The sequence below is a fragment of the Muntiacus reevesi genome, chromosome 2, assembly GCF_963930625.1.
Source record: "Muntiacus reevesi chromosome 2, mMunRee1.1, whole genome shotgun sequence".
NCBI lineage: Eukaryota > Metazoa > Chordata > Mammalia > Artiodactyla > Cervidae > Muntiacus > Muntiacus reevesi.
The window spans coordinates 174,435,486-174,503,318 of record NC_089250.1 but is presented as its reverse complement, the minus strand read 5'-3'; the positions used below and the strand labels follow the sequence as shown (position 1 = coordinate 174,503,318).

General features: G+C 62.1%; 3 protein-coding genes and 1 long non-coding RNA gene across 11 annotated transcripts; 2 read left to right on the top strand and 2 right to left on the bottom strand.

The window, feature by feature from the left end:
• The first annotated feature begins 29,271 nt into the window (after positions 1-29,271).
• PSMG3 (proteasome assembly chaperone 3) lies at positions 29,272-31,142 on the top strand. Of its 2 annotated transcripts, XM_065920184.1 has the most exons (3): positions 29,272-29,322; positions 29,836-30,073; positions 30,675-31,141. In XM_065920184.1, exons 2-3 carry the CDS (start codon positions 29,858-29,860, stop codon positions 30,825-30,827), a joined length of 369 nt encoding a protein of 122 aa, XP_065776256.1. In that variant the 5' UTR covers positions 29,272-29,322; positions 29,836-29,857; the 3' UTR covers positions 30,828-31,141. The 2 variants fall into 2 exon arrangements, with proteins under 2 accessions (XP_065776256.1, XP_065776257.1); XM_065920185.1 differs by lacking the exon at positions 29,272-29,322 and having other exon boundaries at positions 30,675-31,142.
• A 5,013-nt stretch (positions 31,143-36,155) lies between these two features.
• On the top strand, positions 36,156-45,937 carry TMEM184A (transmembrane protein 184A). 4 transcript variants are annotated; one of them, XM_065923678.1, is made up of 9 exons: positions 36,156-36,495; positions 39,291-39,479; positions 41,792-41,957; positions 42,326-42,416; positions 42,522-42,597; positions 42,708-42,799; positions 43,438-43,607; positions 44,031-44,228; positions 45,036-45,934. In XM_065923678.1, exons 2-9 carry the CDS (start codon positions 39,291-39,293, stop codon positions 45,815-45,817), a joined length of 1,764 nt encoding a protein of 587 aa, XP_065779750.1. In that variant the 5' UTR covers positions 36,156-36,495; the 3' UTR covers positions 45,818-45,934. The 4 variants fall into 4 exon arrangements, with proteins under 4 accessions (XP_065779750.1, XP_065779751.1, XP_065779749.1 ...); XM_065923679.1 differs by lacking the exon at positions 36,156-36,495 and adding an exon at positions 38,168-38,648 and having other exon boundaries at positions 43,531-43,607; positions 45,036-45,937; XM_065923677.1 differs by lacking the exon at positions 36,156-36,495 and adding an exon at positions 38,169-38,648 and having other exon boundaries at positions 45,036-45,933.
• Positions 37,501-41,782, bottom strand: LOC136160260 (uncharacterized). Its single transcript, XR_010661591.1, has 3 exons — positions 39,413-41,782; positions 38,176-38,380; positions 37,501-37,640 (listed from the first exon to the last, which is right to left on the bottom strand). It is a non-coding gene; the product is annotated as an uncharacterized lncRNA (long non-coding RNA).
• Positions 45,938-47,732: 1,795 nt separating the features above from the next.
• MAFK (MAF bZIP transcription factor K) lies at positions 47,733-58,200 on the bottom strand. 4 transcript variants are annotated; one of them, XM_065923673.1, is made up of 3 exons: positions 58,022-58,200; positions 50,854-50,933; positions 47,733-50,130 (listed from the first exon to the last, which is right to left on the bottom strand). In XM_065923673.1, exons 2-3 carry the CDS (start codon positions 50,887-50,889, stop codon positions 49,693-49,695), a joined length of 474 nt encoding a protein of 157 aa, XP_065779745.1. In that variant the 5' UTR covers positions 50,890-50,933; positions 58,022-58,200; the 3' UTR covers positions 47,733-49,692. The 4 variants fall into 4 exon arrangements, with proteins under 4 accessions (XP_065779745.1, XP_065779744.1, XP_065779747.1 ...); XM_065923672.1 differs by lacking the exon at positions 58,022-58,200 and adding an exon at positions 55,931-56,086; XM_065923675.1 differs by lacking the exon at positions 58,022-58,200 and adding an exon at positions 53,439-55,874.
• Positions 58,201-67,833: the final 9,633 nt, after the last annotated feature.

Genomic DNA, 67,833 nt, shown 5'->3' with positions numbered 1-67,833 from the left:
GGGCGGTGTTTCTGATCCACCCCGGGGCCTTTGCACTCACAATTTCTTCTGCCTGGGAAGCTCTTCCTCCAGACGTGAACGTGGCCTTCACAAGGCTGTTCTGGCCATTCAAGCTGAAATCCCCTCCTTCCAAATGAAGAACCCCAGTGGAGGAACTTCCCTGGTGGTCCAGTGGCTAAGACTTGGTGCTTCCAGCGCAGGAGGCTGGGGTTCAGTTCCTGGCCAGGGAACTCGATCCAACATGACGCAATGAAGACGGGTGCAGCAAAAAAACAAGAAGAACCTCAGTGAACACAGGAAACAGGCCCTGATGGGAGCAGGAGTGGTCTCGTCATCAGAAGAGGGGCCCAACGCACGGCGACTCGGCTGGGATGATGGAGGGGGTCGCATCCGCCTCAGAGTCTGGATCAGGTCCACCTCTAGCAGCCGTTTCTCCTGTTGTCAGTGAAGGGGTAGACCAGATGGCCTCAGGGCAAGGTCTGCTGGGAATGTGACATTTGAACTGTCTCTCAGAGGACATCCAATCTGTCTGGCCCACTCCCCGCCTCCATGAGAAGGACACTCACACTGACCGGTCGGGAAACCAAGGCCCTGGCACTCAGGCCTCTCTGTGCCGATTTAACCTAAGCCAGCCCCTGCTGGGCAAAGCCCCATTCCAGCTTGTCAGCATGCAGGAGCACCCCCTCACCCAGCCCAGCTTCTCCAGCCCGCACGAGTGGCAGAACCGCCCGAGCGGATCTAAGACGCCCCTAATTGGAATCCTGACGATTTGGGAACTAACGATACACTCAGCTCACCCTTAATTGGCGTGGTGCTGCCAAGGACGCTGAGAGCCGAGGCCAGCTCTGACACGAGGCATCATTAGAGCGCCTCGGGCAGCTCTGCGCCAGGGCCCGTCCCCACCCCGCCCCTCCCGGAGCCACGGCCCGGCAGACCCCACCCCAGCTCCCTGGCCTCTGACAGCCAGGCCCCAGACGGCTGTTCCCTGTGGCTCCCAGGGGAAGCCCAGGCCTGTTCCCACACAGATCCCCACCCTGGGAGGCTGGGCGAATCCTGGGGTGCTGGGGGGTCTCTTCTCTCCCTCAGCAGCAGTGCTGCCTCTCCGTTCTCCGGGCCAGCCTCAGCCAGTCTGATGGGGCCTTGTGAAGTGTGCGGGGAAAACCAACCAGCGCACCACCGGGTCCCACCCACAAGGCCGCCGCTTCCCCTGGCGTCCTCGGCACACACACAGCTCCCTATCCTGGTCTGAGCCTCTGTTTCCACAAACGCACACGGGCATAACGTCGCTGCGGGCCCAGCCTCTCCCCCAGCTGGCGGTGGGCCACACTCACCGCAGGGCCAGGCCTGTGGAAGGCCCAGGGGTGTGTGAGGGGTCCAGGCTCCCCATCCCTCACCTTGGGGTGTCCAGGCTGGCCGCATGTGCCCAGCTGGCTCTGGACGACCAATCAGGACAGCCTGGCACGCAGGGTCCGTGAGGAAGCCCGGAGCCACGTCTGCGTGCTGGGACCAGACCTGCAGAACAGGGCTGTGCCCTGGGAGCCAGCGTGGGCCACCGCCATGCTGGGGAGACTCAGCCTGGGGCCCCCTGAGCTGCCCGGTGAGCTTGCTCAGAACTCAGGCGGTTCGGCTGGCCTGCTGCCCACTCACAGCAAGCTCCTCCCAGAGGCCCTCATCCTGAGACAGGGGGTGAGTGGGCAGGCATGCCCCATCTGAGCACAAACATGGCACGCAGGAGAGCTGGTCGACCACCTTCTCTATGTAGACGCCCTCCCTCCCCTTGGCTCTGGGCCCCAGGCCATCACCGACCTGCCCAGCAGAAGGTGGAGCTTCTCAAGGCTTCTCCCCAGCCCTGCCCTCTCGCCTGCTCCTCTCCCATGAGGGAGCCCCCCAAAACCTCCCCCCATGGGTGACCCCATAATGGCCGTCTGGCCAGGGTCTCTCTTTGGCCCACGCTTCTCTTCCCCGGGCCACACCACCTGGGGGAGGGAGCCGGGCCCACCCCACGCCCTTCCAATCGTGTGCAGCAGGTGTTCCACACACTTGTGGGACAGCTGGGAGGACCGTGGCATCCAGAATCCAGGCTCTGCCCCCTGCTGGCTGTGTGACCTTGGGCAAGTGGCTGATCCTCTCTGAGCCTGGCTATTCGCCCATAAACGAGGAGGGACCACACCTGACTTAGAGGATTGTTGCAGCACATAGTGAACCCTGTCTGGAAGGCGCCCGGCACACCTGAGCGCTCAACACTGTGTTTCTAGAGTCTTTCAGCCCTGCCTGGCACACAGTAGGTGCTCAATAAATGCAACGCCCCAAGGGGCTGCTCTGCTGGCTGGGTCTTTGGCCTCTCCCGGCCGGGAGAGGCCCCAGCTCCAGGGCTGGGCCCTGGGTAGCTGCCAGACTAGACCCAGATGCTGCCCCCTCTGCCCTCAGAGCTGGGTAGGTGACTCAGCCAAAGCCCGGCAGCTCTGCGCCCCCCGGGGAGATGGGGGAGGGTCAGGGGGCTCATTACTGTGATTAACTTGTCATTTCTCATCAGACACCACCCCCTGGTCCTTCATGTAACACTGCTCCAAACCCTGCCTTTTCTATTTCTGAGTCTTTCTCTTGCTGGATTGCTCTGACTTTGCCCTTAATAAATCTCATTTTATTCTTCTAATTTACTCAGACAAAGTTGGATGGTTTTAATATCATCTAAATTATTAGCCATTCTGTCAGTTTAATGATATCTGCAAATGTTCACCCCCATGGATTTGCCAGCCTGTCCTCTGGGTCAGAAATCCACGAGCTTCCTGGAGGCTGCCTCCAGCCGGGGTCCCAGAAGCGGGACACAGAGCCAGTGTCGAGGGCACCTGTCTGCCCAAACTACCTCTCAGGGGCCAGGCACGGCCTGGGGAGAGCCCAAAGCGTGTGTGTGCGTCTGCGGCCGGCTGCTGGCCACATCCACGTGAGAAGATCAGGGGCGCTGGGGTCTGAGGCCAGTGAGTGGGTGAGGGCAGGGAGGGGCCACACAGGCCACGTGGCCCGAGAGTGTGGGTGCTGTGGGGCGCTGGGGAGGGTGGGAGGAGGCCACGCCGGGCCCCCGCAAGGTGATGCTGAAACCACAGACCGAGGAGCTGGCTGTGAAGCCCAGATGCTAAAAGAAATACAAGGGGGCCCCCCTAGTGGCATACACTGGATAAGGACCCACCTGCCAGCGCAGGGACACGAGTTCAAGCCCTGGTCTGGGGAGATTCCTCAAGCCGCGGAGCAGCTAACCCCGTGTGCCGTGACTCCTGAAGCCCACTCGCCTTGGAGCCCGCGGTCCGCAACGAGAAGCCACTGCAGTGACAAACCCACGCCCTGCACCCAGAGAAACCGGTACACAGCCCCAAAGACCCAGCGCCATCAAAAATAAATCAATCAAAAGAGAAAAAAAAAATCAAGGGGTAAGTGTCATGGACGTGGGGGACTGGCGCAGGCCTATCCAGGCCGAGCAGGGTTTTGGGGGACATGCGACTTCAAGACCTTAAAAGGGATGTATGATTTTTAAATAGCTCACATTTATTGAGCATTTAGCATGTGTCAGGCACTATTTTAACTATTTCACAGAAAACCGTGACCCCTCTGGATACCCCTGTGAAGAGAGGCATGGTGATGCTCCACAGCGTTGCTGAGACAAGACTCACAGGCAGATCACCCGCTCGGAGGGCAGGAGCTGGAGGCTTTAGTTCAGTTCAGTTCAGTTCAGTCACTCAGTCGTGTCCGATTCTTTTCGACCCCATGAACTGCAGCATGCCAGGCCTCCCTGTCCATCACAAACCCCCAGAGTCCACTCAAACTCATGCCCATCGAGTCAGTGATGCCATCCAGACATCTCATCCTCTGTCATCCCCTTCTCCTCAGTACCTGCACAGAAGTCTGCACCCACCACGAAAGGTCAATTTTAGAACATTGTCTTCACCCCAGAAAACAACGCTGCACCCCTCAGCCGTCGCCCCATTCCCCTACTCCCAGCCCTGCTGGATTTCACGTAAATGGAATCACACACTCTGGGGCTTTGGTGTGACAAGTGTTTTTCACTGAGCATCCTGTTTTCAGATTCACCCAGGCAGAAGCACATATGGGAAGCTTGTCCTTCTTTTTTTTTTTTTGCTGAATAATATTCCCCCTCATGAATAATAATATTCCCCCGTGTGAATAGACCACATCTCATCATCTGTTCATCAGCTGATGGACACTGGGGTTCTTTTCACCTTTTGGCTGTTGTTAACATGCTGCTGTGAACATTTTGTGCCGATTTTCCTGGGAACATGCTTCCCTTTCTCGTGGGCGAGTACCGAGGAGTGGAATTGCGGGGTCACAGGGTAATTCTGTGTTTAACCATCGGAACAGCTGGACTCCCTGAAAAGGAAGCTATTCTGAGGATGAAAGCTAGGGAACAAGAGTGGGTCTTCAGGGTAGGCGTTGTGCTGTGTCTAGGGGTGGCTGGGGACCCATTCATTTCTGTGTCTGCTGGCACCAGCGGGACTTTTCATGGATGAGTGAGTGAACGAATGAATGAAATGAGGTGACCCAAGGGGGCCGGGGAGAAGAGGGAACAGAGAAATGAGGGGAGAAGTCTTGGTTTCGCAGTCCTGAGGCCAGGCTTGGCTCAGGCTAGTCAAGCCCACCTGCGCTCGGGTGGGCCCTGGAGGAGACCCCGCCCACCCCGGACCTCCTTGGAGCCCTGCCTTGGCCGAAGTCACTGTCTTCCAGCCTCTCCTGTGACGACACCTCCCCACGCTGTCTGAGAGGCTGTAACAGCCTGTTAAACAGAATAATGAGAGGAATAAAACCCACTGAGACGCGGCCCAGTGCGGCCCACAAATCGTGATGCCCGCAGACCTAGGGGGGTGGGTGGGGGACGGAAGGGCCAGGGGCGGGACCGGGACGCTGCGCCGTCCTGGGTGTCCCGGCTGCCTTGGGGCACCTCCTGCCTCCCGGGCCGTACGGCTGTGCTCCCAGGGGCTGCACGCTGGGCCCTCGCTGGGCCACTCCTTAACCATCACTGTTCACCCCCCGGCCCTGCTCCACGCCGCCGCCTCGCAGGGTCTATGCGGTCGGCCCCGTCGCGGCCCGCCCCTCCGGCGCGTCCTGCCTGAACCCCATCCTGGACTGCCCTCGAGCGTCACTGGAGCACATGGACTTTCCCACCAATGACATTCCAGGGCCACCTGCTCTTCCAGAACCTTCCCCCATCAAGGGTTGGGGTCAGCTGTGACCCCTCCTTCTGCCTGGACAGGCCTCTGACGGCCTCAGGGGCCGGCGCAGCTGCAGACGTCCTCCCGGGCGGGGGAAGCGGCAGACGCCTGTTTCCCGTCAACTCTGGGAGCCGCAGAGTCGGGCGTGGGCTGGGCGCGCGCCTCCCCAGGCCTCTCTGCTGCGTGCAGATGGCCGTCTTCTCCCAGGCCCCACGTGGTCGTCCCTCTGCGCCTCTGTGTCCTAATCTCCTTCTTATTAGGACACCTGTCAGACTGGATTAGGAGCCGCACACGTGACCTCGTTTTACCTTAGTTCACCCTTTAAAGACCCATCTCCACCACAGTTGCAGCCTGAGCTGCTAGGGAGGGGCTGGGAGTGGGGAGGCCCATCCGGAGGCCCTCAGCCAGCACCCCTGCGCCCCGCACCCCAAGGCGCCACCTTGCAGGCAGCCTTCCCCAGGACAGGCTCCATGCCAGCGTCCTACCTAGAGCCGTCACAGCTGGCCTGGGAGGAGGTGGGGGACGTAATCGTCCCCCGTTCTGCAGGGGCAGACCAGAGGCTCCAGCTCGAGCAGGGCCCAGGCAAGACTGAGCCCAGGCTGGTCTCAACCACTGTCGGCCAAGCAGAGAAGCATCTGCTCAGCCTGGACACACTCCCCGATTCCAGGCCTCACCCGGCCCTGACTGGCAGCGGGCTCCACACCTGGGCAGGTACAGACCCAGAAGCCAGGAACTGTCCCCAAGGGTGACAAGAGCAAATCACAAAAGGAGCAAAACCACGTCGCCACCAGGGGCCTCGGGTAACAGGCTGCTGGCCCGCCCCCGCCCCCCCAACCGCCCGGCAGCAAAGAGGGTGGGCCTGAGAGGCTGGTGCCTTCCCACGAGGCAGAGGACGTCGGAGAATCCTGCCTCCAGGAGGGGCTCAGGTCAGAACTGGAGTCGAGTCCCAGGGCCGGATACCCAGCACCAGCCCTTCCCTTGGGACCTTCTGGGTCTATGTGGATGGGGGGGCAGGTGACATGTGCGCCCACCTCTCTGCATCTGTGTCCTGTTTTACCCCTCTGTCCACGTGCCCCCCCCCCCAGCCCGTCTCCGCAGACAGACATCAGATGTCCCAGACCCCGTGGGAACAGAGCACCTCCATGGCTAGCTGCAGGGACTGACCCCCTACCCCGACTCCCAGTCCGATTGGTCTAGCTTAAGCCAGGTCATCAGCCTGGGGCCAGTCATCAGGGCCCAGGTGGGCCTGGGGGGGACAGCAGGGATGACAGCGTGATGGCCGGGTTCACCCTAAAGCCACAGCCCCCATCAGCGTCAGCTCGGCCCTCAGACTAGACCCGCAGCCCCTGCGGCTGCCTCCCTGCCTGACCCCCCACGGAGACTGGCGTGGAATTGCCCCGTGCAGCTTCCCCCGGGATGCTGACCGGGCGGGCCAGCAGCGCCTTGAAGGTCATGCCCAGAGTGACCCTCAGCCGTCCGGCTGGAGGTGTGGTGTCCCGAGGCAGGAAGGTGACAGGGACTTTGGCTGGTTGGTCAGAAAAAAGCATGTTCTTTTGGTTCTGAGTGCCTGATTGTAGGGACTTGGGTGGATCAGAACATCCTCAGGGACAGGGTGGGCAGACCCGGACGCCAGCTGAGGACACGCCGTTAAGGAATCAGAGGTGGTCAGCAGAAGGGCAGGATGGTTGACCGCCTTCAGACACCAGAAGGGCAGGAGGAGGAGGACGGGAGGTGATCTGTGCACCTTCAGAGAGCAAAGCACCATCAGCGGAAGCAGGTTTGACCCAACACTTGCAAGACCTTCCCACAGCCAAGCTGGGCAGTGTCAGACGCAGCTGCCCTAGAGACAGTGAGCTCCCCGTCGCCGGTGGTATTCAAGCAGCAGGACAGCTGCGGGTCGGGGCATCACGCAAGGTGAGCAGTTGGCTCCCACCCTCCCACGGGCTTCTCACTTCTGGCGGCCGCCCTCCGGGGCCGGCCTGGGGAGGGAGCGTCTCTTTCTGTCTCTAAAGATGAATCCTCACTTCTCATCATCTCTGTCATGTTGAGTCCTACAGGAACAGCTGTTAAGAAATCACATTTGTACCTTCTCAGAAGCTCTCTTGAACTTGGAGTGCAAATTAACTTCATGTGATCTGAAATATAAAAGGTCGCTTCCCCACAAATTAAAAGCTGGGAGCCGCTTGCCAAGCTCGTGAGTGTCGCGGGTTGTGCGGGCACGTCCTCGGGGAGGGCCGGCGTCCACGCGGCTGCTGCCGCGGTCACGTGGGCGGCTCTTCACCGTCCTCTCTCAAGGCCGTTCGCCCCGGTCACGACACCCTGCAGGCTGTGGCCCCTCCACCCCGCCTCTGGGGACGCCCATGCAGGGCTCGGGGGGCCAGGACCCTGTGTGGCCCCTCTTGCTGGCTGCTCCCCGTCTGTGTCCTGGGAAGCCGGCAGGACACAGCAGAAGGGCCTTGGTCTCCCCACATGGCGCCAGGGCAGCAGCCCCCGGCCATCCCAAGCTCTCACGCGTCCCCTCGCCCAGACGGATGCCACCTAAGCCCCTCGGACACCGCAGGCCCTGGCTACCCCCGGCCCCCTCCCCAGCTCCCTGCCTCTCTGCCATCACCAGGACCAGCAATCCCCTTAGTGTCCCCCACCCAGGTCCTCTCGCCCCCACACCCTGGCAGGACCCAAGGACATCACTGCCCCGCCTGGCCCTAGAAATGCCTGCTGGGCATCCAGAGAACCGAGAGAATGCTCTCGCTCACAGGCCTGGTCCTCCCAATGCCCCCCCCCCCCTTGCAGAGAGCTGGCTCCACGCCCTGGGACACTGCCTCCCCTGTCTGTTTGGGGTTGGGGGGATCCTCCCTCTGCCCCTCCTGGGACCTCGAGGCTCGGGGCTCAACCCCAGAGACAGGAGATGTCCGGGGAGTGTGGAGATAAGATTGTTTGGAGTGTGAGCAGGACTGAGGGGAGCTCGCGGCTGGAACTCAGGGGTGGGGAGGGGGCTGGGCCCCCGCTAAGCGTCTGGGCTCAGAGGCTGGAGAGGTTGGAGACCCGCTGGTACCTGCTGAGTGCCCGGCAGGATGTGAGGGAGGGGGTCAGGGCAGGACAGGGACACATCTGGAGGGCCTGGAGAAGGCCAGCCAGCAGGAGGAGCGTGGGCCGCAGCCCCGAGGAGGAGGCTTTGTCCTGTGCTGCCAGCCCGCTCCTCAGCCTCTGCAATCGGTGTCCGCTCGGGCTGGGGGCCAGCTAGGGGCAGATGCTCACAGATTGGTTCACTTCTAATAAAACCGCGCCGTGACTGCATGCCGTCCCTACAGGGACCTCCTGGAGGGAGGTTCTGTGGATTTCTAGAACCTCCGAAGTGACCTCAGCTTCAAATCACAATCACTTGCTCTTAAGGAAGATGCGGCTGGCCCAGGAGGAGGGTTGGGGGAGCTGGGGGGAGGGGGGTCAGTCCTGCCTGACAAGACAGCCTCCAGCCTTGGAGACAGTGGTCTGGCAGCTGCCAGCTGTCACCTCACAGTAAGGGCTACTCAGTGAGAGGTGGCCAGCCCTTCCAAGATGGAACCTCAGCTCCCCCAGCCATCCAGGGTGGGAGAGGCCGTCTGCGGAGGACCTGGGAAGCGGCCAAGGGGCACCAAAGCCTGGGTGGTCCTTCCCCTGGATGGGACACGGCACAGACCAAAGCCCTGTGTGAAGGCAGACGGGAGGGTCCCAGGGCCTGCAGTCCGCATGGGGCCGCAGGAAAGGCGGGGGCTCAGAGAGCAAAGCTCAGACTTAAGAAAAGCCAGCCGGTTCCCGACGAGCCAGCACTCCTGTTCCAGTCCTGTCAGCTGAGTCGGACCCCTGGCCAGGGTGGAGGAGGCTCTGCGACGGTTGAGTCATCGTCGCCATGAACGTCACCGTCAGCGTCACCGGCTCCACCAGGAGCAACACCACAGGGCCTCCATCTCCGCCTCCGTCATCAGCGCCGCTCCCTGTCGCTGTTACGTTGGTCACCATCGCCGCCAGCATCCTCACGCTCGGCGTTAGCAGCATCACGCTCACCAGCACCATCGGCTCCTGCTCTGAGCGCACCCTCTCCCAGGCCTGCGTGAGTGCTGGCCCCTCCTCCCAGGGCTCTGCCCACCTTCACTGTGAGACGCTGGGAGAGCCCCTCACAGAACTTTGCCTGAGAACCCCGCCCCTGGTCTGGGCACCCACGGCCTCTCTCCCCATCACAGCCCTGAGCGTCTGAGACTGGGGCTGCTTGTTGAGCGTCCGTTCCTGCAGCGAAGAGGCAAGCTCCTTGAAGACAGCCCTGCCCACCCACACTCCCCCGCCCTGGAAGAAGCCTCACTCCTTAAGCGGGTCAATGGTCAGACACTAACTATCCCAAGACTCCCCTGGTGATCCAGTGGCTAAGGCTTCCAATGCAGGCGGCTTGGGTTCGACCCCTCAACGGGGGACTAGATCCCACGTTCCGCAACTAAAGAGTTTGCATGCCGCACATAATCAAGACTCAGTGCAGCCAAATAAATAAATAAAAATAAACTCTCGTTTTGGGCTTCCCTGGTGGCTCAGATGGTAAAGAATCTGCCTCCAAAGCAGGAGACCTGGGTTTGATCCCTGGGGCGGGAAGATCCCCTGGAGAAGGGAAAGGCTGCCTACTCCATTATTCTTGCCTGGAGAATCCCAAGAACAGAGGAGCCTGGCGGGCTACAGTCTAAAGAGTCAGACACAACTGGCAGCTAACTCTTTCACTTTCAAGCTCTCTCTAAAAAACAGAGAGACTAAGGACCTGGACGCACTGTGCTCCCGCTGGGCCAGGCGGCAGGGCTGGGGCTTGACCCCAGAACTGCTGACTCTGGAGCAGTGCAGAGTTCAGAGCATGCCTGCAAGGCACTGCCTTCAGAGATGGGCTGGCCCGAGGCTGCCCAGCTCCTGGAGGCCAGGCCAGGACTGGAGGCTGGATGACTCCCCCCCAACGCAGCGCTGAGGCGCGTTACCCGAGGCCCTGGTCCCCGGCTCCTGACTGGGCTCTGGTCTCGTGGCCTTTCCAGCATCGTCCAGAGCCTCCTTCCCGATCGCGACTCCCCGGATTCCTACCCCCTCGCCCACTAGCCAGACACAAGTGGCTACCAGTGACCGCCAGAGCGGTGCTGCCCCCCTCAGAGCCCCCTCTGCAGCCCTGAGCCAGCACCGCCCGCCCTGCCTCCCGCGGGAGACCCTCAGCCCTGGTCTCCTGCTCACCAGACGTCCGCTCCAGCCCTGTCACCAGCCCAGCTGCTGGACCAGCCTGAGGCCTGGCTGAGGGGACCCTGACACCCACACTCCGCTAAGTCAGCGTTAACCAGGACCGTGCCCTGCGACCTGGGGGCCGGCAAACCCCCGCCTCATCGACGTCCTCCCAGCAGTCCCAAGACCAGGCATGACCACCCCCGGTGAGTTAACAAGGAAGCTGGATTTACCCTCGCGTCCTGGACATGTGGCCAGGCGTGCCCGTCTCTGAGCACCCCCGAGGCCCTGGGAGCCTGGACAGCCCTGGCTTTCTGAAGTCGGGGCTGTGGAGGCCACACACGCCGTGCGCACACACGTCCACACTCTCGGCATGTGGTGCCCAGGCCGAAGGCGCCCGGGTCCCCCCAGCACACCTGCCCTTTGCTTCTGACGCCCACTGAGCCCGCCGCGGCCCACCCCGAGGACAGCCCTCGGCCAGGCCGTTCTGCTTCCCAAACCATCTCATCTGACGTCCAGGGCTCCCGCGGGGAGAGAAAGCCGGGAACATAATGAACCCAGAGAACCTTCGTTATTAGTTCAACCTTCTGGCTGGTGTGACGTTTATACCCGAGAGTCAGCCTGGCAAGGCCACAGAGTGCCGGAGGCTTCTCTCTGATCTGGGGGAGTCAGGGTGGGAAGGGGTCTCGAAGACTGAGAAACCGATGACAACGCGGGGCTTGGGGTGAGGGATCGTTGGGAGTCATGCCTGCTCCTCCTCACATCCCCCCGGGGACTCATTGGAAGCAGAGGGACGCCCTCAAGGTGGGCAAGTGGCCTCCTTGCAGGAGGGCCGGGACCTCAACCCAGGAGGCGGCCCCAGCCCCGCACAGGCGGCAGGGGAACGGCCGCCCCCTGCTCCCCCTTCTCGGCGTCTGGTTTCTGCCCAGCTGCCTTTGCACGGTTCCCGCCCCCCACCCGGCCGCCAGGAGCTTCCCGTAACCAGGGCTGTGTTTCCCTCAGCTGACACAGGAAGGGAATATTGCAGCCTAGAGGCACTTAGAGATTAGAATGCTTTAATTAATTTTTAGTGATCAATGCTCTCAAGGCCTTTTGGAGATGAGTCCTGCAGTCCCCACTGTGTGACTTCACTAATGGAATAATAATCCGTGTAATGGGCTAAAAACACACCACCCAGCCCCTCAGTGTGTGCGGGAAGCGGGAGCTGCTTCCTGTCGAGGGACTGAGGCACGTCTGTGTCTTTGCGTCCACCCTCCAGGACTCGGGCCTCCTCGGGGGCAGGCATCCTGGATGAGGAGCTGCGGGCGGGGCTCTGCCTTCGCCCCCCAGCAGAGGGCCGACAGAGATTCCCTGCAGACAGTGCCAGCGAGCAGAGCCGCCCCCGCTGCCAGACCAGGGCTCGGGGCTCGGACAGGCTGCCCAGGACGGCCCAGCCCCGGCCTGTGCTCTGGCCCTCCACGGCATGTCCAGCCACCCCGCCCCGCGCCCCCCACCTCCTGCCGCGCCTGTGCCGGCCCCTGCCCTGGTGTCCTAACCACGCGCCTCCTCCCGACCAGACTGAGACTCCAGAGGCCTGGGCTCCAACCCCAGCTCTGCTCGCTACCGTCCAGGTGAACCGGGCCGGCCGCAGCCTTCCCGAGCCTCGGCTCTGCAGGGACGAGAGGGGGACCGCCAGAGGGCATGTGGCGTTCAGTGTTCATAAGATAATCTCAGCGGGTCCAGTAGAGAGTGCCCGGCACGTGGAAGGTGCTGGAAAAACAGTCAAGCCTGACTAACCCGTCTAGTCCACGGTGCCTGGGAAGGATGGGCAGACGGATCAGGAAGGGCTCCTTCTTCCCAGCTGACAGCGAGGCCCAAGGTCCACCGTTTCCAGGCAAAATCCTACAGATCGCCCCGGGCACCCCCGCCCTCCACGGCCTGGCTCCTCCTCCAGAAAGAAAGACGTGGAGGAGGAGGATGAGACATCTGAGAAGTTGGCAAGTTGCAGGGCAGCGAGTGGATTTCTGAGAACCCTAGGTGCAGCTTAACCTCCAAATGAAAAATTATGGTGATGAGAAAGAAGGAATATTTGATGAGGCAGCCTTGGGGGAATTGGAATTTGGCTGATGTGCAAGGAGAGGCTGGCTGGGGGGTAGGCGGGGAGGGCGGGGGGAGGCGGGGAGGGCGAGGGGAGGCATGGGCGGGCGCGACACTGGCAAGATGCCCCCCTCAGCCTCACAGCCTCCCCGGCGCCCACTGCCGGCCGGCAGGGCCCACCCAGTCGGCCTATTCATTGCGCACACATCTGTGACGAGCACACGCTGGGTGCCTGCTGGACACTCCTGGTGCTGCTTCCTCGGCCCCCTGTGCCCCACAGTCAAGGGCCCCGGGCCGCCCCCCGCAGTTGTGGGGTCTCCCTCGCCCCCAGAGGCAGGCCGTTGCCCTCCCCTGGGTCTGGGCCAGGCCCGGGACACATCTGACTGCTGCAATGCCACAGAGGTGAAGGTCCACGTTCCCAAGTTTGCCCTGAGAAGCCCCTGAAAGGCTCGCCCCAGCGGCCCCGTCCCAGTAAGGAAGCTGGCCCAGCTTTCTGAGGGTAGGGGCCCAGGAAGGCAGCCACCCAGCGCCGCAGCCTCCAGAGGGCGGCCCTGGGGGCGCCGGTGCAGGCGGCCAGGCGCTGCTACCCCGCAGGGAGCCCGCAGCCCGGCTCTGCCTGGTGCTCTGGGAAGCCCCCACCCCCGGCGTTCCTGACTCTGACCCCTGGGGGCATAACCCTGGGCCCTCACAGGTGCGTCCACAGCCCTCTCGTCACCTGGGTGGCTGGGAGCCAGGCAAGAGGCCCCATGAGCCGTCCTTCGAGGGCGGCAGTGGTTTCCCCCCCAGCCCCCATCTTCTCAGGAGGACGTTTGAGACTCAGGTCACAAAGCTCCTGGGGGCGGAGCCCAGCCTCACACCCAGACCCTCTGTGACCTGCGACCACAGGCCCACCCTCCCCAGAGGCCTCAGCCGTAGCCCTCACCTCTCAGGCCATCTCTGCCTCCCACCCGCCCTCCCAGACCCTTTCCTCCACTCTGACCGTCCCTGCTGCTGCCTCCTGACACCACGTGACCCAAAGCACCCAGGCGGCCCCTCTCTGCGAGCACGGCAGGGGGCGCCAAGGACCCTGCGAGCCTTGCCCTCCTCCCGACACGGAGCCCGCACGCCCTCCCAGACTCTGCGGGTTCCGTGGCTGCTTATTGAGGGTATATGGGGGGACTTCCCTGGTGGTCAGTGGATAAGAATCCACCTGCCCTGCACAGGACACAGGCTCAATCCCTGGCCCAGGAAGGTTCCACGTGCCTCGGGGCAGCTAAGCCCGAACGCCACAGGTGCTGAAGCCTGTGTGCCCTGGACCCGGGCTCTGCAGAAAAGAAGCCACAGAAGTGAGGGGCCTGGGCACCACAGCCAGAGAGCAGCTCCCGCCGGTCACGACCAGAGAAAGCCCTGCAGCAGTAAGATGCAGCACAGCCAACATGAAACCAATTCATTAACATTTTTTAAAAAGAGCATGCAGGGGGCCCTGGCATCCCTGTGGTTACCACACTGTTCTTTCACTGCTGAGGGCCCAGCTTCAATCCCCAGCTGAGGAACTAAATCTTGCAGGCCGCATGGCACAGCACCCTCCCAAAAAAAAAAACAAACAAACCAGTCTGGGGACTCAGATACTTGTACACCCACCATCACAGCACCATTATTCACTGAAGCCAAAACGTGGAACAACCTCAAGTGACCATCCGTGGATGAATGGATAATAAAATGTGGTCCATCCACACAATGGGATAGGATTCGACTTTAAAAGAGGAAGGAGATGCTGACACCTGCTACAAGATGTATGAACCCGGAAGACAATACGCTCGGTGAAGTTAGCCAGTAACAAGAGGACAAATACTGTGTGATTCCATTTAGAGGGGTCCCCCACGGGAGTCAAATTCATAGAGACAGACAGTAGAGGTTGAAAACCAGGGCCTGGGGGAGGATGAGGGGGAGTCAGTATTTAACGGGGATGGAATTGTTGTTCCAAGTGATGAAAATGTTTCAGGTACGGGTGGTGATGGTTACACAACGTTGTAAGTACCTTCAGTGTTGCTGGGTTGACGTTTACAAATGGTTAAAATGGTATAATATCTACGGCGTTCTATGTGTGGGCATGCTAAGTCACTTCAGACGTGTCTGACTCTTTTGCGACCCCGTGGACTGTAGCTCACCAGGCTCCCCTGTCCAGGGGATTCTCTAGGCGAGAACACGGGGGTGGGCTGCCATGACCTCCTCCAGGGGATCTTCCCGAACAGGGGACAGAACCCGAGTCCCTTGCGTCTCCTGCACTGGCAGGCGGGTTCTTCACCACTAGGGCCTCCTGGGAACCCCCACTGCGTTCTGAGTGTTTTGCCTCAATCAACAGAGAGGGAACAGGCGATGGCGCGGTGCTGCTGGCTTCAGGTCCAGCCCAAAGACATTGGCGAACCACTGCCTCCAGGGCTCCGGCTCGGGGGGCCCTGGGCTGTCACGTGAGAAGTCCAGCTCCTCTGGAGAGGCCACAGGGGGGAACCCCAGTAGACAATCCCAGCCGAGCCCAGCCGTCCAGCCATCCCTGTCATGGTGTCAGGCGTGAGTGGCTCTGTCTGGGACCCACCAGACCAGCCCCTCTCGGGCTGAGGGGCCCCTGGGCAGCATCACGTAGAGCAGAAGACCCACCCAGCTGAGCCCGACCCAGATTCTTCACCCCCAGAGTCTTGAGTGACGGTAAGTGTTGTTACATGGCTTGCTACACAGCTTGGGTAACTGGAACACGCAGTAGAACAGACAGTCCAGATACTGACCCAGGATGCGACTGACCCTCTCACAGTGCCCAGAGCACGGGGACATCGGGGGCATTCCGGTGAGTCAGAAACACGCCTCCCTCAGGGCTCACATGAAGTCTTCGAGGCAATGACAGTGGTGATGCATGGCCACACAGGAGCTCAACGAGGGCACCCAGCTGGGGAGAAAGCAGGAGGGCCTCCTGCTGTGGGCCTCTGGGCTCTGAGCCGGCCAGGATTCTCTGACCCTGTTTCTCCATCTGTGATGTGAGGACCACGAGACACCAGTGTCAGGAGGGGACGGTCCAGGACACAGAGGTTCCCCAGCGCCTGCAGGAGGGGGCTGGCTCTGAGGGGTGCCCCACGGCCTTGCCCGGGGCCCTGCAGCAGAGGGAGCCACAGCCGCCCCCAGGGGGCCTGCACGACGCCCGGCCCTCGACGGCCACCCCTCCCCTGCCTCACCCCTGACGACCACCCTGGGTGCACCTCCCGATGGCCGCACTTCTCAGGCTCTCCTCCCGGGGTGGGCTTCCGGGGGTATCCCCGAGTCATTCCCAGGGCCCCCCTGACGCCTGTCTTGCATAGGGAGGTCTGAGGATGGGGGCAGAAGCAGACAGCTCTGCCATCGGCTCTTCAGGGGGGCAGCTGTGCACCCTTGGACAAGTCACCTAACCTCTCTGGGCCTGGAAAAATCAATGTCGGTGGATGGAGGGCTTGGCTTTTGGGTCATTACCAGCATCTTCCTCATGCCCTTTGCAGGGGTCCCTGCGGGGCCCCCGGTGTGCCGTGTGACTTTGCAGGCACCGCTTTCCCTCTCTGAGCCTCAGATTCCTCCAGGTTCAGCTGAGGGGTCAGCCTGAGTCTCTGAGACCCCCCCGAGCTCTTAGAACAGAGCCTTTTCGCTGAGGAAGCGCTGCCTAGGGGGCAACTCAACTCTGCCCTGCTTCCTCCCCAGAAGGAATGGAAGGGCAAGCTGGTCCTGGGTGCCTCCTGGGTGGGGAACGTGGGCGGGATCTTTGCCCCCACGCCCCTCCCCACCCCGCCTGCCCTGGCTTCTGCATCAGAGACGGGAATGATGGGCAGCCCTCCAGGCAGTCTCTGGGGGCACCCCACCCCGTGCCCATCTCCCCGGCTGTGGTCACTACAGCCCCTGCTCCGGGCCCTCCACTCCACCCAGAACGCTCCTGTTGTCCTCGCTGCACCTGCTCTGGGCCGGAGAGCCTGCAGCCCGGATGGGCAGCCCTGGGGTGACCCCATGCAACATCACGGGGGAGGGCCCCCGCCCGCCTGCCCGCACCCCGCGCGAGTCACGGTGAGGTGGGCTGGGAGGACACAGGAGGGCAGGAGGAGCCGGCCGGGCGTCTGACCCTGGGCCAGGAACGCAGCTCGCCCTGGGCAGGCACCGCAGGGCCATCCATCATCCCCATCATGCCCGGGGAGTGAGCCCAGCTCTGGGCAGCGTGCCAGCCGGCTGGCCCCACCTGCCCTCCCTGTGACCTCGGTGTCCACGGGCACAGCCACGGGGGCTCGCGAACTGTGCAGCCCACCCCGGGGCGGGGTGCGGCAAGAGGGAAGGTGGGTGCCCCCGTGTGAGGAGCTGGAATCCAAGGCTGGGGAGGGGGTGCCTCTAGGGTTCTCCTGGGGTCCTTATGCAAGGAGGGGGCTAAAAGGGGAGAGTGGGCCCCTCAGAGGCTCTCCAGGTGGCTGGGTGGTAAACCATCCTCCTGCAATGCAGGCGATGTGGCAGACCCGGGTTGGATCCCTGGGTCGGGAAGATCTCCTGGAGAAGGACATGGCAGCCCACTCCAGTCTTCTTGCTGGGAAATGGCGTGGACAGAGGAGCCTGGTGGGCTACAGCCCTTGGACTGAGCACACACACACACACACTTGGGGGCGAAGTGCAGGTAAGCAGGTCGCCCGAACTCACTCAGAACCGGCGTTTTCATAAGCGGAACTGCAGGTGGTTCTTGCAAGAAAGCAAGAATCAGAACCCCAGTCTGGACCCCGCACAGCACCCGCCCCACAAGCCAGGCAGCACCTGGGCATCAGCCCCCCAAGGCGGCCACGCCTGCCCTGGGCAGGAGGAGCCCCCGGTGCTCGGAGCAGGGGAGGGGGTGGGGAAGGGGGCGGGAGGGGCCGTCACCCTGACGAAGCCACCTCGCCACTGTGATGAAGACCTCATGCACCTCCAATGACACTTAGCAAATCCGGGCACAAATAAATAACCCCATTGCAATTGAATCAACCTTCAACTGATCAGCACAGCTAAACAAATTATCCCCAGGCCGGACGAGATTACAAGGCCAGCGTGCAGGCTGGGATCATGGGCAGGCGGGGTCGTGGGGTGTAATGAGTTTAAGCCAAATCCCCCGTGTTCACTTCTCTGGCTTCAGGCCGCTCTGCTCCCGGAGTGCAGGCTCTCGGGGGCCACAGCCCTGAGGGGCTGCCGAGGGACAGCAGACGCACAGCGGCGGGGGACAGGCGGGAGCTGGGAGGCCTTCGGGTGCAGGAGAAGGCACCTCCCGCTGGTGGCGCCGAGTGCGGTGTCGGGGAGGCAGGCAGGGGGGCAGCTCCACCCCAGCCCTCACCCCACACCCCACAGCGCCATGGCGCACGCTGCATCCAGACCCCGGGCACCTCTGCTGTACCAGGCCGAGCCCCAGAGTGAGTCCCCGGCCCCCAGCCCCATGAAGGGGTGCTGGGGTCTCCCCCAGATACATGGCGGGTGAAGAAGCCCCTCGATAGGCCCGAGGCCACGCAAGGCCCATGTGTAGACAACCACGGCAGTCTGCAGAGAAGGTTCCTGTCTCCAGCCGCGCTGGGTGAGGCCTGCTGTTCCCCGCAGGACACGGCCGCCTCCTCACTCTTTTGGGGGGGGGGGGAGGCCTCGGGTGCTCAGGACCAGTGTCCACCCCCAAGAGTGCATGGTGGGGGCCGCAGGGGACTCGCGGGCGGCAGCTGACTGACCGCCAGAGGGCCCAGCAGAGCCATACCTGGGTGGATGTGAAGCCCCCACCGCATGCCCCCACACACGGGAAGTCTGACCGGTTGTGCTGGAGGGTTGGCTGGACAGCCATGTGCCAAGAGCCAGGACGGAGGCGCGGCACAGCCCGCTTGCTCCCGCTGGCGAGGACGAGGACAGACACGGGCCACAGGAGCGCGAGGCCCCTCCGGGAGCCGCACCCACGGGGTCCCCCACGGCCTCCTTTCCCAGGGTCACCCGTGCGTCTCTACAGAAGTGCCTGCTGCTGCTGGGAGGGGCCAGGCCCCTGTGGAGCCTGAATACAAGGGGGAAGGAGGACTAAGTGTCCCTTCGGGGGCTCACCCCTGCAGAGGCGGTGAGCCGGGTGGGGGGCAGAGGGCGGGCGAGGCCGCCAACACCCCAGGAGGGACCAGAGACACAGCTGCGCGCACGCAGGGACACACAGGTGCAAACGCTCACCCACGCGTGTCCGCGCGGCTCACCGTCCCCAACAGCCCTGCCAGCACGCCGTGCGGCTCTGCTCAGGAGGTTGGTTCATTGTTTAGTCGCTCAGTTGAGTCTGACTCTGCAACCTCGTGGGCTGTAGCCCGCCAGGCTCCTCTGTCCATGGGATTCTCCAGGCAGGAACACTGGAGTGGGTTGCCGTCTCCTCCTCCAGGTGATGTCTCGGAAAAGGCGAAACTGCGGGGACAGAGACGAGCCCAGGGGTCATGGGGGCCGGGGGGCCGGGGGAGCTGGGGGTGGGGCACATGGTCATGGTTACCGGACGACATGTGTTTGTCAGAACTCAGGATGGCATGCCGAGGGCATCCCCCGCATGGACATCACGCCTTAATTTTTTAAAAGAAAGGAAACCAGCTCTAAGAGTCCTGCTGTTTATTCAGGGAAAGTCACGGCCCCCAGGGCCCCAAGACTGAGCCCCGGGGAAGGCTGGTCCTTGTTCTCCGTTCCCCAGCTGTCTAGTCCTGTCTGAGTGACACTTTGAGGCCACATCTCAGCAAGGGGCAGCTCGGACCCCGCAGTGGCCCCTGCAAAAAGTCTGGAGAGGACAGTCCTCCCCACGGAGTCTGCACAGCCCACGCCTCTGACCGTGGACAGAGGGGGAGGCACCTGGATGCCTGACCTTTTCCCCTTCTCTCAGCGGCACCAGGAAGCGCAAAGCTAAACCTGAGGCCAATCTTAGCGAAAGTGGGGCCCAAAGGCCAGCGGGGACCCACGCTGCTTCAGCACAGCCGCGACGGTCTCATCCAGTGGCGCTTCCTGGGGCCCAGCGCAATGCCCACACGGGGCTCACCCCATGGTCGCCCAGGGCCAGGGCTGGACCTGAGTTTCCTGCTGGCCCTGCAACAGGGTCCAGACCTCAGGACAGGCTCAGCAGGTGACGTAAATGGCAGCTGCTGACACCTCTGAGGGACAAAGAGCTCTGTCATCAGGTGGTTCTTTGGATGGGGAGAGAGGCAGAGAGGGGGAGAGGGTGGGCTGGAGTGAGAGGAAGGGTGGGTGCAAGAGAGACAGCGAGGCAGAGAGAACTGGCCTCTGGGAAGACGCAGGACGGCTGATGAGGTGGAAGGGCCTCTGCCCACACTGGGGTTGGCTGGTCCCTGCTCCACACGCTGAGACAGTTCTGCGGCCTCTGCTGCCCCCCAGGGGTGTTCGCTGGTAACGCAGGGACTCCCTGCCCGGCTCCTCCCTCCCAGATCATACTCAGACCCCAGCCTGGGTGCACCTGGGACTCTGGGTGCGTCTGCCCGGTTCAACACCCCCTGACGGCCAGGAGTACATCTCCTTCTCTCCCCTTTGAACTTCTCTTCTGAAACATGCTACAGATTGAAACGGTACAGAAATGCGTGGCCGTGGAAACTGAAAGTCCCACCTAATTCTTTACCCCCACCACCCCGGAAGGCCAGCGTCGTGACGGGCCTTTTCAACAGACAGCGGACCCTGTGTCTCAGGACCTCATTGTGTATAGGTCCGTCTCCTTATGTTTCAGAGTTGTTTTCCTAGAGGAGTGTTCCCACTGCGCTTTCGGCCTCCTTTGAACGCCTCGCCAGCTGCCTTTGTTGGGGTGGGGCTTCTGCTTTTACCTGACGCTGCCTTGACCTGCAGCTGTTTGCTCATCATTGGTCTCTCGTCTGCAGTGAGGTGGTGGGCATCTGGGGGGCCCTGAGACCAGCTCCCCGCAGAGGGTGCTCGCTGGCTGAGTGAGCAAGCAAACCTTTCACCCCTGGATGGATGGAGAGATAGACACATGGAGAGAATGCAGGGATGAATGTACTGAGTACCTATGTACGTATGTGTGATGGATGGACACAGGTGGATGCACGGATTTGAAGGCTGGATGGTTTCCCACGGTAGGGACGGACCACATGGTGTTCATCTGTTTGCCTGTCCAGGGACACTCGGGTCGCTTCCACCTTCTGGCTACAGGGAATGATACCGCGGTGAACGCGGGTGTGCATGTTGACATATCGCTTCAAGGCCCTGCTTTCAGTTCTTCTGGGCAAAAAGAAGTGGAACAGTTTGATCACATCATAATTCAATGTTTTGAGGAACCGCCACATGGTTTTGCACAGCGACCGCAGCATTTACAGCCCCCCAAGAACAGCGCCCAGTTCCCCCACACCCCGGCCGACGCTTGTTCTCTCCACATCTGTGTATGCACCAGCCATCCCGATGGGTGTGACGGGCCCCCGTTTAAAGGCAGTGACTGCCTTGGGTGGGGGTGGGAGTTTCCTACTGCTTCTGTCTGCTCTTTGCCTGGATCATTTCCTTGCCCGTCTTTAATTTACAAAGCTCAGGATTCACTCCCAACACACAGTTCCCAGCGTGTAGACGAGTGCTCAGCCACCGGCACACTCAGGACACGGCAGATCCGTCATCCCCGGGCCTCCCCCATTAGCATTTGAACCTGCCCCTCACTCCCGCCCTGCAACCACGGATCCACACAGAATCCTGTCTTTTCCAGAACATCACCCGAGTTGACTCACAGAGCACACTGCCTTCCCTGCTGGGCTTCCTTCCTGGTTCTGTTCTTGGGACCCATCCCTGCCATCGAAAGCCCCGATAACCCCCTCCTTCCCATCAGAGAGCAGTGCTCCGTCCGCAGGACACAGCCTGTCCTCTGCCCACCGGCTGGAAGTCAGTTTTCGGTCAGAGCACGCCTGTGTGCAGGTGTCGGTATGAAATGATGCTCGTGTCTCCCGGGTAAACATCAACGTGTAGGGAGTCACGTGGCATGTGCGTCTTCACCTCCGTGAGAAGAGCCACACCGCCTTTCAAGGTGCCCGCCCCGCTCGGCACCCCCGGCAGCAGTGCAGGGCGCCCCAGCTGCTCCGCGTTCCCGCCAGCACTTGGAGTTCAGCTGTGTGTCTTGTTGGAGACGCTCTAGTAGCCACATCTCTTGTGGTCATCGGCCCACCCTGACTCACAAAACTGCAGACGTTGGATTCGGAAAAGCCTTCAAACTCTTTCTGAGTCCAGTCCCCTCAGCGCAGACACCCTAGCACAACCGTACCCCCAGTGACCGCCCGGCCTCAACACCTCCAGAGGGAGAGTGCTCACCACCTCCAACGGAAGGTCCGGCATTTCCAGTGGTCAGACAGTCCACGTGTTGTGCCCAGGCTGCCTTCCCAGACCCTCCGTGGCGTACAGGCCCCCAGCCCAGTGTGCAGATGCGGAACGGGCCTTCCGAAAGGCGAGCCTGCCTCTGGCCTCCGCAGAGAGCCCCACGCCCTCCCTGCTTGGACGAGACCTACGCCGGGATCCCCCACCCCCGCCCGGCCCTGTCTCCATCACAGGCCAGGAGCTCAGAGGCACCTGGAGGCCACCCAGTCAGTTTGCCCATTTTACAGATGAGGAAACTGAGGCCCAGAACACGGAAGGGCGTTCCATGGTCATCAGAAGTTAGTGCCTGGGCCCAGGGGCAGGGCTTCATCCTTCTGCTTCATCCTACCCCCTCCCCACTCCCACCCACTGCCCTGGACCCCTGTCTCACACACCAACTAGAATACAACCCAACTTGGCCGACCTTTATCAAAGCCGCATGCTGGCTTTCTGTCCTCTCCCTGTAAGAGAGGGGAGGACGACCGATAACCAGCCTGGCAGGCTCTGTCGTTCAGCTCAACACGGGGCAACAAGACGGCTTCTCATCAGGGGAAATAACTTCTTAAAATATTGAAAGAAAGGCTTTCAGAAATTGCACTTGGATTAGGGTTTCATTTATTAAAGAACTAAACAAATAGTGCAAGATATGAGTACAAGAAAGTCTTCAATATCTTTAATGAGGGCAAGAAGCTTCGCTCCAAGAACAAAAATACTGAAGCCTGACTAACTTCGGCAGAAAACAAGGTGACAAGCTAAACTCTTAATTCTGTGCCCTGCTGAAATCAGGTCAGAAAACAGGATTTTCTTTGTGTTTACCATGTGACGTTAAATAAAAATACTCCTGCTGACATAAAGCTCCAAAGCTGGGGGAAGCGCTGGGCCACGGAGAGGGCACCTGGCCGGAGAGACAGCACCAGCCTCCACGGGAGAGTGCTGCTTCCACGCCTGGCCTGGGTGGCAGGCGTCTCGGAAATGGGTCTCTGCATGTTCTCTGGGAAGCGGATTTACGCCGTTTCGGGGGAAACACGCCCCAGACCCTCATAAACTGGGCCCGGTCTTAATGGTGTTTGTTTCCCTCAGGAAAAATTAGAATTTCAGGTAGTCCCAGGGTTTTGTTTCTGTAATAAAATACATGTGATTCTCAATGGGTTGCCTTTAATCTTTATATCCTTTTCCCTCCCTCAACTTAGATAAACCTAGTTCGTAAAAAATTAATGGTTCACCATCTTTTCCCAGATAACTGGGTGCAGTGAAAGGGTCGCTTCTGGGTCCCAGAGCCTGCTGGCTGGAACTGTTCCGTTTCCGTGCTGCTCCTTATGCACGGCTCTTTGGAACCGCCGAGCAGGGGCACTCCACACCACACAGGTGACTGCCGGGCTCGCAGCCACGCCTTGAGACCAGGCTGCAGCCTGCTGAGGGCAGACGAAGAGCAGCGGCAGGCTGGGGCGACAGCCGGGGTCCGCAAGCACGAAGGCGCCGCCTCCTTGGCCGCGGGGCTGCTGAGTGCACAGAGGTCTGCAGACACCCCAAGGCTGACCCTGGTCGCCACACTGGCCCTCTCGGCCCCCGCAGCTCTCATGCCCGCTTCTGAACACACGTCCTGTTTCAGCAAGGTGCGGCTTCTGCGTCATCACAGCCTTCCTCCGGAGAGGGGGCCGTGGCATCAGGCCCTCACGGCCCCAGCGGTCCCTAGGACACTGCTCTGATACCAGACCCGGCATCGAGGGGAATCAGGGACTGAGCCTCTTCTGGTCTTTCTGCTGCTGCCAAAACTTGTCGCATGGAGAGGCTGGCGTCACGGACCACGCGAGGGCCTGTGCGCAGAGCACTGCTAGGGAAACTCCATGACTCGTGAGGGGAAGGGGACTCTGTAAGCGCCTCGTGTGGGCCAGCCCCTAAAGGAGGCCCTTCTGCAAGTGGGATGTCATTTAATCCCGCCAATTGTTGAACGAGCAAGAATGGGTTTCTCCAAGAGGGATAAAGCACTGACAGAGGCAGAGCACATCTGAGTCTCAAAGGCTGAGGGACGGAAGCCAGACGTGAAAGGCCGCAGAATGTCAGCCCACTTGTAGGAAATGCCCAGGACAGGCTGAACCATAGAAGCGGAAAGTGAGTGGTTTCCAGTAGGAAGTCCTAAATATTCTGTCATTCCCACTTGTAACCTCTTCTTTGACATATATTATTTAGAAGTATTTTTTAAACTCCTAGATACATGGGTTAACGCTTTTGTGTTAATTGTTTCTTTTCTTTTTCTGACCAAGCCACACGGCTTGCGGGATCTTAGTTCCGCGACCAGGGACTGAACCCGCAGCAGTGAAAGCTCCGAGTCCTAATCACTGGACAGCCAGGGAATTCCTGACATTAACTTTCTGTAAAAACAGTGACTGAGTCAAGAACAGGCATGTGACCCAGGATGGTCTAAGGAGATTCAGTCATGGGAGTTGCACTGGGGACCCAAGGAAAGGGAAGCTGCTGAGGTGTGGAGGCTGGTGGTTTCACCGCAGCACCGGGACAGCCCATGCACCTGCAGAGCTGAGAGGCAGAAGGAGATGTCAGAGCTCTGGTCTTCTCTGTACAAACCCGTCTGTTCTCCTTTTGGGCAGAAGATGGTTTCACATCTGTGTCTGCCACCTACACTTGAAAAAATCTGAATGGATGCAGCTTTCTCACTCACTCGAAGCTATCTATGATCTAAATGTAATAAAATATCTGTATCTGATGGCTGTGTCTCAGGCCTGCATTACAAATATTATCTCCAATGGCTGCGACCCAGACTGGCCAAGAGAAGTGAGAGCGAGCATCATTTATACAAATAAAGTGGTTCTGGGACTTCCCTGGTGGTCCAGTGGTGAGGACTGTGTTTTCACTGCTGTAGCCCATGTTCAACTGCTGGTCAGGGAAGTGAGATCCCGAAAGCCAGGAGGTGCAGCCAAATAAATAAGTAAAGGGGTTCCACTAACGGCTGCGTCTCATAAAAATTTAGAGGGATGTTGCCTCTCCAAGACCGAGGCAAACCCTGGCAATGCCTTACCTGTTCCAAGACTGCGACACCTGAAGTCCTGCTGGTCCAGGTTTCGGCTGCCTGGGGGCCTGCAGTCAGGATGCTGCAGAGGAAAAGAGACTTTGTCATAACACAAGGAGTTTCCTGAATGAATTGACTATTTGCATAATTGGGCTCCGCTCTGGTGTCCCTCACTGTGTAGCTCCAGAATCTACTTCTCTCCGCCTCTTTCTCTGTCTCTCTCTCTCTCACCCACACACCCCCCTCAACACTGAACGCCCTGGGAATCGTGTTGTGAGGCTGTGGAAGTGCGGTGCAGATCAAGTCAGATTGTAAATCTTGCAAAACATGCAAAATTTCAGAAAGTCCATAAAAAAAGTGCTGAGGGATGTTCAGACCTGGCCCAAAGCCATTGGCAAGTGTGGGAGGGCCTGACTGTGGAACTGAGGACCAGGAAACTGACAAAGCTGGTGTCACGCTGGGGCTCCCACTGTGAGAGACGTGGACAGCAAGGGGCTAGGAGAGGCTCCTGGGGAAATGGATGGTGAGCTTATACATCTCAACACAACTGACCCTTTTCATGACAGAGCTGAGAAAATCATACACGATGTGAAGGAGAACGTGGAGAGCTAGCATACACTTTGTTGGAAAAATTATGACCTGTCAAAACAACACCTGATTAATTCTTCATTGGTTCTACAACTTATCATTGCATTAAGAACCTAAATTCCCTTGAATACAAGACAAATTCAAAATACTCCCCCTCCTTTTTTTTTTTCCAAGATAAATTCTCAAACTCTTTTGCCCCACCATTGACATCATTACTACGTCACTCCCCTTTTTAGTGAATTCACTTAAGGGATCTTTCTTTCCAGTTCGAGTCTCATCTTGCACTCAAGTAGTCGGGGGCAGGCGGTGATCTCCTGCTCCAATATTGTGTATAAATTCTGCTCACACCCCAAATCAGCCCACCAGGAAGCCCCCCCCCCCCCGCCCCGACGGCCATCACCTCAGTCTGGGACTGCATCTCACCTCATGTGTCCTTCATAATCAAGTCTTTACCAAAGATCCAAACCAAAGAACACCATCATAAAAGCATTATCCAGTTTGGGGACTTCCCTGGCAGTCCAGTGAAAATAAGAGTTCACCTTCCAACACAGGGCTGTGGGTTCCATCCCTGGTCAGGAAGCTAAGGTCCCACAAGCCTCACAGCCAAAAATCCAAGACATAAAACAGAAGCAATATAACAACAAATTCAACAGAGACTTAAAAAACGGTCATCAAAAAGAATCTTTAAAAAACTATCTACTTTGTTCCTCAGCATCTCTTTTTAATAAAAGAGATAAGCTTATTCCTGACTTGGGGGGTTTTGTTTTGTTTTGGGTGGGGTTTCTTCAGGAGAGGTCAGATTTCTTGTACCTATTTGCCGACAGAGAGAGAATGCATGAATTGGTAAAGTAAATGAACCTACTTTTACAGGTTTCACACAGCAATACATTGGCAATTGGATTTTGAGGCATGTGTGGATGGATGGGTGTTTAAATTTAGAGCCACAAAAACCTAGATCCTCCTGAGAAACTGTATGCTTCTCCTTTTGAATATCAGAACCACGAAACTCCTTATCTTCCCCTCGGTGAACTGGCTGCAAAAAAAGCTCAAAATACAAGTTTTCTCTTGACTTTTATGTCTATCTTGATCATGTTTTGCAGACATTCCTTTTTCTTTCATGCCGCCAGAAATCACTGTGCAAGGAGCATGCTTAATCTGACATAACTTGGATTGTGCACAGAGTTTTTAAACCCTGAGAAAAAGCAGTTAAGGATAGGAGGGTGCCATAATTTCCTAGGGCTTCCCAGGTGGTTCAGTGGTAAAGAATCTGCCTGCTAAAGGAGAAGACACAGTTTCAATTCCTGGGTCAGGAAGATCTCCTGGAGGAGGAAATGACAACTCACTGCAGTATTCTTGCCTGGGAAATCCCATGGACCAAGAAGTCTAGTAGGCTACAGTCCATGGACTCGCAGAGAGTTGGACATGATAACAACAGGGTTTCCTAAAGGGTTAAGCGATGTGGACAGACCAGGCCGGGGAATCTGCCTCCACAGGCCTGTCAGGAAGACGGAAAGGCTTCTGATGGGGTGTTCGTCTCTTCAGGGAGAGGCTCAAGGCTCTGATTACTGCAGGGACAGCACATGACCCCTCCTCTGCCAACACCACTTCAGCTTAGAGAGAGAGATGTGCGCAGTGGTGGGGGGTGGGGCTTGCTCTCAGAAACTATCCTGCTGCAGGACAGCACGGCCCCTGCTCTTGCCCCTCACCTGGGCGTGTGCATTGTGAGACCAGGAATCAAGGGTAAAGTTCGGAAGCCCAGATCCCGCCCTTATCAGCTTTGTGACCTTGGGCAAGTTCTGAACATACTGTCTATATAACAGGGATGACAATGTGTCCACTTAGTGGGGTTAAGATTAAATACGTTACTATAGGAAAGCACTTAGCACAACTCTGGCACACATTAAGTGCCAAATAAATGTCAGCTATTATCATCCCCTCGGCCGCGGAAGGCTAGCCCAGAAGGGCTTTTGAGGGCAGAGGCTCCTGGTACCACCTAAAGGAGTGCAAAGGCCTTAGGGAGTTCCCTAGAGCTCCAGTGGTTAAGACTCTGCACTTCGATTGCAGGAGACGTGGATTCCATCCCTGGTCAGGGAACTAAGATCCCACATGCCATGTGGTACAGCCAGAAGAGGTTTTCTGAAGACTCAGTGACTTTCAAAGATGTGTGTTTGGCTGTGTGGGTCTTCGTCGCTGCGAGGGCTTCTTGCTAGCTTCGGCGAGCAGAGGATACGCTCTAGCTGTGGTGCTGGGCTGAGTCTCATTGTGGTGGCTTCTCTCCTTGTGGGTTTCAGAGCCCAGGCTAAGAAGTTGTGCACAGGCAGAGCTGCCCCTCAGGAGGTGGGCTCTTTCCAGACCATGAATTGAACCTGTCTCCTGCACTGTCAGGCAGATTCTTTACCACTGAGGCCCCCAGAAAGCCCCCAAAAGATTTTTTTTTTTAAAGACTTTTGTTACTACCAGGCAGAGCATACTGACAAAGATTCTCTCCTAGACCAGACTGTACTCCCTGAACTACTTTTTAAAAAATTCGATTCCACATTTTATTTATTTAATTTTGGCTGCGCTGGGTCTTTCTTGCAGCACTTGGGCTTAGCTGCAGCATGTGGGATCTAGTCCCCTGGCGAGGAATGGAACCCTGCACTGGGAGCACCGTCTTATCCACTGCACCACCAGGGAAGTCCCTCTTAACTCTTTCCCAGCTAGGCACTCACTTTGGGACTTCTGTGATGTCTCTGCATTTTCCAGTCTTAGTAAGAACTGCTCCTCCAATCCTGCATGTCTGGTAACCAACCGCCAATGTCTAACCAGTTTCTCATCCCCCACCGTCCCCCAGGTGGTCTGAGGCCACCCTGGCCTGCCTCCAGCAGGAATTCTGCTAGGTTTTCCTACCTAGAAACCCCTCAACCCCCTTTCCTCTTAGTAATTTTCCACCCTCTGACCCTATCCAGAACCTTGGCTGTAAATCCCCACTGGTTCTTGTTGTTCTAAATGAAAAATGTCACCTGATGTACCAGTAAGCAAAGGTTGTTGCAACCTACAAGCCATCACATCACAGCTGCCCGACGGTGCACCCTGAGGGGACTCGGGGTGAGAAAGCGCGCTGGCCACAGGAAGCTAACATGCACCTCAAAGGAACGTAGGAAAGCGCTGAATTCCTAGATACCCAGTCTTCCTTTACTACGCACTGTGCTGACTTTCGGACTACCTGACCTTTGTTGCAAAAACCCCTGCATACCCTGGCTCCTCCCGTACCTCTTCGGGCCAGTCCCCCAGTTATCTGAGATGCTGCGTCCTGGGCGTAAGTCCTCAGTTTTGTCCAACTTTTGGACAAGTTTTCTCCGACTTTTAGGTCGTGTGTTTTTTTTTCCAGTCAACAGGCATTTGGGATGAACCCGGAGAGTCCCACACTGAGGTCTCTTGCGCCCTAAGACAACGGTCCTGGCTGGAATGTTTTCGGCGCTTAAAGTGGCGGCCGGCCCTGCTTTTCTCTCAGCAACCCGTGCTTCCTTGAGGGTCCTGGAGCCTATGGCCAAGGGGCCAGAAACCCCGTTTCTGAGCTTCCTCAACCACAGAGCTGCAGGGTCTCCCTCAGGAGGGCGCGAGGACGCCCTTCTGGAGAAGTCAGACGCCCCTCGCCTGAGGGCCAAGGGCCAGAGGCCCACGAGATGGTGCTGCAGCCTCTTTACGCAAACATGGCGCCCAACGCTCCCTGCCCAGAAGCACGGAACCCACAGCGCAGAGTCCCGAGGCTTCCGCTGGAACCGGAAGTCCCTCAGGCTGCACTTCCGGCGGAGGCTCGGCGCTCGCAGGGCGGGGCCGCGGCGCCTGCGTGCGTCACTTCCGGGCGCGGAGCGGTGAGCGCGGGCGGCATGGCGGGTGGCGGTCTAGGTGGGTGTTCCGCGGGGCTGGCGCCGGGCGGAGAGGCTGGGCGCCCCCGCGGGCGCCCGCCGCCCTCTTCCCCGCACTTTAGTCGGGGTGCTGCTGCTTCTGTGGGACTGACGGCTTCCCCAAACGCAGAAAATGATTAGTGGGTGGGCTGCCACTCTGCCTCGTTTCCGAACTTGCGGCGCCTACTCCCCCTGCGAGGGCGGGCCGCCGGGACTCAGGGAGGGCCCGCGGAGTGGGGTGGGGCCCCGTGGGGCCCCCGCGCGGGGAAGGCGAGCCCTCGTCTGCCTCCACAGGCAGAAGCGTACTTTGACATCCAGCCTGTGTACCTCTGTGTGTCTGAGTGAATCCAGAAAGTTCAGGGCGAATAAAGCCTGTGGGCGAACAGACACAGGCTTTTGAATGGGCCAACTTGTGTTTCTCTTTTAATGCCAAATAGTGTTTATTCTGGAGCTCCCAGGCTGTCTGCCTTTGATCGATTTACTTATTTTCGTTTTTTCTTAACATAAATGAAAGGTGCCTTTGAGCAGACTCAGCTATGGAAGGTAAACCTTTGGTGACATCCAAACAGAAGACTGCAGTGGTGTGTGGAGTCCCCACTCAGGTGGTCTGCACAGCCTTCAGCAGTCACATCCTGGTAGTGGTGACCCAGTTGGGGAAGATGGGTACCCTGGTCTCCCTGGAACCCAGCAGTGTGACTAGTGACATCGGCAAGCCTGTGCTGACCACTAAAGTCCTCCTTGGGAAGGATGAGGTAATGTGGTTGGGAAGGGCTCCCAGTGCCGTATTTTGTCAGGTTGTGGAGCATCTGGTAGGCAAGCACACCACCTGTCCCCCCCTCCCCCTGCCACCACAGCCTAAGGCAGCATTGTTCGGGGTCTCCCAGATAATTTGAGGGTGTCCACCAGCTACGTGCAGGTCATCAGCATTTTATCAGACAGACACGCAGAGGCATTGATTTTGTAATGCAAGCCTGTGGCACAGTTTGACCCCATCATAGTGCCTTATGGTTATGAGTGCCTGTCCCGCCCCGTTCTGGAAAGATCATCTGTGAGGTCTGACAGGCTTTCCTTCTGTGGGCTCTCACGGCCCTTCCCAGAGCAGAGATAACCAGGAGAGGCAGGAGCCGGAAAGCACTAAGGAAACACGTCTAATGATGCTCCCAAGCAGTGTGTTTATGACTGAGTGTCCAGAGGGTCTTGTTAAGTCTGAATCACTGTTGCTCCCCACTGGCCAGGTGATGATTTAATGGAGTGTGAAGCTGGCCTGGGCTCCTGAGAGGTACTGGGAGAAGGCATTAAGAAGGAAAAGGTTTCTTTCAGTTAAAGCGGTTTTCTCCTCTTGCCCTTTATCAGCCTCTCGTCCATGTCTTTGCAAAGAACCTGGTGGCATTTGTGTCTCAAGAAGCTGGAAACAGAGCCATTCTCCTCGCCCTGGCCATGAAAGACAAGAACATGGAGGTGGTGAAGGCCCTGAAGGAGGTGATCCAGACGTGCCAGGTGTGGTGAACCTGGAGCGGCCACCCCTGCCGTCCCGAGGGACACAAGGATCTGAAGGTCCTCCTTGAGTTAGGAGGATGAGCTCTCTGGCTGTGGCCCTTGAAGCTAGAAGAAGCACCAACTCCTCAGGCTGATCTTGGTTTGGAGGCTGACGTCCCCTGTGGAGGGAGGACAGGAAACGTGTCCTGAGAAGGTTGTGAGTCCTCCTCCCCAGGTCCAGACAGCTGTACCTGTGTGAGAATTGATGGAATGAGTCAAGGCCCTTAAATGTTGGGGGAAATTTTTTTTTTTATTAAAAATAAATGTATATCCCCAAATACCTTACCATTCTTAACAATGCTGAGAAATGTCAGGCACACAGCATCCGTCTACTGCAGTGAACAGCCAGGGAGAGGAAAACCTATTTGGCAAAAGCTCGATCTGAGGTTCACATGGTGAGATGGCTCCAGGAGCTGACTCTGCCCCTTCCTCATCCTGCTTCTCTTCCTGTGGCTTTTCTGAGCCTTCCGTTGCCCAGATGCCGCGTGCATCCTCGCGGTCGGCTGGCACGCCAGCCTCCAGAGCCGTGTGCTTAAAGGCGGGGGGTAGAGGAGCATCCCCCCACAGGCGCGGGTGCTTGTGAGAACGGCCGGGAGGCAGAAGCGCAGACTGTGACGTGAGGGGCTGCCAAGGACTGGTAATGTAGAGACCACGCTGCTGGTCTAACCTGAGAAGGATTCAGTGAGGTTGCTGAGCATGGGACAGAGGACAGCCGTGTTCAAAGGCTTGTCCCTCAGCAGATGCCAGGGACCCCGGGGACGCACTGTCACGGCCCCTCAGGACTGTCGGGTAAGCCCGCAGGCACCCACCAGCTGCAGGGTGACCCGGTGACCCGTGTCAGGAGAGCTGGGCAGTCATACGAGGGTCCACCAGACTTCCGGAGCGGGTGCGGATGCCCCTGTGTGGGGAGCTTGAGGGACCTGGGAGCCAGGCCCCCACCCGGGGAAACAGGCAGATCCACGCCGGGAGGCACAGGGCTCTCTAGCGACCACATCTGGCTGGGGGCCCCGGGTCCCGCTTCCCTGCTGCTCACTCTCAGCCCCGGCCTTTCTCCTGAGAAGACCCCACCTGGCCTCTGCACTTGGGGGGCCTGCACGGACGCTTTAAAGGCCAGAAAGCAGCTGACCAACCGGAGAAGGGAAAGGCCTGCCCACCCATGTGTGTGGACCCGAGGGGCGATCCAGGTCACAGCAGGTGTGGGGACACAGATACTGGAGTAGAGGAGATGTGTTGGGGAGGGCGGCAGGACCTGGGAATGATGGGGCGGGGGGGTACTCCTGGAGAACTGGCGCCTGGCTGGGCGCACAGAGCCGCCTCGATCTGTATCAGCCTGTAATCAGCGCGCTTGTTATCTAAGCATCAGATGAGTCTGGAAACACGCTTCTCCCGCTCGACCAGCCGGGAACCTGAACCTTGGGTCAGGCTCCAGCCTGGGGCTAACTCCAGATTTGCAGCTTTGGTTTTCTGACTCGGCCCCTAAGTGTACGAGAGGTATGGCTCATGCTGCCCGTTGGTGAGCTCTGGGCTCACCCTTCAATCCTGTTAACACGTTATCCTCCCGCCCACCCCACAAGGTCACTGCTCTCACCTACATGGCAGGTGAAACGGGGGCACGCTGCCAGCAAGCGGCAGGGCTGGGGTTTGAAGCAAGCGGAGGGCCCTGAGGCCAGGATAGTCACCCCGCCCCAGGCCCCTCACTGGCACTCCTTGGATGCGCCACACTGTCTTCCCTAGTAGCTCAGCTGGTAAAGAATCTGCAGTGCAGGAGACCTGAGTCTGATCGCTGGGTTGGGACGATCCCCTGGAGAAGGGAAGAGCCACCCACTCCAGGATTCTTGCCTGGAGAATTCCATGGACAGAGGAGCCTGGCAGGCTACAGTCCATGGGGTCGCAGAGTTGGACGTGACTGAGCAGCTTTCACCTTTCCACACTGTTTACCCGGCCCCAGCCCCTTGCTGACACTCCTTGGTTCTAAGGGACAGGCCATCCTCATCGACACTGCAGGCGGACAACCCTCCCTGCTCTGCATGCAGAGCTCTGGTGCAGCCTCGTGCGGAGGCGTGCTGTGCACCAGGCCCTGGCGGCGCCCCCGCCGTCTGACCGAGCCCTCGTGACTGCTGTTAAGAGGCAGGCGGACAGTGGAGGAAATGGAGGCTCAGCAGGATGGGGCGAGTTGCTCAGACCCCCAGGGGACTGGCCCCAGGATACAGATACACTTGAGCCCCTGTTATCTGTGCTGCCCCACGGCTGCCCGCCTGGAATGTGGTGGGACGGCTGACGTATGACTGATAGCAGGGTCCCCAGCACTGTCCGGAGTGGTACGTACAGCTGCCCGAAGCTGTCTGGTGGCTATCGAGAGCAAAGACTTCCGTCACTGAAGCCAGCACCTCGCTGCTCTGCTCTGCCTTGTAAATCAAGACGAGCGGCTCTTGAGAAGGCGCTTGGCCCTTGCTTTCCGCGGTGCTCTGCTCGCAGCTGCTATAATTCAGGAGGAGAGATACATGCTCCAATAAAGAGATCCATAAAGGTTTCCGCAGGCAGGGCTGTCGGCTTCGTGGAAATTGTTATTCCTTTAGATGGAAAGGCTGCATATGGTGCTTTACCCAGCGATCAAACTGTAATTACAACTCCCAGCAATTTATGGCCGAATGAATAACGCACGTGGGGCCGATGTGCCAGCCCCTGCAACACCGACAGGCGCAGGAAGTGCCCTTGTTCAAGGCCATGCCCTTGGACTAATGCAGTGTGGGCTGGACACGTGGTGTGGTGTGGGATGGACATGCAGTGTGGGCTGGACGCGCGGTGTGGTGTGGGATGGACATGCAGTGTGGGCTGGACGCGCGGTGTGGTGTGGGATGGACATGCAGTGTGGGCTGGACGCGCGGTGTGGGGTGGACACGCGGTGTGGTGTGGGATGGACATGCAGTGTGGGCTGGACACGCAGTGTGGGCTGGACGTGCGGTGTGGTGTGGGATGGACGTGTGTGGGCTGGACGCGCGGTGTGGTGTGGGATGGACATGCGTGTGGGCTGGACGCGCGGTGTGGTGTGGGATGGACATGCAGTGTGGGCTGGACACGCAGTGTGGGCTGGACGTGCGGTGTGGTGTGGGATGGACGTGTGTGGGCTGGACGCGCGGTGTGGTGTGGGATGGACATGCGTGTGGGCTGGACGCGCGGTGTGGTGTGGGATGGACATACGTGTGGGCTGGACGCGCGGTGTGGTGTGGGATGGACATGCGTGTGGGCTGGACGCGCGGTGTGGTGTGGGAAGGACATGCGTGTGGGCTGGACGCGCGGTGTGGTGTGGGATGGACATGCGTGTGGGCTGGACGCGCGGTGTGGTGTGGGATGGACATGCGTGTGGGCTGGACGCACGGTGTGGGCTGGATGCACGGTGTGGTGTGGGATGGACATGCGTGTGGGCTGGACGCACGGTGTGGTGTGGGATGGACATGCGTATGGGCTGGACGCGCGGTGTGGGGTGGACACTCCTGCTGCTGAGTTGCAAGCAGAGAACCCCACGTTCCCTTCCTGCTTGCCACCTTTTCCTCAGTGGACACAGGCCTGCAGTTCTGGCTCAGAGTCAAGGCCGAGTGGGTCCCTTGGCAGTCAAGAGAGGCCAGGAGGGCAGCCGCCCTAGGTTATCCATCCAAGCAGCTTGTCCGGGGTTTGACAGAGCCCTGGATCCACCTGAACCAATTACGACAGGCAACCCGTGGAGTGAGGCAGCGGCCGCGGGCTCAGCTGGATAAGCTGGTGTTGGCTGTTTTGTTTAGCGCCTTGGAGCGAAACTGGAAATCAGGAGGGGGCACTGGGCAGGGGACGAGGGTGATGGCCAGATCCGTGGGCTCAGAGCTGGCTGAGTGACGTGGACGGTGACCGCGCCATCAGCTCTCACAGTCACAGATGCAGAGCAGGGGGCAGGCCCGGCCTCCTGTGGGGACCAGGGACATCGGTGTGGTACATTCCTCATGGACTGCGAGACGTGGGAGGTGCCGGAGCCCTGGGAGGCGTGGCTCCCTGACGTGGGGCAGTTGAGGGCAGAAGGGACGAAGACAGGAAGATGGAACAGCGTGAAGGGAGGAGGGCTGGGTCGGGGTGCTCCGGGTGTGGCAGACGCCACGTCACCCCACTCAACCGTCACCGCACGTGAAGTGGGCCTCAGACCTCCGGCCACACAGACGGGCCGGGCAGGACCCAGAGCCACAGCGGTCCCTGGTCCAGCAGGACTACGCCCTGGGGTCGGAGACACGATAGGCAGGTGGGGGGTGGGTAGGAAGGATGGCTGGCCCCGACCCTGGGCAGGGCACAGCGGAGGGCGTGGCTGGGCTACCCGGGCAGGTAGGGCCGGCCTGGCAGGGTGGCTGGGGCGGGTGGCAGGGAGGCGTCTCCTGGGTCTGGGGCAAGGCCAGCGCTTTCCCAGTAGGAGGCCTATCGGACTGACCCAGGCTGCCGGGAGAAGGCACAGCAGAGGCCCGGAGGTCTGGCGGTGGTGCCGGACAGCTCAGCCACCCCCTCGGGCCTGGAGGCCTTCATCAGACCTGCCTCAGGGGCCCGGCCGGACGGCCGAGGGCATTACCAGGGAGGTGAGCTCTGTGTGTGTGTGTGTATGTGTGTGTGTGTGTGTGTGTGTGCGCGCGCGCACGTGTGAGTGTGTGTGCCTGCACACCCAGGAGACAGATGTGTCCAGGCTGGGCCCTGCGCACCCCTGGAGAGAAATGCCCACACCCTGAGATTCTGAGCTCCACAGCGGCTCTATCCCCAGCCCATCCCCACCCCTGAGGCCATGCCCCCTGCCAGGCCTCCGGGTGCCACCAGGTGACCAAAAAGGGCCTCAGGCCAGGCCCAGGTCAGCAGCCCTGCCCCAGCGCCACCGGGAAGAGTGACCCCCAGGCAGGCAGCCAGGGCTGGCGGCCTGCTCTTGGGCAACGGGCAGGTACGGACAGGCCCCCGGCAGGCACAGGCTCTCCCGGGGACAGGGGCAGCAGGCCTGGGCATGGGCAGGAAAGAGGGCGGGATGCAAGGAGACGGCCCCGTGTGGGTGCCCGCGTGGTCGCGGGGCAGGCCCGGTTGGCTTGGTGACCGGGCAGCAGAAGGCCACCCACGTGCACTTGCTGGCAGGACCCCACGTCCAGCCCCCGGCGGTGGCAGCCGAGGCTGCCTTTGGGAGGAGCCGGCAGAGCCTCCCGAGTCCAGCACTGACCAGGGCTGCCCTGCCGCACACAGCCATCCATCACCCGCGGAAACCAGGGCCTGGAGAGGCCACAGTCAGCCGAGGCCACAGACGCAGGGAGGGGCCCGCAGATCCCGGGCCTGCCTCTGACGGGTGCCCTGCACCCCCGGCTTCAGGCCCAGGGTCCCGCCCAGGCAAGGAGCTGGCACCTTGGACAGGGGGAGGCCACGCTTCCAAAACTGCCCCCAAGCTAGAGCTGGAAGGACCCTCAGCCCCCGCCCCGCTGAGGCCCAGAGGGAGTGGAGGAGGGGCTCGGGGTCCCCAGGCTGGTGGGCGGCCAGGCCGGGACTCATCCCCCGCGGGCTGCAGAGGTGTTCTGGGGGGCCTGACCAGGCTCCCGGCCCAGGCCGTGCAGGTGTTGGCTGAGTCAGCGGGCATTCTGCGGGCAGCAGCCACAGCCCAGGGGTGAGTCTGTTTGCCGCCCGTGGGCACCGTCAGCAAGGGCCCGGGGAGTGTCAAAGGACCCTGGCAGGCCAGCCCAGGGTGGGTGGCTCTCAGCAGGGGAAGGGCCTGCATGCAAGGAGAGCGATAGGGGAGAGTCTGCCCGCCGCGTGCCCCCAGAGATGTGCCCAGGCGGCAGGCTGGCCTAGAAAGGAGCTGGCTCGGCAGGGACGCCTGGAGGACGGTTTGGTGCCCTACGCAGGCCAAGAGCCCCGGGCATCAGGTCACTGAGGTGAGGGACAGGCGTCAGGACAAGGGCGCTGAGGTCTGTGACGGGCCGCGGCATCCCAGCCTCCCGCAGCCCGGCTGGGAGCCGCCTGGGGCCCTGTCACCTGTCAGGTGACCTGCAGTCAGGGGCCTCAGCCTCTGGACGGGCAGGTTTGTCCCGAGACGGGCTCGGTCAGTGTCCAGCCCCGGGCGGGCGAACAGGCCCAGCCGGACCGGCCACCTCTCCTGGGGAAGCGTGGCTGCGACAGCAGTAGGGTCTCCTTTGGCTGGAGGGTCCCGTGGTGGCCGAAGGGTCGACCTCGCCCTGGCCCTCCCCGGGACCAGGGTGCTGAAGCCCTCACCTCCCTGGAGCCAGGACCCTTCGCCAGTCACGCGCGGGCTTGGCATAGCTGGCCCTTCCCTCTAAACTGGAGAAGCCACGCCTGACCTCCCCCCACCCTGGGGCCCCCGGCTGCCGCGCCAGGCACATGGCCCTGCTCTGCGGTCTGCGTCTGGGGTCTGCGGTCTGGGGCTCAAGGAGGGATTTGGTGGGGCAGGACTGCAGTCTGCACACAGCACTCCAGGGAAGGGCTGGCAGAGCCCAGACTCACCTTTGCAGACGAGAAAGCAGAGGCGGCAAGGTGAAGGGGTCTCTGAGGAGGCTGGGGTCCCGGCAGGAGGCAGGGCTGAGGCGGCTGCTGGGGTGACCTGATCAGGAAGCCGCAGGACGGGCGGGCGGGGGCCGCTGCGCCGGGGGCCGGTGGGGCTGGGGAACCGCGGGAACTCGCGGCGGCGGGAGAAGCCACAGGCCGCAGCGGTGTGGGAGCCCACGGGCAGGGCACTGGCGCCCCATGGCCCGGGCGTGGGCTGGGGAGGGCGCAGGGATCCTGACGCCTGTGGAGCTGGAGGAGGTGACGGGAGAGGAGGTGACACTCGGGATGCAGGACGAGGCGGCCTGCAGGGGGCCTGGGGGAGGGGCGGCCCAGGGCTTTCCCTGCATCAGGACCAGGACCTCAGGGCGGGTCTAGGGGCTCCCTGGGGCAACCGTGTGGGTGGACGCGTGCAGGCGCAGGGGCTGGTGGCCTCTCCCCGGGCCCCCCATACCCCGGGGGACCCCGGTCACATCCCCCATCGACTCCCACCTCTGGAAGGAGCCTGACCCCTTGACCCAGGGCCTGGGGGAGGCTGGGCGTCACCAAGGACAGACTGTGCAGGCAGGTACCCGCGCTGACGCCTGCCAAGGCGCCCCCGCCGCCCCCTCTGAGGCCAGGCGGGTGGGCCCTCCCCCTCCCCCTCCCCCGACCCCGGCCCAGGGCCGACCCCGCAGGCCCAGCCCACCTTTCTCACTCACCCTGGTCCCTCCTCCCCTCCTCCAGCAAACAAACCCAGGAAGCTTCCAGTGGACTTTTGGGGGTGGGGACCCGATGATAGATTTACCGCTTTTAAGGGGCATTTAATCCACCCTCCATGTCACGCTATGCCCCCTCTGTCTCCTCGGAGAACTCCATCAGCCCGACGGGAAGCCCGTACCCACAGGGGCTCAGCCCACCCTGGCCTGCCGCAGACCCGCCCCCTGTGTCAGGCCCCTGCCGGCCCGGCCTTCTGGTCCAGGCAGGTGAGGGCAGTCCCGGGAGCCAGCCGCCTGGAGCAAACAGCCGTGGGAGGGATAGAGTGTCAGGGGAGGGGCCCGCCCTCCGCGCCGCCCCTCTGCCGGCCCGCCCTCCGCCCGATGCTGGGGGGCCACGGGGCTGTGCGTGCAGGTGGCCGCCCCTCCCCGGGCCTCCTGAAGGTAGTCCGATCCCACCCCCACCGGGGCCACCCGCCGGGTTCACTGGTCACGCAAACGACCAGCCTGGCTTCCCTGGAGGCCTGGCCGCCCAGGACTGGCCCGGGAGCTTCCTGCCCGAGAGGTAGGTGCTGGGCCCCGTGACCAGGGCTGCAGGGAGGGGTGGCGACCTCGAGTGCGAGAGCAGGGAGGTGCCTGGCGCCCCAGCAGGTCACAAGAGACTGCAGAGCGGGCACCCAGGACAGGCGAGCGGTCCTGGGGTGGCCAGGGGCCCCGGCCAAGCAGGACGCCAGATGGCCAGGCAGGCAGGCAGGGTGAGTGGGTACCGGCCGTATCCCCGACTCTGTCTGCTGCTGAGGGCAGGGCCAGTCTGGCCGGCTTCTCAGACCCCACCCCCGGCAGGCAGGGCCAGAGGGGCTCCCCGACTTCCTCAGATGTCTTTGGCCCCTGGAGGCGGGCTCCCCGCAAGCCCAGGACATCAGCTGCCCCAGGTCACGGCCGGGCGGCTGGCATCTGCACCCGGGCGGCCGACTCCGGGAAGGAGGGCGCCTCGGGGCCAGGCCTCAGAGTTGCGTCCCTGAACACGGAGGGCTGCCTGGAGCCCAGGTGCGTGGGCAGGAGAGGCTACCTGGCGCCCTTGCGGGAGGGCCGCTGCCAGGAGCCCAGCACAGCCGCCCAGCCCGGCGCTCCCGCCCGCACACACTGCCGCCCGCCCACGGTGCACTTTGCCCTCACCACGTCCCGTGTGCCCTCCCTCCCTCTGCAGATGACTGACGCCCCCAGGCTCCCGGGCCACCCCCTGGCGTGGACGCTGCCAGCCGGGCCTGTGGGGCCGCAGATGGAGCGTGCGGGAAACGGCTCGCAGGGCGCCGGGCCCCTCTTCCTCACCTCGCCACTGGCCCGCGGCGTCTCGGGCGTCTTCGTGTGGGCGGCCCTGGTGCTCACCGGCCACCAGGTGAGCCTCCCCTCGGAGCCCCCTGGGGACCCGCGCCCTGGGAGCTGCAGCCTAGCCCCAGGAGGCCTGCTCGGCCCGCAGCCTCGGGGCAGACCCGGAGGCCTGGCCGGCTGGAGGAGCAGCGCCTGGTGCTTGCCGCGTGGGGGAGGGTCAGGGGACGCAGAGAGCCAGGCCAGAGGACGGACAGCCTCCGCCCAGCAGTGGGAAGAACTCCAGCCGGACGCCCGGCCCCCCCCACCCCGGGGTGCTTCGTCAGCCCGTGGGCCCGTTGGCTGAGGTCAGTGGCAGGGTCCCCTTTCACAGATGAGAAGACTGAGGCTGGGAGAGGCCAGGGGTCAGAGCGTGACTGGAGGGGCCCAGAGCTGGAGAGCCAGGTCGCCCCAGGTGGACGCGCCAGGCCTGGCAGCAAGAGTGAGGGAGTGGCCGGGGTGGGGTGAGAGGCGGTGAGCGGGCAGCGCTGGGCAGTGGGTACCAGGCATCGCAGATAGCAGAGGGGCTCGGGAGCCCAGGACCAGCCCAGAGAGGCATGAGCAGATGGCGGGAGAGGGTTGGAGGCATTGGGGACCCCGAAAGAGGGGCTCCCCAGACGTGCGGGAGTTTGGCCTCCAACCGGGGGTGCTGGGGAGCTAGAGGAGGCTGGGTCTGGGCACCGAGGGCAGAGTGGCCCCGCGGGACGGTTTGGCGGCATTGCAGGGGCTGGGCTGGTGGAGTGAGCCTGGGGCAGGGGCAGTCAGGAGGCTGGCTAGCAAGGCAGCAGGTGGCCAGAGGTCTCGAGGCAGGGCCGTGGGGGCCGATGCCCCCCCCTAGTGAGAGTCGCCCCCAGGGTGGTGCATGTCTAGGCGTGGCCTCAGATAATCAGGTCGTAAGCGGGACAGGGCAAGCGTATTAGGGTGGGCCAGGTGCAGCTGAGAGCGGCAGGAGGAGGTGGCCCCTTCCTGTTGGGGCCACCGAGGAGGCCTTTCTGGAGGAGGCAGTATTTGCCGTGAGTTTTGGCAAGCTGTCCCGGGGCGTCTGGATGGTAGACAGGATGGGTGGGTGGTGCGCTGGCATCATGCGGAAGCCAGGTCTCCTTCCTGCTGGCAGCATGGCTTTAGGTTCCCCGGCAGCTGTGCTTTGTGGGACGAGGAGCACCGGGGTGGGGGATGGGCACCCAGCGTCCTGGGTCCAGGCTGTCCCAGTTCCAGCCACAGTCTGGGCCTTGGCTTGGGCCTCGGTCCAGCCCTAACCTTCTGTGATTCTGGGAGTGTGTGTGTCTGGAGCCGTGTCCCGGGGCCCCATGGCCTGGGCAGGGCTGACGGAGACCCCGTGGGCGGCACTTCCCCACCCCCTGTCCTCCCCCCACCCCAAAAGGGAGTCCCTCACTCTCCATCCAGGGGGACAGAGAGCGACTCGACCCTCACTTTAAAGACGGGGCATTGAGGCCTGAGTGGACAGCAGCTTGCTGAGGCCCGCAGCGGGCAGCGCCTGCCCAGGGGCCCGAGTCTGTCTCCTGATAGCTGGTCAGGCCGTGCCCTTCCCACTGCACCCGCTGGGGAGGGAGCGGCTGATAAGGAGCCTGATTGACGCCAGCCAGCCCCCGCCACCCTGGGCTGTGTCCCCAGAGGCTGGGCTTCTGCACTCAGCCTGCCTTCTGCCTGCCCCTCCCCCCTCCCTCATGGCGATTCCTCCAGGAAGCCTCCCGGGGTGCTGGGGACCACGGCCAGCTACCTGTTTGCCTGGCTCCCTGTGCTTCTTCCCCCCACTGCTTCTTCATGTCCTTGTGGCAAACAAGGAAGATGTGGGAAGGTCACAGACGGTGACGAGGACCACCCATCTGGCCCTTTCGTCCAGGGATGTCTCCCCTGTCATCTCTGCCCGGCTCTGGCACACACCTGGGTCCTACTTGGCTTGCTGTCCTGTCGCGTCCTCTCGGAGCGGCTCCCCAGGCTGGTGCCTGGCGCTGAGGGTCGCCCTCTGCCTGGCATCACAGTCACGGGCCCACCACCAGGCTCGGTCTCCTGTGTCCCCACGACGAACGTCTTTGAACATGAATCCTGTCTTTGTTTCTGGATAAATCTGTTCCGTGGGCTAAGTCCCTAGGAGGGGTCAGAGGCATCAGCCGTTCTAACGACCCCATGTCCCAGGGCCACACTGCTCCCAGGCCAGCGTGCATGCCCACCCCCGAGATGAATGAATGAACGAGCCCGTGATTAAATGCACATTCCCAGTGCGCGGCGTCCGCTCAGGGGAGGCTGGCTCTGCTTCCCCCCCTGGCTGGGGGGCCGGGGGCAGGCGGGCAGCGTGCCCCAGGCCTGCCCTCTCCGCCCGCCCAGATCTACCTGCACCTGCGGGCCTACACCGTACCCAACGAGCAGCGGTACATCATCCGCCTGCTGCTGGTTGTCCCCGTCTACGCCTTCGACTCCTGGCTCAGCCTCCTCCTCCTGGGGGCCCAGCAGCACTACGTCTACTTAGACTCCGTGCGGGACTGCTACGAAGGTGAGTGCCGCCGGCTCTCCAGGGCCCACGGAGCGAGTGAGTGGCTCCCGGGGGCTTGCACAGCCCCTGCCAGCCTGAGTCCGGCTTAGCGAGGGCCCGCCGGATGGCCAGATCAAGGGTGCCAAGGAGACTCCCGGGGTCCCAAGGTGGGGGTGGGGCTGCAGCTGGGTCTGCCTGGAGCCTGGGAGGGGTCGTGGACCGGGGTGGGAGCGTCTGAGGCGCAGGGCCTGCTGTGGGATATCCCAGGGCAGGCTGCAGCCCCGTGAGGGGTGAGTCTGTGTGTCCCCGGCAGGGGCCGCCCAGGAGCTCTGCGGGGCCGGCCGGCCTCGTGGGCGGCCCAGGCTCACTGCTCACACCCGGCTCTGCAGCCTTTGTCATTTACAGCTTCCTGAGCCTCTGCTTCCAGTACCTGGGGGGCGAAAGCGCCATCATGGCTGAGATCCGGGGAAAGCCCATCCGGTAAGCATCTGCCCAGAGCCCGTGGGTCCCCCACAGCCCAGTGGGCAGCCAGGCCATGCTGGGGGCGTCCTCCGGGGACACACCTCAGGGGCTCCTGCACCCCAGGACCAGCTGCTTCCACGGCACCTGCTGCCTCCGGGGCATGGCCTACTCCATCGGCTTTCTGCGCTTCTGCAAGCAGGTGAGTGCCTGGGCCCCCGGCCAGTCCCCCACGGCCCCTGCGCGCCCAGCACGCTGGGCTGGCTCCCCACCAGCGGCAGCCACCGTCCTCAGCCCCTCCCCGACCCCCAGGCCACGCTGCAGTTCTGCATTGTGAAGCCCATCATGGCCTTGGTCACCATCATCCTGCAGGCGTTCGGCAAATACCACGACGGGGACTTCAAGTGAGGCCCGGCTGGCGTGCGGGCGGGGCGGGGGGCACCCTCGGGGGGCAGGGGCGGGAGGCAGGGCTCGGCGCAGGGGGAAGGGCCAGGGGCAAGGCTGTGGCAAACACATCCTTGTCACAGGTGAGCCCTGGGGACCCCAACAGCACAGCCCCCAGACAGTGAGGATGGATTTAGGGGCACCCGGGGAGCCAAGCTCCACCCTCGCACACGCCCCTGGGCCAGGCCCACAGGCATGTCTCACACACATGTGCACTCGTGCTCACATGTGCAGACACATGCTCGCACAGGGGAGTGCACACATAAGGCTCACATGTGCATGCGTGTGCACACACGTGCATGCTCACACGGTCACATGCACGCCAACGCCCGCACACGGCGTGGGTCCGCCTTGCGCAGGGCTGTGCCCGTGGCAGGAGGGTGGAGAGGGGCAGCGGGGCCCCTGCCTGGAGGGGGCGGGATCTGGAGATCAGCGCCCCCAGCTCCTCAGCCGCCCTGCCTGGGTGCCCCGTGCGGCCCTGGAGGGAGGCCCGGGTCTGAGTCTCTGCGGTGCCCAGGCTTCGCCCACTGGCGCAGCAGGTGGGGCGGGGCGGGCACGGGGCCGTGGCCGCCCTGACGGGCTCCCACCCTGGCCCCAGCGTCCGCAGCGGCTACCTGTACGTCAGCCTCGTCTACAATGCCTCGGTCAGCCTGGCGCTCTACGCCCTCTTCCTCTTCTACTCCGCCACCAGCGAGCTGCTGCGGCCCTTCGAGCCCGTCCTCAAGTTCCTCACCATCAAGGCCGTCATCTTCCTCTCTTTCTGGCAGGGTGGGTGGACACGGCCCCGGGTGCCCTCAGGCCCAGCCCCACCCCCAGCTGCGGCCGCGGTCAGTGGGCGGCCCTCTCGGCAGGGGAGACAGCAAAGACCCGCCGGCAGGTGGGGCCTGATGTGGGGAGACAGGCCGCCCAGAGGGGTGCCCACCAGCCCCTGGGCACTCCTGGCCCCCACTTCTCAGAGGACAGTGAGCAGCTGGGGCCGGGGGAGAGCAAGACATGCCCTCAGGGGATTCTCGATGCCCACTGTGCCAAGTACCCCGCACTGGAGGCGCCCAGCCCCCCTGAACTGAGCTCAGACCCTGCAGACCCCCGCAAACTCACGCGGCCTCAACAGGGGGGTGGTCTTGGCTGGGGTCAGCTCCCATCCAGCCTCCTGTCCGGCGCAACTGACTGAGCGGCCGGCACCACCCCCAGGGCTGCTGCTGGCCATCCTGGAGAGGTGTGGGGTTATCCCTGAGGTCCAGGTCATCGACGGGAACACGGTGGGGGCCGGCACGGTGGCCGCTGGGTACCAGAACTTCATCATCTGCATCGAGATGTTCTTTGCTTCCATCGCCCTGCGCTACGCCTTCACCTGCCAGGTGTACTCGGAGAAGAAAGACCACTCTCCAGGTATGCAGGACTGCAGCCCCAGGGTGTGGAGCCCTAGACTGTCTTGAGGGCAGGGGTGCTGAGGGGGGCCCGAGCAGCCCCCTGAACCATGCCTGTGTTCCCCATCTCACCCTGGTGGGCCCCAAGGAGGGCCCGAGCCCCCGACAGGAGCCTCACCTGCTCACGGTCCAGGGGAGGAGACCAGAGCCAGGATGAGCTGAGTGAGCCGGCGGGATCCGGCGTTTGGGCCCAGGGTCCCTGCTGCCCCCCGGGCCTGGGGGGATACCCGCCAGCACTCCCAGGTGTCCAGACAGGCCTGGCAGGACAGTTGGGGTGCTGGCTGGCACTGGCGCCCCTAGAGAAAGGCCCGTGTGGGTAGGGATGGGCCTCGGCCTGGACTGGTCAGCCTGGAGTGGTGAGGAGGTGGAGATAAGGTGGGAGCCCCAGGGTGGAGATAAGGTGGGGGGCCAACCCAAGGCGGCCTCCCGCCATTGGCCCTGGCAGAGGTCTGGGCTGGGAGCGCCCCAGGGCTGGGCCAAGATACAGGGGTCCTGGAGTCACCCCCTGCTGGCCGAGCCAGGACCTGGACATGAAGAAAGGCCTCGGCCCTGGGCAGCCCGCAGGCTGGCAGGGAGGAAGCCGAGTCCTGGGGGCCGGGTGCATGAGGGGCGGGGTGGTGCATGCCCAGGGAGCACCCAGCCCACCCGCCGCCCGCCCCCAGCCCCCTCGGCGCCCATGCAGAGCATCTCCAGTGGCCTCAAGGAGACCATGAGCCCGCAGGACATTGTGCAGGACGCCATCCACAACTTCTCACCCGCCTACCAGCAGTACACGCAGCAGGCCACGCAGGAGGCCGCGCGGCCGGCCCAGGGCAGGGCGCCATCGCCCCGCACACCCCCCCACGGCCCGGATGGCGGCCCCGGTGGGGGCAGGAAGGGCCGCAACGTGGAGAAGAGGATGCTGATACCCGCGGAGGAGCTGTAGGGGGCCCGCGGTCAGCGGCCACCCGGAAAGGACAGGGAGCCCCGCCCACTGACTGTCTTGCCAAAGGTCAGGCCTCTCCCGGGAGCTTCCTGCCCACACACCTGCGGCTGGTGGAGTGGGTCACCTGGCAGCCCTGCCAGGCGCCCAGGGGCCGCACCCTCACCCGGTGGGCCCGCAGCTCCAGAAGAGGGCACTCACGCCCCCCAGATGGCCCCAGGGACCTGCTGGGCTCCCCTGGCTGTCAGGCGGCCTCCCTGCACAGACAGACCCCAGGTGGGGCAGCGATGGGGAAGGACGCTGGGCGGCCCCGAGCTGCGGGCCACACAGGCGGGAGTGCTCCACCCAGGCTGCGGGAGGCGGGGCGGCCCATGGAGGCGGGGTGTGCTGGCCGTGACCTGGGGGAGGGGCAGGGCCCCCAGCGGAGGGCACGGGGTCTCCTGGTGACCTGCACTTATTTATATATAAACAGCCGAGTTTTCTCGTGCCTCCAGCAGCCTTGGTCCCTGCGGGGTCAGCGCTCTGATCGCGGGGTGGGGGGGACAGTCTGGGTGCTGCGGGGAGGGTCTCGTCCACTGTGGGGCGGCCGGCCACGGTCACAGCTCCAAGCAGGCGGGCGAGGGGCTTGAACCTGAGATGGGGTGGCCTGCCCCTCACGGGCTCTGATATCCAGAGTCTCTGCTCTCCCGGTTCGAGGCCCCGTGCCTCCCCGCCCTGGATGGGTTCATGAGGCTGGGTGTGCAGAACCCAGAGGCCAAGAAGGGGACTGCTCCCTGGAACCGCCTCCTTGGCCTCTCCCCTTCCTGTGCCAGGCTGGCGCGCGGGGGAAGCCTGGGACCTGGGAGGGGGGACAGAAGCAGGGCAAGTGAGGGTGGGCCCCAGGCGTCAGGGGTCAGCACATGGGGAGGGGCGGCAGCCGCCCGGAGGCTGAGTTGGTCCAGTGTGTCTGGGGGAAGGAGCAGGGCGGGGGCCGTGGCCCGGCTGGGTGGGCAGGAAGGCCCGGGTACCACCCAGCCGCGACACCCCCGCGCCTCCCAGTCGCTGGCTCCCACGTCACCAGGGACAAAGGGAAGGGCCGAGGGGCTCGGAGAGGCTCAGCCAGGCAGGAACGGCCTGCGGTGTCCGGGCCAGAGCGGGTCACCCCTGGGCCTGGGGACGTGGGGCTCAAGGCCAGCGGCCTCTCCCAGGGCCCAGCCTGCCTGCCTGATAAGATAGGCCGGCCTCCTCCCTGCCGCCCCCTGGGAAGTCCCCACCTGCCTTATCGCCCTCTGCGGCTGTCAGACCCAGCTCGGGGAGGCCCCTCGTCTGTCAGCTGCTCTGGGAGCAGCCACAGGGCTCCCCAGAGACCCGCCAGCCCAGGAGGGAGGTTTTCTGGAGGCCGTAGGACAGGGGCCTAGTGCAAAGGCTCTGTGGCGAGCCGGGGGCGGGGCAGCCCGGAGGCCCTTGTCCGAAGGGACCTCCTTGCCGCTTGAGTTGTCCACAGCTGTGCACCCGGGGAGCCCGTGGCCCAGGCCTCCTCCTGGAGCCCCAAGGGTGGTGGGGTCCTGGCGGTGGGGCGCTTGGGGAGCCCGTGGGCCAGGCCTCCTCCCAGAGCCCCCAAGGGTGGTGGGGTCCTGGCGGTGGGGCGCTTGGGGAGCCCGTGGGCCAGGCCCCTTCCTGGAGCCCCCAAGGGTGGTGGGGTCCTGGCGGCAGGGGCGCTCGGGGAGCCCGTGGGCCAGGCCCCCTCCTGGAGCCCCCAAGGGTGGTGGGGTCCTGGCGGTGGGGCGCTCGGGGAGCCTGTGGGCCAGGCCTCCCCCGCCCACACCCACGGCTGCTGCCTGCCCTGGTCTCCGGGCCGCCCTGTGGATACTGAGAAGCAGCAGGCCGGGGCGGGGGTCCAGCCTCGCTGAGAAGGCCGTGGGGAGCTGAGCGCACCTGTACCCACACCTGACTCCACGGAAGGGCGCTCAGGGCGCACGCGGGAAGGAGCCGGCTGAGGACACGCGGAGGCCGGGCGTGGACTCGCGCGGAGCGGCTGGCACTGAAGCAGAGTCCCTGGGTTACCAGGTGCCGCCTGGGTCGGCTCAGGCAGGCGTGGGCGAGAGGGCCGCCAGCGGTCAGAAACGCCGATGAGCAGCTCCCCTGCAAGCCTGACTCTCTCCAGAGGCCGAGTGCTGACCTGCCTGGCCCTCCGCGGGTCCGTGGGGGCGCGGAGCGGGCAGCATGTGAGGACGACGGGCACCCCACCCCAGCATGCCCAGGCTGGCCGGGCCCCGGCACCGGTTTTCAGAGGAGCCTGCCTCCTTGCTTTCCCCCACAGCCGGGGCAGACCCCAGCTCTGCCGCCTTCTGTGGGCCCACTCGAGCCCCAGCCAAGACAGCTGCGCGGGCGTCTGCGACAGGGTCTCCCGGTCAGGGCAGTGCGGTCCTGGCGTGCCCCGCCCCCGCCGCCCGGCCCCGCCCCACGCAGCCCGGGCCCGGGGGCGTGGTCACGGCGATGCGGGGGGCGTGCAGCCCGGTCGCGCGGGGGAGGGGCAGACGGCTGGCCCCGAGCGGTACCACGATGTGAAACCAGAAAACTCTTTATTGAAAGGTACAAAAGCGTCACAGCAGAGATGTACAGCAATAAATTAGGTGTGGCCGGCCGGGCGGGCCGCTTCGCACCTCGGGGCCACGACATAGGGTCTCTTCTCAATAATTTATATCATGATAAAAGCAGCACAAAAATAAATACTGAAATGAAACTGCTGGGTGGCCGGAGGTGTGGGAGACGGGTGTGGAGCTGGCGCGCAGGGCCCTGTCGCCCGGGAGCAGGGGGCGGGGCTGTCTTCTTAAATAAAAAAAAAAACCATATATTAAAACTGTGACAATGGAACTCCAACGCTCTGAAAGGAGGAGGGGGCACACGGGTCTCCCAGGCCCGGTCCCAGGCCCCGCGGGACCCCCGGCGGGCGGAGGCCGGAGGGCAGCACTGGGCGGTGGGCAGCCGACTTGAGAGGCCAGGCGTGGGAGGGGGTCTCCCCCCACCTGCACTACCAGGGAGCTCTGCTCTATAGAGATTTACAGTATCAAATAGGAAGAAAAGGTACGAAAATCTGCACGATAAAATGTGTATATAACTTTTTATATATATATACTTTTCTCTCTTTTAAATATCCCCATGGTCCTTATTGATATCCAATGTGGATTACCTACCATGGCTATGGTACGGACAGCTTCTCTACATGCCCGCCTGGCTCTGAAGGGACCCAGACGTCCCCGAGGCCGCGCCTCCCCCCAGACAGGGGGACGCTTTCCGTCTGCAGCCCTTGGGGCCCTCTGCCCTCCCCACACGCCACCTCCTCCTCCCAAGTGGGCTAATGGTGGGAAGCAAGACGAGCCAGAGCTGGAGCTCAGGGCTTCCGGCCTGCGGGGGGCTTGGGACTCACCACCTACCCACCACCCACCTCTCAGCCCGGCCCTTTCCCAAGGAGGGCAGGAAGGGGCGGCCAAGCCTGGCCACGCTCAGGGAAGGGACACTCAGCAAAGGCCACCGGATCATCAGTGACTGTGAGTGCCAAGAAGGAAGAGTGGATGAAGGTTCCAGGCAACGATTAAGCACCAAGGTGGCAGAGTCCCATGTCCTCTGCTGGCCGACCATCCGAGTGCCCCCAGGAGGCAGGTCCTTGCGGCCTCCCCAGCCCAGCGCCCACCCCACCCCCGTCCTCACCTTCCCCCACCATCAACACTCCTCTTCCTCCAACCCACCCTCCTCCCTGCTTTCCATCTCATCCAGCAGGACCTCGGCTACTGCCAACTTCACACCTGCTCCCCACAGAATGTGCTCCCCCCCCCTCTGCCCCCCAGGGCTCCCCTCTCCTGGCCAGGCAGCTGCTGCTCCTCTCTGGGGACCGCCCCTGGGTCACCCGACAGGGAGAGGAAACCCAAAGTTTACACGTGCCCCAGGAACAAGTCGCTCCCGGAGGCCCCCAGAGCGGCTGGCGCCCCGGCAGGATGGCAGGTACACGTGTGCGCATGTTCACACGCACAGGTGTGTGCAGGCTGGCATACCCTGGCACACGTGCTCAGCCCTTCCTCCGCCCACTCAGGGGGTCTGGGCCTCTGGCCAAGGCTGCAGCAGGATCACAGTGTTTGGACCCCGCGGGGGGCGGTTCCTCCCGGCTTGCCCGGGCGCAGTCGGCGTGTTGAAGGGGTGCTGGCCCGTGCGGGGTGTGGACACGCTGCCGCGTGCAGACGAGCAGCTCGAGGGAGGGGTGGAAGACGTCTGGGCCGGGGGTCTCCTGAGAGCCTTCGTCCACACACCCTGCCCCTGCCGGCGCCGGACAGAGAGCCCGGGAGGCGGCCGGAAGCGGGAAACGGCCCGGTGTGGGCGGCGGAGCCCAGGGCAGGCGGGGCGTGCGGTGCGCGTGCGTGTGCGAGTGTGCAGGGCGGGAGGCGCGCAGAACGCCCTCTGTTCCCGCCTGCCGGCCCACAGGAGTCCACAGGGTCCACTCTCCGCGGGACCGCGCCCCTCGGCCGGGCGGGCACTAGGAGGCGGCCGAGAAGGGCACAGAGGCGGAGGCGGCCATCTCGGCGGACTTGACGATGGTGATGACGCTGGTGGTGGCCACCTTGGTGGGCGTGACAGGGCCGCGGGCCACGGTGCGGGCGAAGGTCTGCAGCGCCTCGTACTTGGAGCGCAGGGCGTCCAGCTCGAGCCGCATGCTGCTGTTCTCGCGGGCCAGCTTCTCCACCTCCTGCTGCAGCTCCACGCGCTGGCGCTCCAGCTCCTCCTTCTGCGTCACGCGCTTGATGCGGCAGCTGGCCGCGTACCCGCGGTTCTTGAGAGTGCGGCGCCGCTGCTTCAGGCGCACCACCTCCTCGCGCGTGAGGCCCCGCAGGTGCTGGTTCAGCTCCCGCACCGACATGGACACCAGCTCATCGTCGCTGAGCGCTGCGGCGTTCTCGCCCGCCTCCTTCTTGACCTGCGGGGCCGCGGTGCGGGTTCAGCTCCGGGGGCCAGTACTCGGGCTGTGAGTGGTGCAAGGGGCCGAGCCCCTCTGCCCCCCCAGGCTGCCCCCCCCCCACCGGGCACGGGATGGGCACCATGGCCTCACCGGGCATCAGGCACGTACCGCGCGGGGCGCAGGGCATCCCGAGGGGACCGTTGGCTACAGCCTGCTGTGAGCCGGCTATCTCAACCCTGTGAGGCCCACCCGGCTATGCTGCCCCCTGGGGACCTCCAGTACCTGGTTCAGGCTGCTGGGCTCGTTAGCCCAGCCCTGCCCTGCCGGCCCCTCGGGTCCACGGGGTGTCCCCAAGGCCAGCAGGACCCAGCAGGACCCGGCAGGGGCCTGGAGGTCTGCAGGCCACACACGCACACGCACACGCACACGCACACACACACACACACACACACACACACACACAGAGACACGGAGAACCAACTCCGGCCAGCCCCAGGGGGCTCTGCAAGACCAGAGGCCGCGCTGCCCACATCCAGGTGCTGGGCTGACAAACACATCCCGGCCGGCAGGCACCCACCCCTCTACCCCAATGTCTCCTGAGGCCGCAGCCCTGACTCTTCCCGCTTCCCTCAGGTACTTCCTCCGGCCCACGGCCCCCTCCCCACCTTGCTGACTGGCGCCCTTCCGCACACGCCAGGGTGGTCCTGGGGCAGAGAAGGGGCTGCGCCCACCCTCCCTTACCTTCAACGCCTTGTTCGCTTTGGGATTAGTCGTCATAACCTGGGCACAGTCACCCGGACAGAACCACCTGGAAATGGTAGCTGGAAATCAGAGAGACGAGTGCAGTCAGTTTCTGGCAGGGGCTGGGGGGACAGGTCGCCGTCACAAGTGACCTGAGTGGGGACGGCCCCCTGCAGGGGCACCCGGGAGGCTCTGCTCCCCAGTCCACACCATCTGGTCGCAGCACCCTGAAAGCAGGGGCACCCTGGCGGGTCTGAGCCTCTGCCGAGGGCAGAGGGCATGCCGGGTCACGCCCTCCAGCCCAGCATCCACGCTCGGGGCGGCCTGGACGCACCTCGTCCAGGATCCAGCGGTCACATGGCTGTCGCGCCCACAGGGCCCTGGCCACGAGTGCCAGCACCAAGGGCCCGCACCAGGCAGGAGCCGTGGCTGCTCCCTGCCCTGAGCTGGACGACGGCACCGGGGCAGCGCGCGGGACGCCTCGCCCAGGGCTCCACGTGTGCGGCAGCAGAGTCCCTTCCCGGGAGGCCACACCTCAGCCAAGCAGCGCGCCGGCCCCACGGACGCGCCCGCCCTGGCAGGACCCCGTCACCCTGGGCCCACCTGGCCCCCGACAGGAAGGCCCCCTTTGGGGAACTCCAGCCTTGCTGAGCTCGCCCCCACACCCGGTGGGGGGAGCCCCACCCTCCCCGGAAGACCTACCTCCTCCAAGGGCGCTGCAGTGGTGACATCACCCCCTCCACTGAGGCTGCCCCACAGCCATGACCCGAGGCCCAGAGGGTGGGTGGGGGCTCCCGATGCGGGCCAGCCCGGGACTGGGGGAGCGGGAGCCGCTGCCTCCAGCACCCACCGACCGTCTGGCGGGAGCTGTCCCCGCCGCCCGCCACCCGCCACCAGCCAGCCCCCGCCGCCCGCCCTTCTCATTTTCGCGTCTGCATTGTGTCACACATTCTAATCATTCATGAAAAAGCCAGCCAAAGCATCCCAAGCATGATTCCCCTCTGATAGTTGCCATGGCGACCTTGGGACGTAGCCAGCCCCTGATGGTCGTCATGGAAACGGAGAAGCCCACAGCAACAATGGCTCTGGGCAGGCCGCACTGACAGCACAGGTTGTGGGCAAGCGGGCCCCCCAGGCCTGCAGCCGGGCAAGGCGTGTGGAAGACCCGGCCCCAACTCGCGCACGGGTCTCGGGCTCACAGGCACCCGGAGGGGAACTGAGCAGACAGAGACGCCCGAGGAGCGTCTGGGGCCAGACATGCAGGCTCAGCAGAGGCCCCGTCTCCAGGTGAGGGAGACGCGCTGGGCCGCCTTCCCCTGGAGCCCCGAGACCCTCACAGTGGCACTGCCGGGACCCCCAGGCACCGGCCCCGCCCCTGGCGGCCCGCCCACCCTTCAGCACCAGAGGATCTCAGCACCCCAGCCTGTGCCCCGTCTGCTCTCCCAGCCCTGGGGCAGGCCCTCATGAGCTTGCGCATGTGCCCACGGCGATCCCAGCAGGAGGTGAGAGCTGCAGCCTGACTGCAGCTTGACCCCTGGGTACCCAGGGCGCCCTCTGGGCCACCTTTCCCCGGCTCGGGAGTCAGTCTGGGCCTGGAGAAGCCACTGGGAGGGCCGGGCGGCTGAGAGGCCATGAGAAACTTCTCCGTGCTGAGCGAGGAGGGGCCGCTATCATTCCAGCCCGCTCCCAGCACGCCAGGGCATAGCTGGGCGGTGAGTCACCAGCTGTTTACAGAGCCGGGCTCACATTCCCACAGGCGGAGGCCCCGCCCACCCCCGGTGGGAAAAGGAAGGGCAGGGGGCCTGCGCTGGACCAAGCAGACCCTCAGGGACCTGCCAGCCTGGCTGAGACTCCAGCGCCTTCCCAGGGACGCCTCCCCTGGGGACCTGCCCACTGTGATGTCGCCCGGCAGGGCACCCAGGGCCCAGGACCCCCGTCCACCGGGTCAAGTTCGCTGGGGGAGACCCCAGGCCCCACGTCTGCCCGCGCTGAGGCCACCGGGTCCGCCTGGCCTCCGGGTCCAGGCCCAGGGCAAGGAGCCGTGGCAGAGGCGGGGGAGCACAGCCTGGCTGGGGTTCCCCCAGGGCCTGACCTCAGGGGGCTTTACCCAGTCCGTAGGGCCCCACCCAAACAGACGGAGCCAAGGAGCTGGATCCCAGCCTCTGAGACAAGCTGGGGGTGACAGACCCTCTCCTCTCTGTGGCTCTTGGTTTTCTCTTCTGAAAAATGTGGGGCTCGGAACTAAGGGCCCAGTGCCAAACCTCCTCAGCTGGGCCACTCCGGTGACACCGGGAGACACACCCTGACCCTGGGCGCTCACCCCAGGGTCTGCACCAGGAGCCCCCCCCAGGGGAAAGGGGGGTGAGCCCCAGGCAAGCAGACGCCGGCTGGTCCTGCCCACTGTCACGACCCCCACAGACTCGGGTGCGTCAGCGCCCGGCTCCCACCTGCTGAGGGCCCGGGGGCTCACGGCAAAGTCAGGCTGTGGGTCAGCAGGCCGGGAGCCCTCCCGTGGACTCAGTGTGGGGCCAGCAGCGGCAGGCTACCCGCCTCCCCCAAAACACCCGAAACACCCCCAGACCAACCTGGTGTCACTGCAGGCTTCAGAAATCAACAACCTGCTTTTGGAAAGAGGTTCAGAGAAGGGTTTTGCAGGTGTGAACTAGAGTCTGTAGGACAGGTGACTGGGGAAGAGCCGCCCTGAAAGAGTGTTTGTGACCCCTGCAGCCATGCGGGCCAGCGGAGCTCACAGGCGGGGACCCAGCAGGGGGAGACGGTGGCCAGGGGCAGGCAGGGCGCGCAGGGCCAGCGCTGCTGCGTCGGAGCCTGGACCCTCCACACACCTTCCCGACAGCCTGGCCAGCGGCTCGTCATGGCGGCGTCATCCACGAAGCCAGGCCGGCAGGCTGGGACCCCAGATGGGGCTGCCTCAGCTCTCTCTCCCGCCCCGAGGAGCCGCTGGTCCAGCGCGGACAGCCAGCACCTCTCCCAGGAACACCTCCCAGCTAGCTGTTGGCTAAGACGCTGCTTTTCAACCCAAAGCCAGAAACTCCATTCCGATGTCCAGCTGAACATGAAACAGGGCGTCCCCTGTAGGGAAGAGGCACCCAGCAGCCTAGAGGAGGCAACCCCGCAGACCACACGGTCTGCAGCAAATTCGGGAGCGGCCCCCTCTTCTGGGCCCGTGAGAAACAGGGCGGGGTAGGGTGCCTGGGTCTGACAGCGCAGGATGGCCCTTCCAGGAGGCAGGTGAGCCCGGGCCAGGCTCTCTGCCTGCCCTCCTTCTCACTTTTCCCTCCCGCTGCTGAGATCTGGCTCCTGGGGTGACACACGGCCTGGCCGGCCCCTGTGTGCTCCAGCCCTCCCTGGGCCGGGGCCCAGGGAACCCGCTCTTCATCAGTGTAGCCAGTGGTAAACGGGAGCACGGCCCACCTGGGCAGCCCTGGGCTTAGATTCCCCAGGAGCAAAGGGGGCCTCGAGAGGCTCAGACTCTCATCAGACTGCATGACCAGTCTGCACGCCAAGGTCGTGAGCCCGGGCAGGAGAAGCCGAGTCAATGTTGAGCAGGGCAGGCTCCTGACGCCGGCGCCGCTCAGCCCAAGAGAGGGGGACGGAGCGGACCTTCCACTCCCAGGCCTCGGGGGCATCTGGGGGGAGGGGACAGGTCACCGTCACGGCAGCCGAGAGTGAACCCCAAAGCCTGAACCACCATGCCTGCTGCCTCTGCTCTGGGGACCGGGGCCTCCTCTTGAGAGACCCCTGGTCAACTGCCCCTCGAGCTGGCCCCACGGCAGGTGCCTGTCTCCCAGACAAGCACCCGTCTGCTCATCCGTCCCGGGAAGGAGCCAGCAGAGGCAGGTCCCAGAACCAGGAGGACGCCCACCATCTGTGCCAGCTCCCTGAGATGGGGGTGTGTCCCGCCACGCCCTGCCGGCCACCCTACCGGCCCGGCCCCCACCCAGCCTGCAGGCTGGTGCTGGCTGGCTGCCCTCCAGCAAGACGTGACTGTCTGCCTGGCCTGGAGGACGTCTGGTCACCTTGCCTTTGCAGCCTGAGGAAGCTGTGTCATCCTGGCCACGTCCAGAGGTGACTCAGGCGGCCGCCGGGCTGAGAGCAGGCTGAACGCTGCCCCACCCCCACCATCCAGCTTCAGGCAGGGCCCCTACTCCCCTGGAACCCCCGCCGCAGGGGGTTCTGCTCTCCCCCAGCCCAGCAGGGCCGACCAGGGCTCCGACCAGCCCCACCTCTCTGTCCAGCCAGGAATACGATCGCCGTGGAGCACCCCAGCCTGCACGGTCCTAGAGATGTCCCCTCTTGCACCGCGCTCCTCCTGGGTTTCCAGCTTGGGTGGCGGCCCCAGCCTCCCCTCCCCTCTGCGCCCACCTGCTGGCTTGGCCCCCATACGCTGTGATGCTGCAGCCCTTCAGCCCCGCCTGGGCACGGGCCCCCGAGTCTCATCTGGATTCCCATCCCAGTGCCTCAAACGCAGCCCCCACAAGCAGGCGGGGGAGTCCCTTCTGAAGCCGCCACTCCCAGGGCCACCTGGTGCCATGCCAGGCCTCCTCCACAAGCTTCCTGAAGCCCCCGCCCATCTGTGCCGGGGACCCTCCCGCTCCGAGCGCCTGCCCCTCTGCCGTTGCCCCCTTCCTTCCCTCGCTTCACGTGCAGGAGGTGGGCGCCCCCCTCCTGAACACGCAGCCAGGGCAGTGCCCGGATGGCTGGCAGGGGCACCCTCACCTCCCCGCTCCCCACGACTCCTGGCAAGTGGAAGGTCTGCTGCATGAGCAGCAGGTGCCAGCACCTGCGTGAGGGAGGGGGCTGGGGCAGCTTCCACCCCGTCTCCTCTCTGCCCCTCTGCCCAGGGAACCCAGGTGGGCAGTGAGGAAAGGCAGGCAGTGCGAGTGGGGCTGTTTTCTCAGCGAGAACCTGTAGACTGTTCTGTAGACTAAGACCCAGCAGGTTCATCTCTACCTGCTCTAAAATCCTACAATTGTGAGATGACACTCTCAATTTCCTGAAACTGTAAGAAAGAGGAAACATGACGAGTCTGTGACTTATAAAAAGCAAAAGTAAATACCGGAGCAATGCATCTTCCATCAGCCGAGAACAGGGAGGTGGGGAGCAGGGTGGAGAGTGAGTCACTGTTTACTGCCCCGAGGAGCAGCCACGCAGAGGACTGTCCCCACTGGCCGGGGCTCCATTTCCCGTGCAGGTTGGACCTGCTGCCCAGAAAGTCCATCCAGAAACCTTTAGACTCAGGAACAGCCAGGACACAGGCAGGAATCCGAGGTTGCCTGAGACTGTAAACAACTCTCCAGCTACGGCAGAGCCTGAGGGTGAAAGCACGCACCGCAGTAGACAAAGAATGGTCCGGAAAACGACCTCACTTGGCGGCAGCCTCAGCCCTCAGCCACAGGGCTAGAGAAAGGGCTGGAACGCAGCAAGCCCCAGAGCCGACTTCCCCAGTAGCCGCGATTCAACTCCCATTTTTAGCAACTACCTTGAAAGTGAGCGATGCTGAACTTGGAAGCTGTCCCTTAAAGGCCAGCCCTGCTCAAGCACGAGACGCAAACGTGCTCGGACGAGAAGCCTTGCTTGTGGTTCTGAATTAATAAATGTTTTATTCTGGAATACCGAGAGGTCCAGCTTAAAGTTGTAAGAGCAGACACCCTCTACCGAGCTCAAACATTCCTACTGGACCCAGGGAGGGAAGTTCTCAGATAGGAGGCAACCATCCACAATGCAACAAGTTGCAGGTGTGCCCCTACCCACCTGCACAGCCCACCTTCAGTGTTCCAGGCCCTCCCACCTGCTTAAAGGAATGCTTTTTAAAAAAGGGTCACCCCCCCCCCCAACCCCCAGCCAGCAGAGACATCAGGCTTGCGGACTGGGCTTCAGAGATGGCAGCCAAGGCATTCGGCAACACTTCATTAAGACTCCTGTGTAGCAACCCCTGTGCTGGCAAAACCTGGCCGATGCCAACAGAGGGGCGAGGGGAGGGCAATGGGCAGCCAGGCCACACTGCCCGGAAGCCACCGATCTGTCACCTGGGACCTCCAGAGAACAGACACCTGGCAACGGGGGGCTGAGTGGCAGCCAACTCTGAATGAACTGTCAGGGGGAGGATCTCACTTCTCTAGGCTACCCTACCGTGGGGAAGGTAAACAAGAGCGTAATCATTAACACAAGAAGGAAAGCAGGGGACTTCCAGCAACGCGGCCTCCGGCTGCTCCCGGAATGTAAGCAGAAGGGGCGAGCGCCGCTTGGGTGAGGGCTCCGGGACACGTGGCGAGCGAGGACACTGCTTCGGGGGGCAGGGGACGGGCGGGGGTGGGGGGTGCGGGGGCAGGGCGGAGCGACCGTGCTTTCCCAACACAGACCCGAGGCCAGGTGGCGGGGCAGGTGTGTGGAACCGCGCAGTGTCCGGAACTCAACAGAAGTAGCGAATGGCCTCTGTTTCCAGTTAGAAGAGGCGGAGACCCCCACTCACCGAGGATAAAGATGAGACGCGAGCCACGGGCTTCGGGAAGTGACGCGCTCGTCGCCCCCCTCCCCACCCCAAGTTCCCATGCCGAGGCCTCCCTCGGTGAACCCCGGCAGATCGGCTGCTCGGACAGGGACCCGGTCAGCGAGGCCCCTGCTCCTCGCCCTGCGCACGTCCGGCGCGGCGGGGACCCGGGTGCGCGCGGGCAGCGCAGGCCGGGCCTGAGCGCCGCCGGGGCGGGACCGCGCCGCCGAGCTGGGTAGCGCCCAGGTGCGCGAGGCCCGGGTCGCCCGGGTCGCCATGCGCTCCCCGGCACGTGGCCCCCGCTGCGCCCCCGCTTCCCCCAAGCGCATCTCCGGAGACCCGGAGGGCAGAACAGGTGGGGCGGGCCGGGCAGGGGTGCCAGGCCCACCGGAAAGCCGCGCTGCCCACCCGTCCCTCCCCGCGCCTGCCTGGCACCCGCCGCCCCCGGTGCGAGCCGGGGCTCAGGGATGGGGGCGCGCCCCCGAGGAAGGGCCCCCCTCCCGCACGGCGCGCTCGGGGCAGGACACCCGACCGCAGGTGCGCCGGCCAGGCCAGGGTCCCGAGGTCCGACACCAGCAGCCGCGGGTCCGAGGCGGCAGAAGACTCGGCGGCGGGGGCCCCCCGGGCGGCCCCTCGGCCCCCCGCCCGGCCCCCCCTCACCTGGCGTCGCGCGGGGGGCGCGGGCGCGCGGCGGCTCCTCGCGGGCACGCGCTCTCCTCGCGCTCAGTCTCCCGCTTCCCGTCGGCCGCCGCCTCCGCCGAGCGCTCGGGCTCCGACCTCGCGGAGAACAACAAGTCCCCCCCGCCGCCCGCCGCCAGCCCGCCCGCCCGGCTCCCCAGCATCTGACACCGCTTCCGGGATCGGCGTCGGGGCGCGTCACGCCGCCCCGCCCACCGCGCGCCGCCCCGCCCACCCGCCGCGCGCGCCAGCGCCCCGCCCACTCGAGGCACCACCCACCGCGCGCCGACGCCCCGCCCAGGCCCCGCCCACCTGCGGCTCAGTCCCCGAGCCCACCTGCGCTGAGCGGACCGGCCGTACCTGAGACCGCAGGTGCAGCGCGCGCCGCGCGGTGGCGGCAGCAGTCCCCAGACGTCGAGAGCCGGGAGCACCCCGAGTCTCCCTGTCGCTTGCCCGCTGGCAGCTCGGCGGGAGGGCAAACTCCTGTCTGCAATCCACATCCATATTCTCCAGTTGGCCTCCCAAACCTAAACGCCCCCACCTCCCAGACCCGCTCGTCCCTGAGATTCACCAGGGCCCTCAGAGACCCCGATCTCCCCAGGGTTAGCTGCAGCAGAAACCCCTGTTGGGGAGCCCCTGTTGGGGACAGTCTGGTGGTTTTGTCAAGAGAGGAGGTGGGCTGGGGACACAGCAACCTCCCTGTCTTGGTGGGGCGGCTGGCCCCACCAATGAGGAAAGAGCCCTGACATGATAGACACCCCTGTCTTTTGATTTCCCGGTTTGACCAAGATAGGGTAGAGAGAGCAAGATAAAATGGGGTTAAATGGTCTCAACCCAGAGCCTCAGGGTTAAGGGGCTCCAAGACCCCTGGCCTGGAAACAGTGCCCACCCAAGGCCCGGCTGATGGTTGCTGTGGGGAGGCAGACCCCGAAAAGGCAGAATAGAATGCGGCCCGGCCTCAGGCCAGGGCCAGGCCGGGAGAGGAGAGCCCCCTCCTGCTGCACGGAAGCTGGGGAGCTGACCCGTGTGGTCACACGCCCCGACCCACTCCCCCCTCCCCACCACTTGGATGGGAGGCTGGATCCCTGGACGGTTTCTGGATCCTTCTCGGAAATAATGAGCTACGTCCATGAGGCCGCATTTCTGAGTTCTGAGAGAGCAGGGAAAGTCGCTCAGGCCAGTGTGGGGGCGGGGGGCCTAAACCATCTTGGGCCTTTCAGAGTGTATCCCGGCAACAAGCGGGAGAACGTGCCAGGGGGTTTTCGGGCCCCCCTGTCTGCAGCCCCCAGACAGGTGGGCTTCCTTCTGAGCGACCTGGCCCCGGGGGGCCACCTGGCGCGCTGCACTTCGCAGCAGTAACAGCTGCCAACAAACACAGCCGCGTTCGCCCCTCCAGGATGTTTTCAGAGCTGGAATTTGAAAGGTGTTTCCCCTTCTCCCAGCCCACGCCCTCCGTCCTCAGATTGTGGCTCTCTCAGCAGGACTCCACGGTGAGAGGTTAGGGTGATGGACTCTGTCCTCAGTGTCCTCGTTTCCCTCCTGGCCTGCAGACTCTTCGTATTAACGTGGTCACCAAGGGCACTGTCTAAATGGTCTCGGGGCCACGGCCGCCGGGCGCAGAGAAGCAGCAGCAGGTGGATGTGGGAGCCGGAGGACACAGCTGAGCCAGGACTGATCACGTGGGTTCACTTCTGGGTCTCAGCTTCCCCAGCTGGAAAATGGGCTTGATAAACGAACTTTACAAAACAGAAACTGGCTCACAGACTTAGAGCAGGAGCTTATGGTTACCAGGGTGGGGGCGGGGGAAGTGTAAGGGGACAGAGATACCGGGAGTTTAGTATTGACATGTACACACTACTGTAGTTAAAACAGATAACCAGCAAGGACCTGTATCACAAGCTCCCTGTATAGCACAGGGAACTCTGCTCAGTATTCTCTAATAACCTCAATGGAAAAAGAATTTGATAAAGAACAGATGCATATACATGTATAACTGAATCATGTTGCTATATACCTGAAACTAACACAACAATGTTAATCGATTCTCCAACATAGAGTATATTTTTTATTTTTTTAAATTTTTTAAAATAAGTTTTTAAAATAAAAAATAAGATGGGCTTGATAAAATCAAATTAAGATGGGCTTTTCACTTTTAATTAATTAATTAATTTGACTGCAGTGGGTCTTAGTTGCGGCATGTGGGATCCAGTTCCCAGACCAGGCTTCGAACCTGCACTGGGAGCCCCCCGCAGTGGGAACACAGCGTCTTAACCACGGGACCATCAGGCAAGTCCCAAGACGGGCTTTTTAAATAAGGGATGTTGAGACAACATGATAACCATTCAGGATAAGATAAAGTTGGGCCCATGGTTCACCTACAGGGTACGGCAGTATTATGCATCTCAAAGGGATCAAGTAATTATTAATAATATTTTAAAAGAAACCATGAAATGATGAGAAGGTTCTGGAAATGGATGGCAGTGGTTGCCCAGCAATGTGAATGTGCTTGATGCCCCGGAGCTGAAACACCAAAAAAGGTTAAAATGGGGAATTACACTTTACTTTTATGTCACCACAACAAAAAAATAAGCTTAAGAGAACATTCACATATTGAAGAATACATGAGTGACTTCCTTTAAAACTTCACAGTGGGAAAGTGTTTCTTCTAATTATGATGAAAAATCAAAACTCATAAAAATGACTTAATAACTTCCCTGGTGGTACAGTGGCTGAGAGTCCGCCTGCCAATGCAGGGGACGTGGGTTCAGTCCCTGGTCCAGGAAGATCCCACATGCTGTGGAGCAACAAAAGCCCATGCGTCACAGCTACCGAAGCCCGCGTGCCCTAGAGCCCGCGCCCTGCAACAGAAGGCACCTCAATGAGAAGCCTGCGAACACCAACGAAGACTCCACTCACCACAACTAGAGAAAACCCAGGGGAGCAACAGAGCAATAAAAAATCTAAAAAGTGATTTCAGGCAAAAATCACCATAAGCAAAGTTACCACGCAAACAATAGACTAGGACTGACCCCGTACACTAAGGACTTCTAGAAATGTAAAAGACAAATGAAAGGAGCAAAGGATAGGAAGAGATCAGTCACAGAAAAGGACATCAACATGACAGATGCAGCAAAGGCGTCCATGGCAGAGAAAACGCACGTTACCTCGGCATCGCGACACCACGGCTCATCTGCCAGGGTCCGAAAGCCAGAGCGCTTCCTCGGATGGGAAGGCTGGGGGGACGAGCCCTGGGGCACACTGCTGGGGGCGTGCGGGGGGGCGGTATCTGACAGCTTCTTGCATACTTACCTTGGACCTTACTTGACCTCAGACCTAGTCACTCACTTCTGGAAATCTCTGCCACATGTGCACCTGGTCACATGTGAAGTTGGGAGTGTACGAGCTCCCCGTTGTGGCAGTACCTGTAATAAGGGAAGATGGGAAACCACATTGTCATTATCAAAGGACCAGCTGAATAAACCGTGGAACGCCTGCATGAGGGAGCACTACGCGGCCATGCAAAAAGAACGCAAGAGGTCCCATGCATTGATGTCAAAGACTTCAGGGTCTGTTATACACGGAATATCACGGTGCAGAACTAGGGAATGATGTGCGACCTTTAGTGTAAGGAAGAGAAGAACATAAAAATGTATACAGTCGGCGCTCTGTGTCTTCGGGTTCCATATCCTCAGATGCAACCAGTCTCAGATTGAAAATATTCAGGGGTAAAACTTCTCAAAAGCTCCAGAAAGCAAAAACTCGAGGCTGCAATGCACTGGCAGCTATTTACATAGCAATTATATCACATTAAGTGTCACAGGTAATCTAGAGATGATTGACAGCATATGTGTGTAGGTTTCAGGCAAATACTGTGCGATTTAAAAAAAAAAATTGGGGGGTCATGCCTCACGGCATATGGGATCTTAGTTCCCTGACCAGGGACCGAACCTCTGGCCCCCTGAATTAGAAGGGCAGAGTCTTAACCACTGGACCACCAGGAAAGTCCCCTATGCTATGTTACGGAAGGGACTTGAGCATCCTCAGAGCTTGGCATCCCTGGAGGACCTATGGCTGTATTCATGTCTACCTGCAGAAGGCAGGCTGGGGGTAAAACGGAAACCCAGGGCGAAGGTTGCCTGTGGCTGGCGGGGCCGACGCCGCGGGGACAGAAACAAGATGCTGTGTCAGCCTCTTTATGTCAGTTCCACTGCCAGACCATGTAACATATTAGCTATTCAAGGCTATAAAATCAAATTAAAAATGAAATAAAGTGGAGGGAACTAGGCTGACCTCACAGGACTGTCGTGAGAGTACAGTTTCTAAACGGCTGCGGAGACCTTTGCACAGCTCCGGGTCCTGGTTGGCCTTGACAAATAGCCCTTTTATGACGGCTTTATGGGGAAGGCAGAGCTGGTTACTAGATAAACGGCTCCTCTTTGCCCTGGGAAGAGGCTTGTGACAGTCAAGGCCCCTGCCTGCGGAGGCAGAGCTGCCCATTGCCCAGCTGGGTAGAGCTGGTCCCCAGGGAGGAGTCTGGGCTCCCGCTCCCTGTCCAGGGTCCACCCAGCTCCTCCCTCCTCCCAGACAGCTAGAGGCCGTGGGCAGACTCAGGTGATCCTGGCCAAGGTCCAGGGAAAGAGAGGAACACTGAGGCCCGGAGATCAGTGACTCTGTCTGCAGTGGAGGGGACGAGGGGCCGCTTCAGCCCGGGAGGCTCCCAGCAGTTACGACCCCTCGGCATCCCCAGTTACCCTTTCACCCTCAGGATCCCGAGCCCCTGAGAGGTGGAGGGCTGGAGCCTTGGGGGGCCGGCATGCATGGACTCCTCCTGCACGCCCACCCGGCCCCAGACAGGCCAGCAGGGCTCTGGAGGAACCAAGGGCTGGCGCTGGCACTCAGGCCTGCGAGGGGCCGCCCTCGTTGGGGGATGTGTGCACCTGCTCCGGGCCCCGGGCCCGGTCCCTCCCTCGGGGAAGCTTCCGGGGCCAAGGCCCCTTCTGGGAGGGCAGAGCTGCCCTGCTCCCCGCAGCCTGGGCCCCGCCAGGAGGCAGGGGCTGGAGGGGCGGCTGGGAGCCTCTGCCTGCTGGTTCCCACCTGGCTTCTGGGGCGAAGGAGGTGGTGGCCTGGCAGGGACAGGGGCCCGTCTGGAACCCTCTGTGTCCCAGCAGTCTCCTCCCGCTCCAGCTTCGGGGAAGGGGCCCCTCGAATCTCCACCCTGGGAGGGGGGCAAGGGGCTGCAGAGGGAGGAAGCGGCGTCAGGCTTCCAAGGGCGCTGCGCTGAGTGTGGTCTTCTCTGCGTCCATTTGAGCAGAGCTGCCTGAGGATCACACGGGGGAGCTCTCTGTGAAAGGAAAAGACCTCAGTTATCGTGGCCCCAGGTTCACATATTCCTGAGAAATAAAGCTGGTCTCCAGTCACACTTGACAACAATTCTATCAAGATTCCTAAAGAAGGTACTTCCCTCCCTCCTGCAACCTCCCTGCCCACCGCCTCTCCTGTGTTTACCCGGGGCCCTGGGCCTTGGAACGGGCTCCTGGAGTTGTGGGGGGTCCTCGCGGGAACTGAGATTTAGAAGTTGGGCGGCAGCTGGGCGCTCTGCAAAGCCCCTCCTCCCAGGTGAGGGTCCTGCAGCCGCCCCACCCGGCATTTCCAGCCCAGCCGCGGCGGTCGGCCAGGAGGGGCACGCTGGCTGCCCCCGTGGTCTGCAGCCCTGCCCCGCACTGGTACCCACGGGCTACCCAGGTGGGCCCCCTTTCCCAGGCGGGGCACCTGAGATGCAGGCGATGGCAAGCTCGCCCGCTCGTGGCCACCAGCGTCTTGCTGAAGATGCTTACTCCCTTGTCTCCGGGCCTGGGGCCCAAACCCTGCGGGTTATAAAGGAAGAGGGCCCGCGGTGACCAAGGCTCTGAGAGCCGGTTCTCACGGGTGCCTGTGGGGCAGGGAGACCACTCGCCACGTCCCCTCGGTCACCACAGGAGACATGCCTTTGATTCTGCAAAGAAACGCACCTTTCCTGCCCGTGGGACTTGGAGATGCTGGAGGGCGGGGATCTCAGCCAGGATGATTCGGGCCTGGGGACACATGGTCAAGACCGGACACAGTTTTGTACTTTGGGTTGTCACAGCTTGAAGAAGCGACAAAGGCTGTGGTCAGACTTTTCTCTCTCAGTGACTGCACTTGACTCTAGGATCCAAAACGAAAAATTCTTTTGCCAAGTCATGCCTTTCCGCCTGGAGTCGTAAGTGACCGCGATAACGGTCCCTGTTCACACAGCCACGTGGCCTTTGCTACAGACAGCACAACAGAGGCTCCCCCACCAGTGAAGCCAGTGATGCTCTGTGTGTGAGACCTACACAGAAACCCAGCAGCTTTCCCGGCTGATGCTGTGGGTCTGCTCAAGAGGACATTCTGAGCGGTTCTCCCCTGCCCTACTGAGAAAAAGAATTGCTACTGGCATCTAGCATGTGGAATGCTAGGCGGCCAGGAATGCTGCTAAACACCCCACAATGCACAGGCTGGCCCAGAAAGCAAAGAAGACTGCAGGGCGGAATGAGAAGGAAGTGGCGACCCACTCCAGTGCTCTTGCCTGGGGAAGCCCATGGACGGAGGAACCTGGGGAGCTACCGCGCACTGGGTGGCAAAGAGCAGGACTCCGCTTAGCAGCTGAACAACCGCAAATACACACCAGTGAAGCAGCTCAGTCATCTGGCTTCGTGCGATCCCATGGACGGGAGCCGACCAGGCTCCTCCATCCACGGGGTTTTCCAGGCAAGAGTACTGGAGTGGGCTGCCATTTCCTTCTCCAATATATACACACACCCCCTATCAATAAGCAGTATATCGGTTTTTTTTAAAAGGATAGTGAGAAACTGCTCTGCGGAAACGCGAGTCTCGTGTCCCCCACGTGCCACAGCAACAGCGACAGAAACGGCTGCGTTTTGTGTTCTTTTCGGCCCCAGACGCAGGGTGAGGCCACCAGACGCCTTCACTGGACGCCCCCGCCAAGGACCCGGAGACACAGCTCTGTCACCTCCCAGTAACAGAGGACAGAAAACCACGTCTGGGTGACTGTGTGCAGGTGAAGTCAATCCAAGTAACAGACCTGTGCACGGGAGTTTATTTTGGCCTGATTCGTAATCTCCCCAAACTGGAACACCCGCTGCGTCTTCTGAGCAGCAGGCATCGCTGTTACCACGTGCTGTGGTCAGTGGCAGCCGGGCCCTGAGTCCCATTTTCAAGACCAAAGCGCGCCAGGGCCCCAGAGGATGGTGGGGGGCGTCCACGCCAGGTCATGAAAGGGGCTGTTCGGTTTTTCCGAATACCAACCAACTCTGTCACTCTCCAACGTCAGCGGGGTGTCCTACAACTCAATTCGACTCGAGCACTCACTACCCGGGTCAGTGCAGACCCAGCGGGTGAGGGCTCGGTCCCATGAGGCCCCCACGATTTCAGGAGCCCATTCCAAGCCCCAGGTCCCCAGGCTCCCCACACATCTACCTGACAGCAGATTTGGGGGTTTCCATGACCCCAACCTCGGGTTCAATGATTCACTCAAAGAGAACAATGCACAGGACGCAGGAACGACTTATACTCAGGGCAGGGTGTCACTGAGGGTGCAACCCGGGAACCGCCGGGGCGCGCTCACCGGAAGGCGCGGGGAGGCCCGGGGCCTGGTCACAGGCCGTGGGTGGGGCGGGCCGGGCGCAGAGCTCCATGCGCGCCCCGCGCAGACATCCTCCCCGCACAGCTGTGCCTGCAGCGGCCCGGAGGCTCCTAGGAGCGCTCCTTGCAGAGTTTCTATCAAGGTTTCATTATGTACACAGGATCGATCCAGCCCCTGGCCATTGGCCATTGACGTCACTGGACCTTCTCCGGGCCCCCCCCACCCCCCCTCTCCTCCGGGTTGGGGGTGGGGTGCAGCTGTAAGCTCCGCCCCCTCCCACGAGGGCTGTTCCACCCGCAGGCGCGCGAGGCCCCGCCCAGAGCTCCTCCTTAGCATGAACTCTGGTGGGGTCCACGGGGGCTGGTTAGGACCAAGCGCAGGCCACCCTGTCCTTCAGGAAGCGTCAAGGCTCCAGGATCTCCCTGCCGGGAGGTCTGCACAAAGACCAAACACACCCTTCATTTTTTTTTAAAAAAAGGTAATTTGGCCCTGGTGGGTCTTAGTTGTAGTGCAAGGGATCTAGTTCCCTGACCAGGGATCAAGCTCCGGTGCAGGGATCTCAGCCGCCGGAGCACCGGGAAGGGCACACCCTTCTTGCTACACAGCGTCTCTCTGCCTCCTGACCTGGAAACCCGGCGTCCTGCAGTGAGCAGGCTCGAGCTGCGGGCAGCCGCCCCTAAGGAGGTCCCAGCCCCTGACCAGACTGCCTGCCGGTGCTCCCGCGCGGCCCTCTGTCCCTGCCTCCCCCGCCCCACACGTGTGCGTGCATACACACGCGCGCACACGCACACACACACACACACACACACACAGACCAGAGTGACCGCAGATGGCTGCAGCCCGTCCATCTGTGCCTGCCTCTGTCTCCCTCACTGCATGCATGCCCGTGGGGACACACACACACACACAGATACACACACAGACTTACACACACACACGCACACACAGACGCATGCACACACACGCACACACAGACGCACACACAGATACACACAGACACACACAGATACACACACAAACGCACACACACAGACCAGAGTGACCGCAGATGGCTGCAGCCTGTCCATCTGTGCCTGCCTCTGTCTCCCTCACTGCATGCATGCCCGTGGGGACACAGACACACACACAGACACACACAGATACACACACAGATACATATGCACACAGACGCACGCACACACAGATACACACACAGACTTACGCACACACACGCACACACAGACGCAAGCACACACACACAGACGCATGCACAGATACACACACAGATGCATGCACACACATGCATACACAGACACACATGCACACAGATACATACACAGACGCACACACACAGACTTACGCACACACGCACACACAGACGCACATGCACACAGATACATACACAGATGCACACACACAGAGACACACACACACAGACACACACACACACAGACCAGAGTGACCGCAGATGGCTGCAGCCCGTCCACCTGTGCCTGCCTCTGTCTCCCTCACTGCATGCATGCCCGTGGGGACACAGACACACACACAGACACACACACAGGCACACACAGATACACACACAGATGCACGCACACACACGCACACACAGACACACACACACACATACACGCACAGACACATGCACACACAGACACACATGCACACAGATACATACACAGATGCACACACACACAGACACAGGCACACACACGTGCACACACACACACACACACACACACAGATCAGAGTGACCGCAGATGGCTGCAGCCCGTCCATCTGTGCCTGCCTCTGTCTCCCTCACTGCATGCATGCCCGTGGGGACACAGACACACACACAGACACACACAGATACACACACAGATACATATGCACACAGACGCACGCACACACAGACACACACACAGACTTACGCACACACACGCACACACAGATGCAAGCACACAGACGCACGCACAGATACACAGATGCACGCACACACATGCATACACAGACACACACGCACACAGATACATACACAGACGCACACACACAGACTTACGCACACACACGCACACACACAGACGCACACACACACACGCACACACACACAGATACACACACAGACGCATGCACACACATACACACACAGACACACACGCACACAGATACACAC

Bases quoted from the DNA above. Each gene is read 5' to 3' on its own strand.
- TMEM184A (XM_065923678.1), top strand. From the start codon at position 39,291: ATGACTGACGCCCCCAGGCTCCCGGGCCACCCCCTGGCGTGGACGCTG. The intron at 41,958-42,325 runs GTGAGTGCCGCC...CCGGCTCTGCAG, and splicing joins CGTGCGGGACTGCTACGAAG to CCTTTGTCATTTACAGCTTC. The intron at 42,598-42,707 runs GTGAGTGCCTGG...CCCGACCCCCAG, and splicing joins TTCTGCGCTTCTGCAAGCAG to GCCACGCTGCAGTTCTGCAT.
- PSMG3 (XM_065920185.1), top strand. From the start codon at position 29,858: ATGGAAGGTAAACCTTTGGTGACATCCAAACAGAAGACTGCAGTGGTG. The intron at 30,074-30,674 runs GTAATGTGGTTG...GCCCTTTATCAG, and splicing joins TCCTCCTTGGGAAGGATGAG to CCTCTCGTCCATGTCTTTGC.
- MAFK (XM_065923672.1), bottom strand. The intron at 50,131-50,853 runs GTAAGGGAGGGT...GCGGCCCCGCAG, and splicing joins AAGCGAACAAGGCGTTGAAG to GTCAAGAAGGAGGCGGGCGA.